This window comes from Nerophis ophidion, linkage group LG04, assembly GCF_033978795.1.
Source record: "Nerophis ophidion isolate RoL-2023_Sa linkage group LG04, RoL_Noph_v1.0, whole genome shotgun sequence".
NCBI classification, from domain to species: Eukaryota; Metazoa; Chordata; class Actinopteri; order Syngnathiformes; family Syngnathidae; genus Nerophis; species Nerophis ophidion.
Genome location: NC_084614.1, coordinates 66,914,607 through 66,986,695, shown reverse-complemented (window position 1 = coordinate 66,986,695; position 72,089 = coordinate 66,914,607). Strand labels below are relative to the sequence as shown.

At 40.8% G+C, this 72,089-nt stretch overlaps 2 protein-coding genes across 3 annotated transcripts; both read right to left on the bottom strand.

The window, feature by feature from the left end:
* Window positions 1–20,376: 20,376 nt before the first annotated feature.
* LOC133551780 (uncharacterized) lies at window positions 20,377–21,995 on the bottom strand. Its single transcript, XM_061898854.1, has 4 exons — window positions 21,865–21,995; window positions 21,696–21,773; window positions 20,808–21,607; window positions 20,377–20,702 (listed from the first exon to the last, which is right to left on the bottom strand). Exons 1-3 carry the CDS (start codon window positions 21,951–21,953, stop codon window positions 20,839–20,841), a joined length of 936 nt encoding a protein of 311 aa, XP_061754838.1. The 5' UTR covers window positions 21,954–21,995; the 3' UTR covers window positions 20,377–20,702; window positions 20,808–20,838.
* A 9,460-nt stretch (window positions 21,996–31,455) lies between these two features.
* LOC133551779 (protein sprouty homolog 3) lies at window positions 31,456–51,917 on the bottom strand. Of its 2 annotated transcripts, XR_009806563.1 has the most exons (3): window positions 51,275–51,917; window positions 36,499–37,702; window positions 31,456–31,624 (listed from the first exon to the last, which is right to left on the bottom strand). XR_009806563.1 is itself a non-coding variant. In XM_061898853.1 (2 exons), exon 2 carries the CDS (start codon window positions 37,630–37,632, stop codon window positions 36,712–36,714), a length of 921 nt encoding a protein of 306 aa, XP_061754837.1. In that variant the 5' UTR covers window positions 37,633–37,702; window positions 51,275–51,917; the 3' UTR covers window positions 31,456–36,711. The 2 variants fall into 2 exon arrangements, 1 of the variants encoding a protein (XP_061754837.1); XM_061898853.1 differs by having other exon boundaries at window positions 31,456–37,702.
* Between the last annotated feature and the right edge of the window lie 20,172 nt (window positions 51,918–72,089).

The following is a 72,089-nucleotide window of genomic DNA, read 5'->3' as shown; positions in this document are numbered from 1 at the left end:
TTATTGTAAGTAGTGTGTATGAAAGAATTTCAATAATGTGTATGAGAGATAAAAAATCAGTAGTGTTTGTGAAAGGTTTTCAGTAGTGTGTATAAATTGATTTTAGTAGTGTGTGCGAGAGAGAAAAAATCATTTGTGTGTATGAGATGATTTCAGTAGTATGAGAGGATTTCAGTAATGTGTATGGGAGAGAAAAAATAAGTAGTGTGTGAAAGGTTTTCAGTAGTGTGTATGAAATGATTTTAATAGTTTATAATAGGATTTTAGTAGTGTGTGTGTGAGAGAAACAAAATTTAGCAGTGTGTGTAAAAGATATTCAGTAGTGTATAAAAAGATTTTGGTAGTGTGTGTGAGGGAAAACAATTTCAGTAGTGTGTATGAGAGAGAAAAAATTCAGCGGTGTGTAAAAAAGGATTTTAGTAGTGTGTGTGAGCATTTCAGTAGTGTATGCAAGAGGTAATTCTGAACAATGTCCCTAATGGGCCCTCATACACCACCATCATTGTTTATTGCATTTATGTTGTTTGTTAGCACATTTTTCAATTTGAATGAACAACTATGCAAAACCACTGTGTATGAAAATTATGTGTCTCTTGCAATAACTAGTGGTTGATAAGTGTAATTACACCCAAAACAATGTTTCCTTGTATTTCAGGGCGGTATAGCTCGGTTGGTAGAGTGGCCGTGCCAGCAACTTGGGGGTCGCAGGTTCGATTCCCACTTCCGCCATCCTAGTCACTGCCGTTGTGTCCCTGGGCAAGACACTTTACCCACCTGCTCCCGGTGCCACCCACACTGGTTTAAATGTAACTTAGATATTGGGTTTCACTATGTAAAGCGCTTTGAGTCACTAGAGAAAAGCGCTATATAAATATAATTCACAATTCACAGATGCTTGGATCCATTTTGTATTTGTGGTGAAAGCGTTATAAAATGTTAGGTTTTCACTATATTGAAAAATATGTGTTACAATGAAGGTCAATAGGCGACCAAAGTGGCCTAGTAACCTACTCAGTGGCCTAGTGGGTAGAGTGTCCGCCCTGAGATCAGTAGGTCGTGAGTTCAAACCCCGGCTGAGTCATACCAAAGACTATAAAAATGGGACCTATTACCTCCCTGCTTGGCACTCAGCATCAAGGGTTGGAATTGGAGGCTAAATCACCATAAATGATTCCCGGGCGCGGCACCGCTGCTGCTCACTGCTCCCCTCACTTCCCAGGGGCTGAACAAGGGGATGGGTCAAATGCAGAGGACAAATTTCACCACACCTAGTGTGTTTGTGACAATCATTGGTACTTTAAATTTAACTTTAACTTGCTGGTTTAATAGAAAATACATACAAACTTTGCAAAATGCACCTAATTGTGACAATCTGTCACATTACATCTTGTTTTCTGCACTTGTTTCCTGGTCAGCGCTCTTATTTTGGTGCAATTTCCCGCATGTCTCCCTGAGTGCTTTACCCCTCACCTGCCACTGATTGGCAACCTGGCCACACCTGGTCGTGGTTGTCAATCAGGCTGCTATTTATGGTTGCCAATTTGTGTATGAAAGGGTCCGAAGATCGTTTTTGTTTCAAATGTCTTGTTTCTTGTAGAATGCTTATGCTTTCGTGCACATCCCTGCTGCACCTCCTCGAATAATTTGTAAGACTGAAGAGACTCTTACCTGCACGTCAACTTCCTTGTCTTGGGGTCACAACAACAGGCAGGCCAGTCTAGCACTTGCACTCTTTTACTACGAAGCCACGCTGTTGTAACACGGCCAGAATGTGGCTTGGCATTGTCTTGCTGAAATAAGCAGGGGCGTCCAAGAAAAAGACGTTGCTTGGATGGCAACATTTGTTGATCCAAACCTGTATGTACCTTTCAGCATTATTGGTGCCTTCACAGATGTGTAAGTTACCCATGCCTTGGGCACTAATACACCCCCATACCATCACAGATGCTGGCTTTTGAACTTTGCACCTATAACATTCCGGATGGTTCTTTTCCTCTTTGGTCCAGAGCAGTGGTCCCCAACCACCAGGCCGCAGAATAATTTTTTATTCATTTTTATTAAAAAAAAAAAAATATATATATATATATATATATATATTTTATATTTATTAAATCAACATAAAAAAACACAATATACACTTACAATTAGTGCACTAACCACAAAAACCTCCCTTTTTCATGACAAAAACCTCCCTTTTTCATGACAAACCTCGGGCCGCGAGACAAATTATTAAGTGTTGACCGGTCCGCGGATACAAAAAGGTTGGAAGCCCCGGTCCAGAGGACACGACGTCTAGAGTTTCCAAAAACAATTTGAATTGTGGTCTCATCAAACCACAGAACATTTTTCCACTTTGCATCAGTCCATCTTAGATAAGCTTGGGCCCAACGAAGCCGGCGGCGTTTCTGGGTGTTGTTGATAAATGGCTTTGGTTTCGCATAGTAGAGTTTTAACTTGCACTTACAGATGTAGCGGTGAACTGTAGTTACTGACAGTGGTTTTCTGAAGTGTTCCTGAGTCCATGTGATGATATCCTTTACACACTGATGTCGGTTTTTGATGCAGTACCACCTGAGGGATCGAAGGTTTTCTGAATTGCTGCTTACATGCAGGAATTTTGTACATATTATCTGAAACTTTTGATGATCTTAGGGACCGTAGATGGGGAAATCTCTAAATTCCTTGCAATAGCTCATTAAGAAACGTTCTTAAATTGTTCAACAATTTGCTCACCCATTTGTTCACAAAGTGGTGACCCTCACACCAATGTTGTTTGTGAACGACTGAGCATTTAATGGAAGCTGCTTTTATACCCAATCATGGCACACACTTGTTCCCAATTAGCCTGTTTACCTGTGGGATGTTCCAAATAAGTGCTTGATTAGCATTCCTCAACTTTCTCGTTCTTTTTTGCCACTTGTGCCAGCCTTTTTGAAACCTGTTGCAGGCATCAAATTCCAAATGAGCTAATAGTTGCGAAAAAAATAACAAAGTTTACCAGTTCGATTGTGAAGTATCTTGTCTTTGCAGTCTATTCAATTGAATATAGGTTGAAAAGGATTCGCAAATCATTGTATTCTGTTTTTATTTACCATTTACACAATATGCCAACTTCACTGGTTTTAGATTTTGTATAAAATACACTGTAACATGTGCATTTTGTAACTGCCGTTTTAGACCCCAAAAGGGACAAGCGGTAGAAAAATGGATGGAATTCAACCATCATTGCAGAAAATATATCAGCAATGTGCAAAACACACTTATTACATAGACATATTGTACCCTTAGTAGCTCACAAAAGGCCATTTGAAAGTCTTTCTGGCTTTCTTTTTCTAAAACATACTGCAAAATAATCAGTGGCAGTACTGATTGTCCGGGTGCTGGATGTGATGCTCCCCAGTGTTACCTGTTCAGTCAGGAAGTTGGACATCCGCTGACAAGCGAAAGCCAGCATTGTGAGTGATGTAGGTTTGCGGTGCAGGGTATCCGGGATGATAGTGTTAAATGCAGAGCTGAAGTCCACGAACAGGATCCTAGCCTAAGGCCTAAGGGGTGTCAAACTTAGTTTAGCTCAGGGGACCCATGAAGGAACATGTATTCCCACGTGGACCGGACTAATAAAATCATGTCATAATAACTTAAGAATGCAACGATGACAACTTCAGATTGTTTTCTTTGTTTTACTTTGGCCTAAAATATACCAAGTACATTCTGAAAATGTACATCGTGCCTCTCCCAAGGACGGAAGAGCAGTGACCAGGATGGCTGAACGGGGTTCGAACTTGGAACTCTTAAGTTGCTTGCATGTCCACTCTCGCAACCGAGCTACACGCATACAGTATGTATGCATGTATGTATGTATGTATGTATGTATGTATGTATGTATGTATGTATGTATGTATGTATGTATGTATGTATGTATGTATGTATGTACAAATATACATATATACCTATGTACATAGTATATACGTATGTACATATGTACATATATACGTATGTACATATATACATACATACAGTATGTATGTATGTATATATGTACATATATACGTACAGTATGTACATATATACACACATACATACATATATACACACATATATGTACATAGTACATACGTATGTACATATGTACATATATACGTATGTACATATATACATACATACAGTATGTATGTATGTATATATGTACATATATACGTATGTACATATATACACACATACATACATATATACACACATATATACACACATATACACATACATATATACATACATATGCACATACTGTATATACATACATACATATATACATACAGATGAAATAGCCTCTGTGTTTTTCCTGACCTAACGTATATTCCGCTCTACCACGGTATTGAGCACTGTATACTGGATAAAACACAGAAACCTTCACTATCTATCTATCTATCTATCTATCTATATATATATATATATATATATATATATATATATATATATATATATATATATATATATATATATATATATATATATATATATATATATATATATATACATATATATATATATATATATGAAAAGTACTGTTTTGTTATGGATCAGGTTCCTTTGAGTCACTCTCTATATAGTGGGGCAAAAAAGTATTTAGTCAGCCACCGATTGTGCAAGTTCTCCCACTTAAAATGATGACAGAGGTCTGAAATTGTTCATCATAGGTACACTTCTTGGGATGCAACTCAGTATTTTTCTTCCTCCAAACACGACGAGTTGAGTTCATACCAAAAAGTTCTATTTTGGTTTCATCTGACCACATGACATTCTTCCAATCCTGTGCTGTATCATCCATGTATGCATTTTGGTATAAACTCAACTTGTCGTGTTTGGAGGAAGAAGAATACTGAGTTGCATCCCAAGAACACCACACCTACTGTGAAGCATGGGGGTGGAAACATCATGCTTTGGGGCTGTTTTTCTGCTAAGGGGACAGGACGATTGATCCGTGTTAAGGAAAGAATGAATGGGGCCATGTATCATGAGAATTTGAGCCAAAACCTCCTTCCATCAGTGAAAGCTTTGAATGGTTGACCAAATACTTATTTTCCACCATAATTTACAAATAAATTCTTTAAAATTCCTACAATGTGAATTCCTGGATTTTTTTTCACATTCTGTCTCTCACAGTTGAAGTGTACCTATGATGAAAATTACAGACCTCTGTCATCATTTTAAGTGGGAGAACTTGCACAATCGGTGGCTGACTAAATACTTTTTTGCCCCACTGTAAATATATGTGTGTGTGTGACTTGGTTGCTTGAGCGGACATGCCAGCAACTTAATGGTTTCAGGTTCAATCCCCATTCAGCCATGAGGTATATATGTATGTATATGCATATAAACATACATACATACATACCGTTTGCTAGCTGTTCCCCTGTTATCATGCTAATGTTGGCATGCCAAACATTTGTTTGCAAGCATTTAAGCTAACTTTGTACTTTTTAGTAAACTCAACACAGACTTTGTTACTTTTCGCCATCTTATAAGTGTGCCAGCTGTTCTGTTGTTAGCATGCTATGTTTGTATACCAACATTTCAGCAAATGTTGTACATTATTCGTATCCTATTTGTGGATTTTCATCCTCTTTGAAGTATTTTTACTCATCTAGCTATACCAACAGTTAGCATTTCAAGATGCATACTAAATTTCAGCACAATTTCTGCTCTTCAACTTTTAAACCGTTTTTAAACAATTTTACCTTCAAACCATTTTTGCAGTCCACTAGCATATTAGTTCAGCATTAGCTCGTCAACATTCAAATGATGACAGCATTAAATCCATTTCTACATTCAAACTATTCTCACATTCAATCCACACTCCATCAGCATTTCAGTTCAGCTTCAATATTGTAGCATTCTCACACAATTTCTACAGAAATTGCTTCGTCTTGAATTATCATTATTTGAAATTATTATTCAAAATCCACAACCAGAGAAGTTGGCTTGTTGTGTAAATCGTGAATAAAAACACAATACAAAGGATGTGCAAATCCTTTTCAACATATATTCAATTGAATAGACTGCAAAGACAAGCTATTTAATGTTGGAAATAAGAAACCATTTTTTTATTTTTGCAAATAATCATTAACTTAAAGGCCTACTGAAATGAGATTGTCTTCTTTAAACGGGGATAGCAGGTCCATTCTATGTGTCATACTTGATCATTTCGCGATATCGCCATATTTTTGCTGAAAGGATTTAGTAGAGAACATCGACGATAAAGTTTGCAACTTTTGGTCGCTAATAAAAAAGCATTGCCTGTACCGGAAATAGCAGACGATGTGCGCGTGACGTCACGGGTTGTGGAGCTCCTCACATCCTCACATTGTTAATAATCACAGCCACCAGCAGCAGGAGCAATTCGGACCGAGAAAGCGACAATTTCCCCATTAATTTGAGCGAGGATGAAAGATTTGTGGAAGAGTAACGTTAGAGTGAAGTACTAAAAAAGAAAAAAAAGAAAAAGTCGACGGCAGTGGGAGCGATTCAGATGTTATTAGACACATTTACTAGGATAATTCTGGAAAATCCCTTATCTGCTTATTGGGTTACTAGTGTTTTGGTGAGATTAAAAAGTCATACCTGAAAGTCGGAGGGGTGTGGTGACCGCCAGTGTCTCTGATGGAAGCCACGGAGGAGCCAAGAAAGTCGCAGCTGCCTCTTTGACAGCTGCAGGAGGACGCGAGCTCCGCTCATGTCTCCGGTAAGAGCCGACTTATTACCACAATTTTCCCACCGAAACCTGCCGGTTGACATGTGGTAGAGAAACATGTTCGCTTGACCGCTATGTTCCATATTAAAGCTTCACAACAAACAAAGAAAAAACGGCTGTGTTTTGGTTGCTAAAGGCAGCTGCAATCCTCCGCTTTCCACCAACAGCATTCTTCTTTATAGTCTCCATTATTAATTGAACAAATTGCAAAAGATTCAGCAACACAGATGTCCAAAACACTGTTTAATGTAATGTGTGTGGAGGACTTTGTCACATGGTGTGGAAGAAACCACCTCCAGCTCAATGTGACGAAGACCAAGGAGCTGGTTGTGGACCTGGGAAGGAGGAGGAGTACTCTGGCGACCCCTGTTTCCATCAGGGGGGTCGATGTGGACATGGTTGAGGATTATAAATACCTCGGAGTACACATGGACAACAAGCTAAATGGGTCAAAACACGCTGAGGCCCTCTACAAAAAGGCACAAAGCCGCCTCTACTTCCTCAGGAGGCTAGGATCCTTCAACGTCTGTACAAAGATGTTGAAGATGTTCTACGAGTCGGTGGTGGCGGGCGCCTTCTTGTACGCCGTGGCTTGCTGGGGCAGCGGCCTGAGAGTGAGGGACGCAAACAGACTGGACAAGTTGGTAGAGAAGGCCAGTAACGTGGTGAGAGTGGAGCTGGACTCTCTGGCGGTGGTGTCAAACAGGAGAAGTCTAGCAAAACTCCTAGCCATTATGGAAAACACCTCCCACCCACTACACTCGGACCTTGCGGAGAGAATGAGCACGTTCAGTGGAAGGCTCAGACTCCCAAAATGTAACACGGAACGACACAGGAGGTCCTTCATACCGACAGCCATCAGACTGTATAATGCATATGTTCCTTGACTCCACTTAAATGTAGAATATATGTAAAATATATTTATATTATTCATATATTATATATATAATATATGTCATATATTATTTTTATTATTATTGTTTATTGTGAGCGAAATGCTGTGCTGAATTTCCCCCAGGTATCAGTAAAGTACTTTCTATTCTATTCTGTTCTATTCTATTCTAATTAGGCGATTAAAGCAGACAACTTTTTGCCGTAAATGGTGCTGGGATAAAATGTCCGCTCCAACCAATAACGTCACAAGCACGCGTCAACATAAGCGTCATCATTCCGCGACGTTTTCAACAGGACACTTCGCGGGAAATTTAAAATTGCAATTTAGTAAACTAAACCGGCCGTATTGGCATGTGTTGCAATGTTAATATTTCATCATTGATGTATAAAATATATTTATATTATTCATATCAGACTGCGTGGTCGGTAGTAGAAAGTTTCAGTAGGCCTTTAATATTTGATGGCAGCAACACATCACAGATGCTGGCTTTTGAACTTTGTGCCAATACCAGTCCGGATGGTTCTTTTCCTCTTTAGTCCTTAGAACACAACGTCAACAGTTTCCAAAAACAATTTGAAATGCGGACTTGTCAGACCACAGAACACTTTTCCACTTTGCATCAATCCGTCTTAGATGAGCTCGGGCCAACTGTGTTTCTGGGTGTTGTTGATAAATGGCTTTCGCTTTGCATAGTTACAGATGTAGCGACCAACTGTAGTTACTGACAGTGGTTTTCTGAAGTGTTCTGGAGCCCGTGTGGTGATATCCTTTACACACTGATGTCGCTTTTTAATGCAATACCGCCTAAGGCAGGGGTAGGGAACCTATGGCTCTTGAGCCAGATCTGGCTCTTTTGATGACTGCATCTGGCTCTCAGATAAATCTTTGCTTACCATGATAAGTAATGAATAATTCCGCTGGTAATCACAGTGTTAAAAATAACGTTCAAAATATAAAACATTCTCATGCATTTTAATCCATCCATCCGTTTTTCTACCGCACCTGTTCAAGAAGTCGCATTAAGGGTAAGAAGTATTTTATTTATTGTTGGTTAGCTTCAGAATAACAATGTCATCAAAAAGAATAAGAGACCTACTGTACTCTAAAAATGTTGGTCATACTTAAAAATCCACGCATTTAGTTGTATTCAATATTAAAAAAATATTATATGGCTCTCACGGAAATACATTTTAAAATATTTGGCTTTCATGGCTCTCTCAGCCAAGAAGGTTCCCAACCCCTGGCCTAAGGGATCTAAGGTCACGGGCATTTGAAGTTGGTTTTCGGCCTTGCAGTGATTTTGTTACGGCTCGGACTCCTGCCAACGCCGCTCATCCGTCTGTGCGCTCCTCGGGACACGCCCATGGCCACGTATATCCAAGGACGCGCTATGCGCGTCTCCGCCCTGCAGCAGCCCACAGGTGCAATCATTTTCCAGCAATCAACATACCTGTCCTTGATGAGCGAGATCGCCTTCTTAAGCCTGGACAACCTGCCATTGCTCGCCGCAGTATAGTCTTCTGTACATGTGTAAGCACCCCTTATTTGGCTTTCATCCCACGTACTCGTTGCCATTTGGGGCTTTTGATACAGTAGCTCACACCGGGCCACTATACTATCATTATTAATATAATAAAGTGAAGCTCCAAAGCTGGACGGATGAAGACGCAGCACTTAACCCCATGACTGAGCATGCAGCACAGTGCCATCAGCAGCACACTGAGCCATTACAGCTCAGGAAATATGCTGAATTATTCAATCACTTCCTTTCTGCATCCTCTACAGGATGCACGCTGAACATCCCTGAGTGTGTGAGTGTGTGTGTGTGTATGTGTGTGTGTGTGTGTGTGTGTGTGTGTGTGTGTGTGCGCGTGTGTGTGCGCGTGTGTGTGCGCGTGTGTGTGTGTGTGTGCATTGATGTACGTGATGGGTCACATTTGTGAAGTAATAAAAACTCCAAGTCTTGACCTACATTTTCTTTATCTAAATAAAAGCTATGGTGTTTAAACATTTTTTTAAAAAAAGGTAGATTTTTATAGGGCGGCAAACCACATTGGGTAAGTGTAGTTGAACGAGACGTTGTCGAAGCCTTCCTATAAGGCAGTAGGACCATGTGATTTCTCGCAGCCAATCAGGGAAGGTAAATGCATAGTGCTAATTGTTTAAAAGTTAATACAAATATTATTTTCCAATAAAGCTGATTTATTTGGGGATGTCAGAGTGTCCGCCCTGAGATCGGTAGGTTGTGAGTTCAAACCCCGGCCATGTCATACCAAAGAGGAATTGGGGGTTAAATCACCTAAAATGATTCCCGGGCGTGGCACAGCTGCTGCCCACTGCTCCCCTCACCTCCCAGGGGGTGATCAAGGGTGATGGGTCAAATGCATAGAATAATTTTGCCACACCAATCATTGGTACTTTAACTTTAACTTAACTTTAACTTCCACAAGTGTATGTACAAAACCCAAAACCAGTGAAGTTGGCACGTTGTGTAAATCGTAAATAAAAACAGAATAGAATGATTTGCAAATCCTTGTCAACTTATATTTAATTGAATAGACTGCAAAGACAAGCTATTTAATGTTGGAACTGAAAAACGTATTTTCTTTTGCAAATATATATTAACTTAGAATTTAATGGCAGCAACACATTGCAAAAAGGTTGGCGCATGGGCATTTTTACCACTGTGTTACATGGCCTTTCCTTTTGAGGAGACCAATTTTTGAAGCTTTTCAGGTGGATTTATTTCCCATTCTTGCTTGTTGTACAGATTAAGTTGTTCAATCGTTTTATTTTAGGCTTCATAATGCACCAGACATTTTCAATGGGGGACAGGTCTGGACTACAGGCAGGCCAGTTTAGTACCCGCACTCTTTTACTATGAAGCCACGCTGTTGTAAAACGTGTCTTGTTATTGTCTTGCTGAAATAAGCAGGGGCGTCCTCGATAAGGTTGCTTGGATGGCAACATATGTTGCTCCAAAACCTGTATGTACCTTTCAGCATTAATGGTGCCTTCACAGATGTGTAAGCTACCCATGCCTTGGGCACTAATACACACCTATACCATCACAAATGCTGGTTTTCGAACTTTACGCCTTTACAGTCCGGATGGTTCTTTTCCTCCTTGTTCCGGAGGACACCACGTCCACAGTTTCCAGAAACAATTTGAAATGTGGACACGTCAGAACACTTTTCCACTTTGCATCAGTCCATCTTAGATGAGCGTGGGTCCAGCGTTTCTGGGTGTTGTTGATAAATGGCTTTCGCTTTGCATAGTAGAGTTTTTAACTTGCACTTACAGATGTAGCGATGAACTGTAGCTACTGACAGTGGTTTTCGGAAGTGTTCCTGAGCAGATGTGGTGATGTCCTTTACACACTGATTTTGTGTTTTGGTGCAGTACTGCCTGTGGGATTGGGGGTCCGTAATCTTTTCGCTTACGTGCAGTGATTTCTCCAGATTCTCTGAACCTTTTGATGATATTACGGCCGACAAATGGTGAAATCCCTAAATTCCTTGCATTAGCGTGTTGAGAAATGTTGTTCTTAAACTGTTGTACAATTTGCTCACGCATTTGTTCACAAAGTGGTGACCCTCTCCCCATCCTTGTTTGTGAATGACTGAGCATTTCAAGGAAGCTGCTTTTATACCCAATCATGGCACCCACCTGTTCCCAATTAAGCCTGTTCACCTGTGAGATGGTCCAAATAAGTGTTTGATGAGCATTCCTGAACTTCCTCAGTCTTTTTTGGCACTTGTGCCAGCTTTTTTTAAACATGTTGCAGGTATTAAATTCCGAATGAGATAGTATTTGCAAAAATAACAAAAGCTTTCCAGTCCGAGCGTTAAGTATCTTGTCTTTGCAGTCTATTCATTTGAATATAGGTTGAAAAGGATTCGCAAATCATTGTATTCTGTTTTTATTTACCATTTACACAACATGCAAACTTCACTGGCTTTGGATTTTGAAGTATTAGTTACCAAATTTGGAGTTTAAATTGCCATGTAAAATTGCTGATAGGGGTGTGAATCTTTAGGCACCTAACGATTTGATCCCAATCCGATTGTTGGGGTGACGATTCGATTCTCTATTCAACACAATTCTTGATTCTAATAGATTCTCACATTTAATTATTTGGTATACTTTTTCAATACACATCACAGGTTAGCATGGAGATGGACAAAAACATATTTCTCAAAATTGATTCCGATTTAAAAAAAAAAATTTTAAATTTAAAGTATGAATTTATAATCGGGGTGAATAAGAATTGCGATTCAGAAGTGAATGTATTTTTGCGCAGCCTTATTGTTAATGCTAATCAGTCGCATGTATCCAATCCAATCCACTTTTTTTATATAGCATTATTAACAAAACTGTTTTCAAAGTGGCGCAAATAAAATAAACAATAAAAAGTCATTAAATTTAAAGCATATACAATAACAAAGGATGAAATAATAAAACCAATCCAAAAAATCCAAAAAAATGTAAATAATAAAACACAAATGTGTATGGCATATTAATTTTACACATCCAAATTAGCATCGCGCTAGCGCATTTTGAAAAGTGAAGCCTTACATTTAATGGATTTCTATTAGGCATGCTTGATTTGTTGGCTTGGAAAATGGTAACATTTCCCGAGAATATACCGGTTGATCTTATGCAAATTGATACTTTGTAGTACTGGCAGAATTCACTTGTTGCCTGTAACAGTATCACATTTGATACCCATCCCTATGCATGAATAATATTTATGGATATGTTTAGATATTTATATTCAATGTAGTTGACATATTTGTAGTGATTACATAAAAAAAAGTTTTTTACTGTTAAAAATTAATGTCAGTAACCATTTTAAGATTTTGAATAAGATGTTGATTTTATATCAAGTATGTTAAATTCATTTAAAATGTTTATTTTAATAACGATTACATTTTAAAAAATTACTAAAATATTTATCAAATTATATATTGAAATACAGGGCTTCACGGTGGCAGAGGGGTTAGTGCGTCTGCCTCACAATACGAAGTTCCTGCAGTCCTGGGTTCAAATCCGGGCTCGGGATCTTTCTGTGTGGAGTCTGCATGTTCTCCCCGTGAACGCGTGGGTTCCCTCCGGGTACTCCGGCTTCCTCCCACTTCCAAAAGACATGCACCTGGGGATAGGTTGATTGGCAACACTAAATTGGCCCTAGTGTGTGAATGTGAGTGTGAATGTTGTCTGTCTATCTGTGTTGGCCCTGCGATGAGGTGGCGACTTGTCCAGTGTGTACCCCGCCTTCCGCCCGATTGTAGCTGAGATAGGCGCCAGCGCCCCCCGCGACCCCGGAAGGGAGAAAGCGGTAGAAAATGGATGGATGGATGGATATTGAAATACATTATTGACATTTTTTTTAAGAATAATGATTAAACTGAAAATAGGAAAATATATATTAAATACAATCAGGATAATACAATACGGATGATACCAACAATTGAAATAACATTGTAAAACATTTAAATTACAAATAAACAGTATATACATATTTTGACATCTTTTTTGTATTTTTATGAGTTAGAGGTCCACTTCCCTGAAATTGTTACAGTTATTCTGTATTCCATGCTCTTTTATTCATTCTAACGAAACTAATGAGCTAACGTGCATGTTTTGTTAATTTAATAATATTAATGGAATATATATATGTGTATATATATATATATATATATATATATATATATATATATATATATATATATATATACATATATATTTATAAAATGTATGTATGTATATGTGTATATATACATTTATGTATATATATATATATATATATATATATATATATATATATATATATGTATATATATTATTTTCATTTTATATTTTAAAAATTGTTTAATTTTTATATAAAATTAATGAAGTCAATAAATGCCATCATCATCAAGTTCAATAAAAAATTACCATACACACGGTTATTATAAACAAAATAAACTTGTGGGATGCAAAATGTTGTTACAATTTATTCTGCTGAATAAAAACATGTAATCAAATAATAAAAAAATTATAAGCACAAGTACATGCTCACTCACTTTTTTATCTTTAATACTTTTTCATGAATGAAAATAAAAAAAACATGAAAAAACTTGTAGTCATTGTTTTATTTCTATATTCTATCTTGTGCAAACAACGTCAAGTCAAAAAGTCTCTTTGAGCTTTCAAAGAGGGTGGGAACATGTTGCAAGCAGATGTGCCTTCTTTTTTCTTTTTTGTATCGGTGTCCTTGAACGCCACAGACGCATGCCTGAGCGCATGCCAAAAATTCCATACGCAAAAAACATCCAGTCGAACTTCGTTAAATATGCGAGGAAAAAATCCTGTAGATGACGAATGTTTGGGAGTTGGGAGGATGCGTTTAAATTCCAGAGGAAGGTTGTTGTTGTCATGTCGGCAGCAGCAGGAAAAGGAAGTGAGTTGAAGGTTTTCGCCTGACCTTTGTGACCCCTGCAGATAACATTCCCATCCTCCCCCACCAGTGCACCCCTCCTCACCGCCTCCTGTGAAAATTGTATGCTTTCTTCTACATGGTTTTTCCTCTATTTGTACGTCTCGATTATCTTTGGAAGCATATTTATTAACGTGGTTGTGGTTTGCATGGCCTCAGGCTTTTACTGTTGCTGTTAATAATCAATTATGAAAATACATTTTTCCAGTAAGGTTTACCAAAGAATAGAGTTTGGTTTTAGTCACGTTTCGTTGTTTAACAATTTGAACTATAACATTTCCATGGAAATTTTAATGGTTCTGCTAAGCAGTTGTTTTTAAAATTAGTTTTTTTTTAAAAAATGCATGCTAACGTTAGCATGATGTTATTAAAATGTTAGCATACTTACATGATATCACCAAGTAAGGAAATCCATAATGTTTAGCTTTCAACATGAATGAACTAAAATGATAGGATACAATTTTATCAGACTAACATTAGCACGCTAAGATAAAAACAGTTGAAGTACCTGCAAAATGGCAACAAGCAATGACATCCGATTTGTAAGCTTAAAGGACAAAATAAATAAAAAATCAGAATGCTAACATGGCATACTTGCAAGATGGCACCGATTATCAAAATCCATGATTTTTAGGTTCCAACATAAACTAAGTAAGCTAATTTGCTAGTATGAAATATTATCATGCTAACATTGACCTGCTTGGATTAAAAACATTTACTATTTTTTCAAGATGGCTCCAATTAATTAAATCTGAAATCTGACTTGTGGGTTTAAAAACAAAAAAAATAGTTATAAAAGCATGTGCACACTAATGTTAGCATAATAACATTGTAATGTTAGCATGCTGACAAAGAAGCAGTTCACATACTTGACATGTCACTAAGTAAGGAAATCCATGACTTTTAGGTTTAAATAAACTAAATTAACAATTTTTGCAGGCTACAATAGCATGCTAACAAAAAAAACAGTTACTGAACTTGCAAGATAGCAACAAGTAATGACATTTGATTTGAAAGCTTAAAGGACACAATTAACAAAAGCGATAGCATAAAACATTAGCATGCTAACAAGGTAAAATTTGGCATACAAAAATGGCACCAATTATCAAAATCCATGATTTTTAGGTTTAAACAAAAAAAACATGTGAGCTAAAATCCTAGCATTATACAGTAGCATGCCAAGATTAGCATGCTTGCATAAAAACAGGTACTGTGTTTGCAAGATGGTGCCAATTAATGAAATCTGACCGTTAGCATGCTGACAAAGAAGCCGTTTGCATACTTGACATGTTGCTAAGTGAGAAAATTCATGATGTTTAGTTTTGAACATATAATTTAACTATAATGGTAGGACACAATTTTAGTAGGCTAATGTTAGTATGCTTACATAAAAACGGTGACTGTACTTGCAAAATGGTAACAAGTAATGAAATCTGATTTGTACGCTTAAAGGACAAAATTAACAAAAGTGATAGCATAAAACATTAGCATGCTAACATGGGAAAAATTTGGCATACTTGTAAAATGGTACCAATCATCAAAATCCATGATTTTTAGGTTTAAACATAAATAACGAGTGAGCTAAAATGCTAGCATTAAATATTAGCATGCTAAGATTAGCATGTTTGCAGAAAAACAGGTACTATGTTTGCAAGATGGTGCCAATTAATTAAATCTGACAGTTAGCATGCTGACAAAGAAGAAATTCGCATACTTGACATGTTGCTATGTGAGGAAATCCACGACGTTTAGGTGTGAACATACAAATTAACTAAAATGGTAGGACACAATTTTAAAGTTAAAGTACCAATGATTGTCACACACATTGGTAGGCTAATGTTAGCATGCTAACATAAAAAAAGTTGCTGTACTTCCAAAATGGCAACAAGTAATGAAATCTGATTTGTATGCTTAAAGGACAACATTAACAAAAGTGATAGCATAAAACTTTAGCATGCTAACATGGTAAAATTTGGCATACTTGTAAAATGGCAGCAATTATCAAAATCCATGACTTTTAGGTTTAAACATAAAAAACGAGTGAGCTAAAATGCTAGCATTAAATATTAGAATGCTAAGATTAGCATGTTTGCAGAAAAACAGGTACTATGTTTGCAAGATGGTGCCAATTAATGAAATCTGACTGTTAGCATGCTGACATAGAAGCAGTTCGCACACTTGGCATGTCGCTAAGTGAGAAAATCCATAACGTTTAGTTTAAACATATAAATTAACTAAAATGGTAGGACACAATTTTAGCAGGATAATGCAAGCATGCTAACATAAAAACAGTTACTGTACTTGGAAAATGGCAACAAGTAATGAAATCTGATTTGTACGCTTAAAGGACAACATTAACAAAAATAATAGCATAAAAGATTAGCATGCTAACTTGGGAACGAACATTTGACATACTTGTAAAATGGCACCACTAAACCAAAATCCATGACTTTTATGTTTAAAAGAGCCATATGTAATAATCTGGCCAGAAATTGTACTGCAATCACGATCAAAATTCTGTAGTTGCCCCTCCCTCTCCCTGACTGAGGTTGCCAGATACGCAGCCAAATCCAGCTCGATTGACTGGGCTACTCCAAGGAACTTCAAACTTCCACTGCCTCTTACTAGGGGTTGAGGTGCTGGAACCGTAATAGCCGAATAGACAGCCGTTTTGTCAATAAAGGCCCTTTAAAGGCCCTCTCCATCCGAGAGGAGGATGTACGCCGGCAGTTCTTGAAGCTGAACACACGGAAGGCCCCCGAGCCGGATGGTGTCTCCCCCCTCCACCCTCAGACACTGCGCAGATAAGCTGGCTCCTGTCTTCACTGACATTTTTAACACCTCTCTGGAGCTATGCCATCCTGATTTAAGACCTCCACCATTGTCCCTGTCCCCAAGAAAGCTCGGATCACAGGACTCAATGACAACAGGCCGGTTGCGCTGATGTCTGTTCTCATGAAGTCCTTTGCGCGCTAGGTCCTGCCCCACCTTAAGGACATCACCGCCCCCCTCCTGGACTCATTGCAGTTCGCCTACAGAGCCAACAGGTCTGTGGAAGATGCAGTGAACCACTTCATCCTGGAGCATCTGGACTCCCCAGGAACCTACGCGAGGATCCTGTTTGTGGACTTCAGCTCTGCCTTCAACACCATCCTCCCTGGACTACTACGAGACAAGCTCTACCAGCTCAGCGTGCCCGAGTCCCTCTGCAGTTGGATCTATGACTTCCTGACAGACCGAAGACAGCACGTGCGGCTGGGGAAGATTGTCTCGGACAGTCGAACCAATAACACTGGTACTCCTCAGGGCTGTGTACTTTCCCCCTGGCTCTTCTCCCTTTATACAAACTGCTGCACCTCCAGTCACCAGTCGGTAAAGCTGCTGAAGTTTGCGGATGACACCACCCTCATCGGGATCATCTCAGATGGCGATGAGTCCGCCTACAGGAGAGAGGTGGACCGGCTGGCGACCTGGTGCAGCCTCAACAACCTGAAGCTGAGCGCCCAGAAAACAGTGGAGATGATCATGGACTTCAGGAAAGTCAGAGCCCCACCATCCCCCCTCACCCTGATTGACTCTCCCACCCCTGTCTCCATTGTGGACTCCTTCCATTTCTTGGGCACCACCATCACCCAAGACCTCAAGTGGGAGCCGACCATCAGCTCCCTCATCAAGAAGGCCCAGGAGAGGATGTACTTCTTGCGGTAGCTGAGGAAACTTAAGGTGCCGACCAAGATCCTGGTGCAGTTTTACTCAGCCATCATCGAGTCCATCCTCACCGCCTCCGTCACCGTGTGGTTTCCCCGCCACCACAGTCCAGGACAAGCATCAACTGCAGCGCATCTTACGTGCTGCTGAGAAGGTGATTGGCTGCAAGCTCCCATCCCTCCAGGACCTGTTCTCCTCCAGGACCAGGAGGCGTGTGGGTCGGATCACAGCTGACTCTTCTCACCCTGGACACAAACTATTCTCCCCTCTCCCCTCAGGCAGGAGACTACGGACCATCCAGACCCACACCTCCCGCCACCTGAACAGTTTTTTCCCCTCGGCCATCAGACACATGAACAAGAACAAAATCTGATAGCTCACTTACAGCTCATCGTATTACCTATTCTGTTTTATATGTCTTCTATGTTGCACAATTGCACCAAGAAAAAATCCTAGTTTGTGAACCCGATTTTCAAACAATGGCAATAAAAACTATTCTGATTCTGAGAAATCTCCAACCAACACATCTTACTTCGAAATTAAGCTATTTTCAAGAAGAAGTACACCATGCATGCGTACATTATCACAACAAATGGCAATCATAGGGTTATTGTCAGAAAACAAAGACTAAAACGAACAACAACCAACTGGTGAAAATAAGTACAGCGTGCTTAGTAGTGTAATGTACGCCCAAAACTAAAGAGGAGACATTTTACCAAGCTATGAGAGGGTGGTGCGTTATGAGAGGGTGGTGCGTAACTGGCAACCTGGAAGTGACACATTCACAGACTTTCTAATTAAAGTAAGGTAAAGTACCAATGATTGTCACACACACAATGGGTGTGGCGAAATTATTCTCTGCATTTGACCCATCACCCTTGTTCACCCCCTGGGAGGTGAAGAGAGCAGTGGGCAGAAGCGGTGGCCACGCCCGGGAAGCATTTTTCTATTTTTCTAAGTTCTGTTTTGGTTTCATCTGACCACATGACATTCTCCCAATCCTCTGCTGTATCATCCATGTATCCATTTTGGTATAAACTCAACTTGTCATGTTTGGAGGAAAAAGAATACTGAGTTGCATCCCAAGAACACCACACCTACTGTGAAGCATGGGGGTCGAAACATCATGCTTTGGGGCTGTTTTTCTGCTAAGGGGACAGGACGATTGATCTGTGTTTGGGAAAGAATGAATGGGGCCATGTATCGTGAGATTTTGAGCAAAAACCTCATTCCGTTAGTGAAAGCTTTGAATGGTTGACCAAATACTTACTTTCCACCATAATTTACAAATAAATTCTTAAAAATTCCTATAATGTGCATTCCAGGATTTTTTTTTCACATTCTGTCTCTCACAGTTGAAGTGTACCTATGATGAAAATTACAGACCTCTATCATCATTTTAAGTGGGAGAACTTGCACAATCGGTGGCTGACTAAATACTTTTTTGCCCCACTGTAAGTGATCCGAGTCAATGATTCGATTCAGTGTTTTCATTGAGTCCACAACTCCAGCAAACTGCCTGATTATTATTGTTTTGGTTATCAATGCTGGCTCACTATTTGGCAAGCAGCGGATCTTATGTATTCACGTACAGTTCAGTCCTAACAAAGCACTTATAAAGAGTTTATAAACCCCTTTGACTAAAATCCTTCGCTTCCTTGGGGAATCATGACTCACTGTCTTAGAGACCCGCTCCCCTGGGACGCCCATGTGGAGCCAACCGGGACCTTTGACCTCTCTTTCATTTAGGCCATTACGTGTTGACAGCAACAGAAAATGCCTGCGTCAGGATCATCTGAGTAAACATTCCGGGATAGTTCCGCGAGTGATTGACAGTTGAATGGATGTTTGACGGACAGCTGGCATTGTGTGGGGATGGGGCGGCGCAGTGAGGGACTCCCAGCATGCACGGGGACATGGCCCGCGTGGATACAACAGGGGTAAGAAACGCACAGGGTGGTGGGAGGAGAACGGGGTGGGGGGTTAGGATCCAGAGGGTGGGCCCCCCACCTATTGACGCCTATTGCTTTGACTGAGGGGTCAAAGGTTATGGTCAGAAGTGGCGTCATTCATCAGGATGTCTCTTGACTTGGACAGCAGGAAGAGTGTTTTCATTCTTAACTGAGCAAACATGACATGATGCACCCAAGCATGATACATAGATGCTGTCATATAGTACTTATTTTTATTATATATTAAAAACAAATATAAAAAACAAATATATATACAGTATATATTAGGGCTGCAAATCTTTTGGTGTCCCACAATTCGATTCAATATCGATTCTTGGTTTCGCGATTCGATAATATATCGATTATTTCGATTCAACGCAATTCTCGATTCAAAAACAATATTTTTCCGATTCAAAACGATTCTGTATTCATTCAATACATAGGATTTCAGCAGGATCTACCCCAGTCTGCTGACATGCTAGCAGAGTAGTAGATTTTTTTTTAAAAAGCTTTTATAATTGTAAAGGACAATGTTTTATCAACTGATTGTTACGTTTATACTGGGGGAAGGAGACGGCACGACATCAGGAGGTCTAGCTCAAAGGTTTTATTTTGGCTTGATGAGTACATGGGGTGTGTATGCAACTATGTGTGTGGATGCAAGGCTATGTGTGGAAGTTACTCAAATATAAGTTACCTGGGGTTGTTGTAAGTGTGTGTTGATTGCAGTAGCAAACAGGTCCAGAAGGGTGAAGCGAGAGAGGTCCAAAATCCTAGCGAGGTCCGTGGGGGCAAGAGAGAGACGTCCAGAGATCCAGGTGCAAGCGCGGGGGGTCGAGGGTCCAGGGAGGCAGTCAGAGTCCTGGGGAAAGAATTTAGCAGGTGAGACGCACCGCTCACTGCAGAGACACGGAGGTACTGTGGGAATAGCAGACAACAAGGACAGATAAGAACTAGGCACGAGGGAGACAAAACGAGCAAGAGAGAGGGACACAGGTGAGGAGCCAGAGCCGTGAAGCTTACTGAATCAAAAGGTTGTTCCGGCATGGAGCAGTCAGTGGCGTGAGTTTTTATGCCGCTGCCTCTCGTCAAGACCAGCTGCGTTGATAGGTGATTGTCGGCAGCTGTGGAGGCGCATGGCTGCAGTCTGCGCGGCACGTGCGGGGGCGTGTCTTGCTGTGCGAACAGCGGGGCCTCTAGGTGCTACTGCTGGGGAGGGAGAAGCAGATGGCGTGTGCATCATAACAGTGCCCCCCCTCTTATGCGAGGCTCCCGACGAGCGCCGGAGAGCTCCAGGGTTGGCTTGATAGAAGTTCTTCAGAAGGGAGGGATCAGCAAGGTAGGAGGCCGGCACCCAGGATCTATCCTCTGGACCATAACCCTCCCAATCTACCAAAAATACCAGACCCCTACCTTGCCGACGGACCCCAAGGATCTCCTTGACGGTCCAAACTGGGTCACCGTTATCCAGAATTCTAGGAGGGGGCGGAATAGGGTCAGGGGAAGAAAGTGGAGAACTACAAACAGGCTTAATTTGGGATACATGGACAACCGGATGTCGCTTCACTGAGGGGGGAAGAGACAGACGAACAGATGCTGGGTTGATGATGGCCTCCACCGTATATGGTCCTACAAACCGCGGTGCAAGTTTACGGGAAGGTACCTGTAGGTGGAGGTCTTTGGCCCGTAACAGGACTTGTTGTCCAGGAGTGTAGGATGGAGCCGGAATGCGCCGCCGGTTGGCACTGCGGCACATTCTTTCGGAGGCCCTCAACAGGGCAGCACGGGCGGTTTTCCAAATCTGACGGCATTTCTTGATGTGCCTACGAGAAGAAGGGAGGGCCACTTCGGCCTCTTGTTGGGGGAATATAGGGGGTTGGTAACCGAGGGAGCACTCGAATGGTGACAAACCTGTGGCCGAGCTCTTCATAGAATTGTAGGCGAACTCGACCCAGGGCAAGAACTTGCTCCAAGAGGCAGGTTGGCGGGCTGTAACACAGCGTAGCATGGTCTCAACACATTGGTTTGTCCTCTCTGCTTGGCCGTTACTCTGTGGGTGGTATCCTGATGTAAGACTGACCGTAGCCCCAATCCCCTTACAAAATGACTGCCACAACCGGGAAGTGAACTGGGGGCCACGGTCAGACACAATGTCCATGGGAATGCCATGCTGCTTAACCACGTGAGTGGTAAGGAGGTCGGCCGTCTCGGAAGAAGAGGGAAGTTTAGGCAGAGGGACAAAATGTGCGGCTTTGGAGAAGCGATCAACGATGGTAAGGATGGTGGTGTTACCTCGGGATGAGGGAAATCCAGTGATGAAATCCAGCGCGATGTGTGACCAGGGACGACCGGGGACAGTTAGGGGGCACAGCAGGCCCGCCGGCGGTCTGTGGGAAGACTTGTTACGAGAACAGGTACTGCATGCTGCGATAAACTCACGTATATCCAAAGCCATCGACGGCCACCAGAACCGCCGTCGAATGAAGGAGAGTGTGCGTTGGAATCCCGGATGGCAGGCGATGATGCTGGAATGCCCCCAGTCCAGAACCTTGGCGCGTAGTTCTCGGGGAACAAAAAGCTTGTTGGGGGGTCCGCCCCTAGGTCCGGGATTGGAGCGCAGGGCACGCTGAACCTGGTTCTCCACTTCCCAGGTGACCATGCCGATAATTCGGGCCGGAGGAATGATGGTTTCTTGAGAGACGGTGCAGGCGGGCTCCTCCGAGAATTTCCGGGACAAGGCATCAGCCTTAGTATTGCGGGAGCCCGGCCTGTACGAGAGGACCTAGTCAAACCGGCAAAAGAATTGGGACCAGCGGGCCTGACGGTCATTCAGCCTTCTAGCTGACCGGACATGCAGGAGGTTGCGGTGATCTGTGAGGACCTGAAATTGGTGTTTGGCCCCTTCAAGCCAGTGTCTCCACTCTGTCAAAGCGCCGTGGACTGCCAGCAACTCCCTGTTACCAGCATCATAGTTACGTTCTGCAGGCGAAAGGCGTCTGGAAAAATAAGCACAGGGATGGATACAGTTATCTAACCTGGAGCGCTGAGACAACACCGCCCCAATCCCTGAATCGGAGGCGTCCACCTCAACAATAAATGGGCAGTCTGGGTCAGGATGAACAAGGATAGGGGCAGAGACAAAACTCCTCTTGAGGCTCCAAAAGGCCCTCCCGGCCTCTGGGGTCCACTGAAAGGGAATGTTGGTAGATGTGAGAGCATGGAGTGGTGCGGCCACCTTACTGAAATCCTTAATGAACCGTCGGTAAAATCCCGCAAATCCCAGGAAGCGCCTTAGCTCCGTCCGAGTAGAAGGCTTGGGCCACTCCACTACTGCTTCCACCTTCTTGGGGTCAGCCTTGATATGACCGCTTTCAATGATAAAGCCCAGAAAGTCAACAGATGTTGCGTGAAACTCACATTTCTCGGCTTTCACGAAGAGGCGGTTTTCCAGGAGTCGCTGAAGAACGACGCGGACGTGTCGGTGATGCTCCTGTAGATCCTTAGAAAAAATTAAAATGTCATCCAAGTAAACAACAACAAACCGATCGATCATGTCTCTTAGAATGTCGTTCACAAGGGCTTGGAAGACAGCAGGTGCGTTTGTGAGCCCGAACGGCATGACTCTGTACTCAAAATGGCCCAGATGAGTATTGAATGCCGTTTTCCACTCATCACCCTCCTTGATGCGCACCAGGTGGTAGGCATTACGTAAATCCAACTTTGTGAAAATGGTGGCAGGGGCGAGGGGCTCAAAGGATGAGCTCAGGAGGGGTAATGGGTATTTGTTCTTAACGGTAATGCAATTGAGTTGTCGGTAGTCAATACAGGGTCTTAAAGAACCGTCCTTCTTGTTAACAAAAAAAAACCCTGCTGCCACCGGTGACTTGGATGGAGTGATGATTCCGGAGGTGAGAGACTCAGAGATGTAGTCACTCATGGCTTGCTTCTCAGGGAGGGACAGATTATACAGACGGCTGGACGGGAGGACCGCGTTGGGGATCAGGTCAATCGCGCAGTCATAGGGTCTGTGGGGTGGAAGAGAAAGAGCTTGTTCCTTGCTGAAGACAGCCGCCAGGTCATGGTACGCCAAAGGAACACGGGATAGATCGGGAGGTGGTGAAGTGGGCTTGAGTCTGCAAGGGGGAGCTACTGCAGACCTGAGGCAGTGCGCGTGGCAGGAAGTGCTCCATGCCAGTATTCTGCCAGATGACCAGGATATATGGGGGTCGTGCTGACAAAGCCAGGAGCGGCCGAGGATAAAGGGGGCTAATGGGGCATCCAGTACCCAGAGGCTGATGGTCTCAGTATGGTTGCCTGAGAGGGTCAATGACAGGGGTATAGTGCGGTGTTTGATGGGACCTAAAGGGTGTCCGTCCAAAGCTTGAGCGGAGAGGAAGGTATCGAGAGGAACCATGGGGATCCCGGTTCTTCGTGCATATTCAAAGTCGATAAAGCTGTCGTCTGCCCCGGAGTCCAAATAGGCCCCAACTGATAATGTCCTCGAGTTCCAGGCCAAGGTCGCAGGAAACAGTATGCCAGGATCCATTCTCTCCCTCTTTAAGGTGGGGACGGCGGTATGGCTCACCAGCATACCTCTTGGTTGGGGAGCCAGGTCCCTCGGTCGCGAAGGACAGTGGCGGATGATGTGGTCCGCAAGGCCGCAGTAGAGGCAGAGACGTTGCCGGAATCTTCTCTCCCGTTCCTCAGTCGACAATCGAGACCTGCCTATCTGCATCGGCTCCGTGATAGTAGCAGGGGACATAGTCGGGGGAAATGTCTGTCCTGCAAGACAACGGTCGGCAGGTCGAGGTAGGGGTGTCAATGTGAAGCTGGAGGGGTTTTGGTCTCTTTCTGCGGCACGTTCCAACAGTCTTTGGTCGAAAAGCAGGGCCAACTCGATGAGCTCCCGGCAGGAGGAAGGTCGGTCCCGCAGCAAGCCGTCCTTTATGGTCTCGCTAAGGCCTCTCCTGTAAGCGCTCTGTAGTGCCTTGTCTCCCCATTCGCTGTCAGCTGCCAGAGTGCGGAACTCTAGAGTGTAAGCGGCTACGGAGCGGGAGCCCTGCCGGATTGTGTGCAGCCTTGTGGCGGCGTCCCCAGCATCGACTGGGTGGTTGAAGACTGCGAGGAACTCAGTACGAAAAGCAACGTAATCGGAGCTCAGTCCCAAAGTCTTATTAATAGCTGCTGTGGCCCACTTCAATGCCGGACCGGAAAGCAGTGAAAACATGAATGCTATCTTAGCACCATCTGTAGCATAACGAGACTGTTGGTGTTGAAATATTAACTCACACTGTACCAGGAAACCTCTGCAAAGTTCAAAGTCCCCCTCGAAAGATTTAGGACTGGCAATCTTGGGTTCCCGAAGTTGAGGCTGACCCCCTAGGGAAGGTGTCGTTGGGGTGCTCGTGTCAGGCGTGGAGAATGTCACCTGGTTTGGACTGAGGGTGTTCACTCTAGCCTGCAGGCGAGAGATGGAGACATTCAGATGGTCCTCCAATTCGGAAAAACGATTCTGGTGTTGCTGGAGTACTGTCGACATGGCAGACATCTCAGGTGTCGAGGGGGCTCGGGACAGAGGGGTGGCTTGAAATATCTGCGTGCCGTCTGGTTCCATCATGGCCGGAACAAACTGTTACGTTTATACTGGGGGAAGGAGACGGCACGACATCAGGAGGTCTAGCTCAAAGGTTTTATTTTGGCTTGATGAGTACATGGGGTGTGTATGCAACTATGTGTGTGGATGCAAGGCTATGTGTGGAAGTTACTCAAATATAAGTTACCTGGGGTTGTTGTAAGTGTGTGTTGATTGCAGTAGCAAACAGGTCCAGAAGGGTGAAGCGAGAGAGGTCCAAAATCCTAGCGAGGTCCGTGGGGGAAAGAGAGAGACGTCCAGAGATCCAGGTGCAAGCGCGGGGGGTCGAGGGTCCAGGGAGGCAGTCAGAGTCCTGGGGAAAGAATTTAGCAGGTGAGACGCACCGCTCACTGCAGAGACACGGAGGTACTGTGGGAATAGCAGACGACAAGGACAGATAAGAACTAGGCACGAGGGAGACAAAACGAGCAAGAGAGAGGGACACAGGTGAGGAGCCAGAGCCGTGAAGCTTACTGAATCAAAAGGTTGTTCCGGCATGGAGCAGTCAGTGGCGTGAGTTTTTATGCCGCTGCCTCTCGTCAAGACCAGCTGCGTTGATAGGTGATTGTCGGCAGCTGTGGAGGCGCATGGCTGCAGTCTGCGCGGCACGTGCGGGGGCGTGTCTTGCTGTGCGAACAGCGGGGCCTCTAGGTGCTACTGCTGGGGAGGGAGAAGCAGATGGCGTGTGCATCATAACACTGATTGCAATAATGTAAATTTGTTTTAACCATTAAACAAACAAAAAATATGACTTATTTTATCTTTGTGAAAATATTGGACACAGTGTGTTGTCAAGCTTATGAGATGCGATGCAAGTGTAAGCCACTGTGACACTATTGTTTTTTTTTGTTTTTTTATAAATGTCTAATGATAATGTAAATGAGGGAATTTTAATCACTGCTATGCTGAAATTATAATTAATATTGATACTGTTGTTGATAATATTCATTTTTGTTTCACTACTTTTGGTTTGTTCTGTGTCGTGTTTGTGTCTCCTCTCAATTGCTCTGTTTATTGCAGTTATGGGTGTTGCTGGGTCAGTTTTGGTTTTGGAATTGGATTGTATTGTTATGGTATTGCTGTGTTGTGGTTTGTTGGATTGATAAAAAAAAAAATATATATATGTATATATATATATATATATATATATATATATATTATTTTTTTAATTGATTTTTAAAAAACTGAGACTCGATTCTGAATCGCACAACGTTTTTCCCAAACCCCTAATATATATATATATATAAATATATACTGTGTATATATATATATATATATGTATGTATATATATATATATATATATATATATATATATATATATATATACACAGTATATATTTATATATATATATATATATATATATATATATATATATATGTTTATATGTGTATATATAAGTATATATTATTTAAATGATAAATGGGTTGTACTTGTATAGCGCTTTTCTACCTTCAAGGTACTCAAAGCGCTTTGACACTACTTCCACATTTACCCATTCACACACACATTCACACACTGATGGAGGGAGCTGCCATGCAAGGCGCCAACAAGCACACATCAGGAGCAAGGGTGAAGTGTCTTGCTCAGGACACAACGGACGTGACGAGGTTGGTTCTAGGTGGGATTTGAACCAGTGACCCTCAGGTTGCGCACGGCCACTCTTCCACTGCGCCACGCCGTCCCATTTATTTATCATTTATATATTATTTATATATATATATGTTTGTATGTGTATATATAAGTATATATTATTTATATGTATATATATATCCATCCATTTTCTACCGCTTATTCCCTTTCGGGGTCGCGGGGGGCGCTGGCGCCTATCTCAGCTACAATCGGGCGGAAGGCAGGGTACACCCTGGACAAGTCGCCACCTCATCGCAGGGCCAACACAGATAGACAGACAACATTCACACTCACATTCACACACTAGGGCCAATTTAGTGTTACCAATCAACCTATCCCCAGGTGCATGTCTTTGGAAGTGGGAGGAAGCCGGAGTACCCGGAGGGAACCCACGCATTCACGGGGAGAACATGCAAACTCCACACAGAAAGATCCCGAGCCTGGATTTGAACCCAGGACTGCAGGAACTTCGTATTGTGAGGCAGACGCACTAACCCCTCTGCCACCGTGAAGCAGAGGGGTTTATATATATATATATATATATATATATATATATAAAAATATATATATATATGATTCCCGGGAACGGTCACCGCTGCTGCCCACTGCTCCCCTCACCTCCCAGAGGGTGAACAAGGGAATGGGTCAAATGCCTAGTGTGCGTGAAAGTCAATGGTATTTTAACTTTTACTTAAGTTAACTTAACTTATCCGTTATACAGTGGTCAATACCAGAGTAGAGTGGAATATACGTTAGGTCAAGGAAAAAAACACATAGGCTATTTCATCCCTACAAGCCTGTTTCGCAGGTTTCCCTGCTCTTCAGGGGATTTTATCAAAATATATCAAATGTATATATAATCCGTAAATATATAACATATACAAATATTTATAAAAATCCCCTGAAAAGCAGGGAACTCTGTGAAATAGCCTGTGTTTTTTTCCTGACTTATATATACATATATATACATATATATATATATATATATATATATATATATATATATATATATATATATATATATATATATATATATATATATATATATATATATATATATATATGTATATATATATATATATATATAGGTAAATAATCATGTATGTAGGTGTGGGAGAAATCACAAGGGGCGGCTTAGCTCGATTGGTAGAGTGGACGTGTCAGCAACTTGAGGGTTGCAGGTTCGATTCCCGCTTGTGCCATCCTGGTCACTGCTGTTGTGTCCTTGGGCAAGACACTTTACCCACCTGCTCCCAGTGCCACCCACACTGGTTTAAATGTAACTTAGATATTGGGTTTCACTATGTAAAGCGCTTTGAGTCACTTGAGAAAAGCGCTATATAAATATAATTCACTTCACTTCACTACTTCATCTCTACAGAACTTTTTCATGAGGGGTTCCCTCAATCGTCAGGAGATTTTTTCCTGACGATTGAGGGAACCCCTCATGAAACAGTTCTGTAGAGATGAAGTAGTCTTGTGATTTTTCCCACACACACACTCATAAATATATATATATATATATATATATATATATGTATATATATATATATATATATATATATATATATATATATATATATATATATATATATATATATATATATGTTAGGACTGTCAATGTTAATGCATGTGAAAAATAAATTGTCCCGTAATTAGAAATAAACATACGTGTTCTGAATTGAGCTGTAAGGGACGCACTTTGTAAGTAAGTGGCCAACAGAGCCAATTATTTTGTTTTCATGTTCCCGGGCTAGGGCGCCCTGTAAGAGGAGAAGGTAAATCGTGGCGTCACACGCCAGTTTTGACTCTGCAGTTTTGCCAACAGACACCGAGCCGGCATCCTGTCAGTGCAGCAATTAATTATAGTATGTGAATAAATGTTAAAATACAAGTGCTCTGCTGTCTATGGTTGCAAAAAGCACAATATTTATGTGAGCGTGTTTTTTTGGTTACTGAGTGAAGTTGGTCCAAAGTGGATCACTCGTGGTCTTTCAGGGAGGATATTACACTCCAGTTTGCGCCCTTCAGTAGGAGAAGAGAGATAAGTGGCTTCAAACTATTAGTGGTGTGTCATTTATTCCCTTTTAATGAGCTGTGAGTGTGTGTTGCTTGTATTTAATGATACATAACACAACATAGCATAAAGACAATCTAATTAAGAGGAGATCTCATTAAAAAATATATAACAATTGAAATGTTGCTAATCATAGTAGTGAAACAAATATGTCACCTCTCTTTTTGTCACAATACTTTGCATAGTGATGAAAGTTGGAGACCTGCTTCATCTCAAAGTTACACACTGAATTTATTCTGTTTTATGTTAAGCAGGACTCACCCCGGTTAAAGAAATATGTTTATTTTTATTAATTTTTAGCAGGAAACATTTCTATTTAAGACAAAAATTCTTACTGTACTTACTCTCACCAAGTTTTGAGCAAATCAATGACTCGCAGTTCAGTAAAACATTTAGAAAATGTTCCTGTTCGACATTCTGACTACAAAATTGAATTTGTATCTAAATATGTGAGTATTTTTTGAAGAATATTTTCTTTATGCATGTAAATAATAACCAGTGATTAATCATGATTAATCACACAATTACAGTGTGATTGATAAGATTTTTTTTTTAATCAATTGACAGCTCTAAAATATATATATTTTGATTAAAAAAAATCTGAGAAAAAAAAACCCATCAACAATTGAAAATTATACAAATAATTAAAGTACTTTTAAATACAAAAAAAATTATAAATTAACATCATTCTTTTATTGTTATGACTTACCGGATGGAGCACTTCACCGAACATTGCTACAATTATTTTATATTCCATCTTCTTTTATTAACTCTTACATTTTAATGTGCATGTTTTTTATTTATTTATATTGATGAATTTCATCAAATGAAATTGGTTAAAAAAAAATAATAGCAAAAGCTCAATTTGAAGGAATTAATAATTTGACATCATTTTTTATTTTATTTTTAATTACTGAAGCACTTTCCTTAAAATGGCTACAATTGTTTTATACTCGATGTTCTTGTATTTAACATTGATGTTTGTTTGTTTTTTTATTATTAATATTTATGGATGTCATGGAATAAAATTAGTCTAACAAAAATTTAAAGATATTGGAAATAATTAAAATAAAATTAGGTTTGTTTTTAATTATTGCAATGTATTTTTAAAGAAATAAAATTAGTCAAAAAATAAAATTAAACAAAGATGCTGAAAAAAATATTACAAATAGCTTATTATTTCTTGTATTTTAATGTGAACATATTTTCTGAAATTAATATGATTATTCAATACAATTAAATTAAATTGGTGAAAAAAATTAATAAAACAAAAATGCTAAAAAAAATTCATCAAAACAAAAGTAGGTTGTTGGTTGTTTTTTTTTTTTGTTGCATTTTGATAATCACTTGTTAATATCCTGACTTTCTTCTGATGATATTCTATATTTTGAAAAATATACAACTTTATTCTGTTCTCACAATATTACATTATGTGTGGAACTTTCCGACTTAATTTTTTTCTTTATATCCTGATTTTTAAGGTTCTTTATTTTTCTTGCTAACTGGTGCTACTCAATAACTGTTGGTCATCCATTAAAAAAAAACACTTGGAAAGCTCCTTTCATTGAATTGAGAGATGAAAGTAGTAATAAAGTTTATGTTGTGTTTTTCTTATTTTCCTGTCTTCTCCTTGTTGCCTTTTGTGTTAGTTTCTCCTCTATCTATTAGTTCCAGCGAGGCACACCTGCGACTAATCGCTACCCGGCACTATATAAGGTCATCACAGTCAGCTGCTCCTTGCTGGTTATTGATACCTGTGCTCTCCATGTGCTCTCCATGTGCTCATGCCTGACTCGCATCCTCAAGCTCGGTATGTGCTCTTTCATTTTATCATCATTCCTTACCTCTGTATTTTTGCTCCCTAGTTCCTCAGTAATTGAGAGAAATTTTTAGTTGGAACCTTTTGCTGACCACCGAGAGTCCTCCTTCTGTTGTGTATCTCCATGGTGTGCACTTCTGCCCCATCGCCTTTAGTTCATCCCTTTTTGTACTTATTAAAGACAATCTATTTTTGTGATTCGACCTTGCCTACCGTCTCTGCATCCTGGGGTCAAGTCCTTGCTCATAACTCAACAGTTTAGGCAACAAATATTAGTTGGATCATTGATAGACAGTGCACATACACACACACACTCATATTTTTTAATCCATTAGCATGGCCCCCAATTACTTATTTATAGCTTCAGTAGAGTAAAGTGTGGGGCTGTTGTCCTTCTAATTGTGCTTTCTTATAGCATTCAAATAAAAAGTGCCATGTTTTATTGACATTACATGGATTTAATGAAGCTAATAACCATTATTATCATGATCACCCATAAAATACACATGGTCTGTTTCTGATAGCTCCTTTTATTGGATCATCTTCAGCCTGGAGGGCGACGGCGGCCACACCAACAGCAAGAAAAACAACAACAATAAAAGAAGAAAAAAAATAATCCAAACCACGCTCTTAATCTCATTATTAATCTCGTCCTCTTCAGCGCCATCTATGGTGATTGACCTGTAAATAAATATCCAAACAAAAAAACACATCAGCAACTAAACAGAAAAGATACTGTGCGTATTGTTCATGTATAATAATATATTCACTTTTAGATAGACTTCTATATAATATTTGTTCCATATACTCTCCTTAAATTTCCTTTACAACATACAAGAGGCGCCATATTTTTATTTTGTTTTGTACTAAAGGCGATGCTTGGTTGCAAAGACACAAGAGGACAAGTTTAGTGGTTATGGCGGTAGCCTGTTAACGTTGTTTTCGTTTTGTTTTTTTGTCACCGGAAGGAAAGAAGTCTCGTACAAATGATGGAATAATTACAGTTAGCCGCAGCCTGAAAAGTTCGCAACTAAAAAAGTATTAAAAACCTCACGCGTCTTTCAGTCAAATGTTCACAAGCATGCTACATTTTCTCTAGCAGCGTGAAAAATTAAAACAAATAAAAAAAAAACGTACCTGAATCCACATAATTTTGGACAAATACTTTGTGTTAATGGAAACCAAAAGAAGAACAAGCGCCAAGATCTTTTTAGGCATGATGGTTAAAAATGGCCGACTTGATGCACCTTTTTGCAATTTATGCATCAGCTGTGAGGGATTTCTGCTGCAATGTTTGCTTAACATGAATTGAAAAAAGATTGGTCACTTCAGGATCATGTGTTCTTATAAAATCTAGTAGGGTTTGCATCACAGTTAGTGAAATTACCGGAAAAACAATTAAACTTACATTGTTTTGTTTTTTTTACAAATAAGTTACGGCTGCGCTGAAAATGATAGTAAAAATGAAGTGAAAATATCACAAGGAAAATCAACACAAGGTAAAAAAAAAATCTTAAATCGACAAGGAGTCAAAATATATTCAAGTTTAAATATTACAAACAATTTTATAAGAAAAAAGTCGTACTATTATGACAATCAACGTACTTGCATTACAACGAGAATAAATTGATGTTTCAAAGAATAGTTTAAACATTTAGGCCTTTATTAATCAAATTACCCAAATAATTACATCTTTTTTACCTCAAACTTTATTTTTATAACGTTACAGTTTTATTCCTGTAACAAAATGATTTAATTCTCGCAAATGTATTTTCATACTAATATAACTTCGAGTAACATTTCGACATTAACCTTGTTGCTGTGTGACTTTTTGAATGTAATATAAACACACTTTACACAATTATTCTTATAACATCACGACTTTTTGGGAATAATCCTACATCTTGATTCACATTTTATTTTTTCATAATATTACAACTTTTTTGTAGGGTCTTTCTTGTCTTGAGAGTACTTTTCTTCTTGTAACAAGTGATATTTTTTTTACACAAATGGTTCTCAAACTTTTTTCTCAAGAAACACTTCGATCTCCAAGTACCACCATAATGACCAACATTAAAATACAGTAGCATAATAGGCCTTAGTATTTATTAAAAAGAAGGCGGCTGTTTTTATTTAACAAATATATTTAATATATTTGGCCTCAGTAACATTACACACAGTTTGAACAGTAACACTGTGTTTGAACTTAAGACGATATAATACTGTACTTTAATACAATTATTAATTGGCTTACTACAGTGTGAGAATCATTGCTTTTTACAATAGTCCTAATATTCTCTCGCATTTTTAATGTTGAATGTGTCACCAAAACAATATTCCCAGACAAACGTAACAAATATTCCTAAATGACCAATGTTTTGTTTTTTTTCATTTTGTCACATCTTGTCGGCCATTTTTGTAGATGATTCAAAGGTGGAGCTTAGCATAAAACGTCTTCGTACTATTTGGACTTAATGCATCACAATGGAATTGCATATATTTTGTTGTTTTACAAACCCAGTTTCCATATGAGTTGGGAAATTGTGTTAGATGTAAATATAAACGGAATACAATGATTTGCAAATCATTTTCAACCCATATTCAGTTGAATATGCTACAAAGACAACATATTTGATGTTCAAACTGATAAAACATTTTTTTTTTTTTTTGCAAATAATAATTAACTCTAGAATTTGATGCCAGCAACACATGACAAAGAAGTTGGGAAAGGTGGCAATAAATACTGATAAAGTTGAGAAATACTCATCAAACACTTATTTGGAACATCCTACAGGTGTGCAGGCTAATTGGGAACAGGTGGGTGCCATGATTTGGTATAAAAGCAGCTTCCATGAAATGCTAAGTTATTCACAAACAAGGATGGGGCGAGGGTGACCACTTTGTAAGCAAATTGTTGAACAGTTTTAGAACAACATTTCTCAACGAGCTATTGCAAGGAATTTAGGGATTTTACCATCTACGGTCCGTAAAATCATCAAAAAGGTTCAGAGAATCTGGAGAAATCACTGCACGTAAGCGATGATATTACAGACCTTTGATCCCTCAGGCGGTACTGCATCAAAAACCGACATCAGTGTGTAAAGGATATCACCACATGGGCTCAGGAACACTTCATAAAACCACTGTCTGTAACGACAGTTGGTTGCTACATCTGTAAAGGCAAGTTAAAACTCTGCTATGCAATGCAAACCCCATGTATCAACAACACCAAGGAACGCCGCTGGATTTCCTGGACCAGAGCTCATCTAAGATGGACTGATGAAAAGTGGAAAAGTGTTCTGTGGTCTGACGAGTCCACATTTCAAATTATATTATGAAACTGTGGACGTGGTGTCCTCCGGAACGAAGAGGAAAATAACCATTCGGATTGTTATAGACGCAAAGTTCAAAAGCCAGCATCTGTGATGGTATGGGGGTGTATTAGTGTCCAAAGCATGGGTAACTTACACATCTGTGAAGGCACCATTTATGCTGAATGGTCCACACAGGTTTTGGAGCAACGTATGTTGTCATCCAAGCAACGTTATCATGGACGCCCCTGATTATATCAGCAAGACAATGCCAGGCCAGGTGTTACAACAGCGTGGTTTCGTAGTAAAAGAGAGCGGGTACTTTCCTGGCCCGCCTGCAGTCTAGACCTGTGTCCCATCGAAAATGTCCGACACATTATGAAACGTAAAATACGACAGCGGAGACCCCGGACTGTTGAACGACCGAAGCTCTTCATAAAACAAGAATGAGAAAGAATTCCACTTTCAAAGCTACAACAATTAGTTTCCTCAGTTCCCAAATGTTTACTCAGTGTTGTTAAAAGATAAAGTGATATAACACAGTGGTGAACATGCCCTTTCCCAACTACTTTGGCACGTGTTGGAGCCATGAAATTCTAAATTAATTATTAATTGCAAAACAAAATAAAGTTTATGAGTTTGAACATCAAATATCTTGTCTTTTGTAGTGCATTCAACTGAATATGGGTTGAAAAGGATTTGCAAATCATTGTATTCCGTTTATATTTACATCTAACACAATTTCACAACTCATATGGAAACGGGGTTTGTACATGGAGGGTGTTGGGTAACACTAAAGAATCAATGGTGGATCCAAAAATGAATGTCAATCAAAGTCGGAGACATTTGGAGCAACATTTAGTCATCCCGCAAACTTGATTTTCCCACTTCTATCGTCAAAACTGCACAGCGGTTGCCGAGTGTATCGCCAGCTGTTCTTCGGACTTTAACGTTGCCTAAAAGTCCCTGCATTGATCACGTGAGGACTGAAATAAGTGCACGTTCTAACACTGTTGTCGTGTAATGAAGCATACTAAAAAATAGTTTTATCGCCGCAGTTAGCTCCTATTTACATACAAAAATATAGCAAAGGAACATTTAACATATCAGTTTCGCCGGGTGTTTTTCATGCATCCGAAAACACACACATTCACTTAAAAACATGCACCCGCACACACACTGTACATGCACTCATCTGATGCCCTCATATCCGGCTAAGAAATCCGAGCCCGGTCCCTTTCTTCAATCATCGCTCCTTCTTCCTCTCTCCGTGCGCCCAAAACACCGCAACTCCTTCCTCCTCCAGCCCGTTCTCGTCTGGCCCATTAAGAGCGATCATGAGGCTAATTGCGGGTTTGATCAACTCTCGATGGACCCGGGAAACGGAGGCTTTTAGCCCTCCTGGCGCAAGAGTCAGGAGGGATGGGCGGCTTATGTGAGCCGGAATAATGCACCTTGGCATGTTTTCGTTTGAAGGCTCTAAATTATTATAGGATAAACCCCATGAATGGATTGAGTAAAGATGTGGGAGTTACGGGGGACTGGGCGGGGGTCTTTTGAGGGCGGTTGGCAAGATTTCCAAGTGGAAACCTGATCAGGCTAGCGCTAAGATGTAGCAGCAAGACTAAAAATAAGACCACAGGAGGTTCCTTCGTCTTTGTGTTGACTAACACACGCACGCACACACACAAACACAAACACACACTCCGTGGATGGACGCGCTCCAATCTGCGGTTGGATAATCCGCCGTTCAGCAGAAAACAGTGCGACGGTACTGCGCAAAGGTCTTGGACCACCACTACCGAAGGAAAAACACAAATTATTTCAATGAAACTTTGCAGAGGGTGTGCTGCATGTGCCAAGGAAGAAAGGTGCAACTTGACGTCCCTACGGCATCCATGGAGTTGTCAACCCCCCGCAGAATCTTAATGGCACACCCATCCGATTGTCATACCCAATGAATCAGGAAGTCCATGATTTCCCTTGGTGCCCTACAACTTCTGCACAGTACCGTCTATCTACCTCTTAGTGCTTTTTCCTTTACAAATGAGCTTATGGCATTGAGATTCATTTGACAGTGTGTGGTCCCTTTTTGGTGTCAGATGTGCTGCGAATGTCCACAGTTTCTTCGCCCGTAACCCTTAGCGGAAAGCTTCTACATCCTCTTAAGTCTGCTGCGATTCAGTCCACCGTCTGTTTATTGTTAGCAAAGGGTCGGTCGCAGGGTTGGTAATAAATACATACATATTAGACATCCGGATTAGGCAGAAGATGGAAGGAGAGTTCAGTCTGCTTCTTCTTCAGGTTGAGCTTGTAGTTTCCAAGGCGAACAGGCACAGTAAAAGCTTTGGTCCCTCTTGAGCTGGAGTCATACAAGATCGGTAAGCACGAGTTAGTTGGCTTCTTTTTTCTACGGGGATTTCATCTGTACGTCCCCGCCGACCCTATCCAAGCCTGTCATAGCGACTTCTCCACAGCCTTGCCGCTGCTGATGGAGGGATGACCCGAGTTGGTATTGGAGACGGCGGAGATTTTGCGGCACACAGTGTTGGTGTTGCTGCACCTGCAGCCGGGCCGTGTCGCCCTGTCATGGGCACATCGGCACAGGGCAAGGCACAGCCTGGCAGGGGGGTAGCAGCAGAGGCAGGGCAGGGCCAGCGCCAGAAGTCCCATGGCGCCCCAGCGGGCGTAGGCATGGGCCGGTGCACAGGAGCAAGGACGGTCGGCGCAATTGTCTTCGTCGTCCTGGGCCGAGCAGTGGTAGAAGAGACCTTTGACGCAGCATAGGCAGGTGCCATACTCCACGGCGCTCTCGGCTGAGCAAAGGCAGCGTTGTCCGCAGGCCCAGCAGGAGGGTAAGCGGCGTGGGGCGCAGCACTCTTTGCACTTGCAACGAGCACACCGCTCGCAGATAAACCGGTGCCTTCCCAGCTCATCCTCTGCCAGGATTTTGCTCAGAGAAGTGTCGGACTTGAGTTCTCTTTTCGGTTGAGAGTGAACCACCGAGGCCAAGCCGGAGTGCGACTGCGTCAACCCCGCCAGCAGCCTCTGGTCTGAGCCGGCGCTGGTCCGAGACATGGAGGAGCTTATAGTACTGGAACGGCTTAAGTGGGACATGTGAGCATGCTGCTGCTGACTTTGGCTGCGGGGCATGACCGAATGGCGGGGCTGCTGAGGATGCTGGGAATATATTCCGTGCGGGTGACGCTCATCGTGGGCGTAGAAAATTCCAGATTGGGAAGCGAGTTCCAGCGCCACTGGCCTATCCACGTAGTCATTGTGGGCCCGGATGGCACGGATTTGATCAAGCGACAGCACCGGGACCTGCTGGGGGTCCAGCCCATCCAGCTCCATCCTAAAGGAATGAGCAGGGTCCATGTCACTGGGCCCCGCTGGGCGGCAGTGAGGCTGCAGGCCAACGCCGATGCTCACGGTACATCAGATGAACCTGCAAAAAACACAAGTACAAAAATTGGTGTTTAGTAATGCTCATTGCTACGTTGCAGTATTCTAAGAGAACTGTTCCATTCCAGTTCCGTAGTTGGTGCTGATTTGCAATGCAAAGTTGGCCTTTGCGTTTCCTGAGTCTGGTGGGTTACTGCCCCCACTTAGTCCTCGTTTGAGTGGACAGCAAAATGTGAAAATCATCATAAAGTATATCTAAAGCAGGGGTGTCAAACTCATTTTAGATGGGGGGCCACATGGAGAAAAATATACTCCCAAGTGGGCCGGACTGGTAAACTCACGGCACGATAACTTAAAAATAAAGACAACTTCAGATTGTTTTATTCGATTAAAAATAAATGCTGTTGTTGATTTTTTTTTTACACATACATATTGCGGTTAATACTATTCTACCATAATTTATTCTTTCTGAATAAATTATGTGAACATTTTCATCAGTCAACTCATTGGTGTTAATTTTCAATCTATCAAGATAAAAAAAATATCAAAATCAAATTACAGGATGTTATTTATGTAGTTTGCTCATTTTCCTTGACTGTTGCACCAACATCATGTGGTTTATTTTATTTTTTCAATATACGTTGAATAATCTACAAAGATACAAATAATTGCTATTGTGACATCTAGTGGACATATTTAGAACAGCTGTTTCTTTCATTCAAAAATTTTGGCACATTTTTATACTTAGCAAACTCATCCCGCGGGCCAGAAAAACCTGTTCACGGGCCTGATGCGACCCACGGGCCGTATGTTTGAAAACCCTGATCTAAAGGGTGAAACCCTGTCAAAATGCTATCATTATCAGCCTACCATAGCTAACAAGGTCCACAGTGCTCCTGGTATTGATTTACTGTGTTTTGGGCCTCATTTGCAAATCAAAGTGCAAACTCTTTTTTGAAGCTAGGTGACTTTTGCCTTGACAGTAAGTGCTTCAGGACTAAGGGTTTCAATGTCTGTGTTTTTCCTGCAACCACAAAAACAACATAAATGTCCTGAAGCCATTCCATGCACCCTACTTAGATACATTAGTCATTTCATGCCATTGACAAAGTGTTGCCGACTGTGACATTGCAAAGCTTTCCTGCTAATTAGACGCTCAGAAGGGAAGTAAAAACAACAAATACAGGAAATGCATGGTCAGGGAAGACCACTGAATTGAATACAAGCTCCAGATGAGTGGATAAGGCTTATAAGAAAAGGCAGAACTCTCGTATTAAAGATATTACGTCCTTGCAGTGTATGTCGAAACCATTCGTATGCACCCAGCAGCAATTATCGGTGCGTATCGTATCATAGCATGAGGCGGCAGATAAGGGGCGCAGGTTTGTGATAGATGCGGAAGCTTTTTCGAATTAGTGCGAGGAAAGAGGAGCGGTCCTCGTAGTTAATTTCATCAGGCAGAATGAGGGCCTACTACACTTCCTGCCTATCAGGAGATCTCCTTCTGCTCCATTGCTATAACCTCATATTTGACAATGACACAAACGCTACAAGTCCTCGCTCAGTGTTAACAATTCATTAAAAAACTGTGATTAAGAAAATAAACCTAGTACTGGTGTAATATTTTTATATTCTCATTGTTTACCATTTAGGACTTTTTCAAACCATGACTTGGGTCGTCTGTTGCAGGGATTTTTAAACTGTGGTACGCTCACCACTCGCGGTTGCAAGCTCCATCTGGTGGTACGCCAGAGACTTAATTCATTATTTAGGTACAGCGTTTTTATCTTCCTATATTCCTATCTTCCGTTCAAACTGTGCGTAATGTTACAGTGGCCAAATATAAAACCTCCGCATTGTTTTTAATGGATACTTAGGCCTACTACGCTGGTGTGTTTTAAGGTTGGTCCTTATGGTGGTACTGGTAGAGCCAAGTGTTTTCTAAGGAGGTACGTTGTGTATAATGTGTAACAATCACTGGTCTAAAGCAACAAGATTTTAGATAAAAAAGTGAACATGCTAAGACGAGTCATACTGTACATAAAGATGTATCAATATTTTATACATCTATCTATCCATTTTCTGCGGGGGCTGCTGGAGCCAATGTCAGCTGCACACGGGCGGAAGGCTTTGTACACCCTGGACAAGTCGCCACCTCATCGCAGGGCCAACACAGATAGACAGACAACATTCACACTCACATTCACACATGCCAATCAACCTATCCCCTGGTGCATGTTTTTGGCGGTGGGAAGAAACCGGAGTACCCGGTGGGAACCTACGCAGTCACGGGGAGAACTGCAAACTTCACACCGAAAGATCCCGAGCCCGGGATTGAACCCATGACTACTCAGAACCTTAGTATTATGAGGCACATGCACTAACCCCTGTCCACCGTGCTGCCCATATAGTATGTGTATGTATTTATATATATATATATATATATATATATATATATATATATATATATATATATATATATATATATATATATATATATATATGCTCCAGCACCGCCCATGACCCCAAAAGGCTATATACTGTATATATGTATATATATATATATACATATATACAACAGAAAAACCTAGTGTCTCAAGGGACCAATCGGAGCTTCTTTGTCAGTCGCCTTATTGTCTTTAATGAGATATTTGCACGAATGGGGGCCGACGGTCAACCTGATTATGTGATATTATGGCACGAGGGGATATTTGGAAGATTGGCCCAGGACGTTGCAAGCACCTTCATTAAATGTATTGTTCTTGATTCTTCCCCTTGCATACTCTTTTGGGCAGATAACTGTGGAGGTCAAAATAAAAACTGGACGCTGTACACGGCTCTTGCTCAATGTGCAAACGCAGAATGGGGCCCACCCGAGATTGTGATAAAATATCTGGAGAAAGGGCACATGTTCATGAGAGCAGATTCAATCCATGGCTCAATCGGCAAGAAAATGAAAGCTCAAGAAATCATCTATACGTTTGATGACTTTGTAGATCTTTGTAAGACGGCATCAAGATAGATTGGTTTTCCTTTGTTTTCCCAAAATCAGCTAGAAGTGAGTTACTAGGTTTTGCCTTCAACGGGAGAGATCATGGCCAAACACTAATTTTCTACCTGTAGGAGGCGCTATTATCAACAAGCATAATCAGAGCAGAATTTTCGCCATGATACACAACAAATAACAAACTCCTAGGTTTTACATTCAGGATCTGCATTCAAAAGATAATGTCTGAGAAACCTGGTGTTTGTTTGCAGATTTGGAGCGCCATGTTGTTTTTGGGAAGTGATGCTCATGCATGTGCCCACTGGGCAGTTAGCAATCCTCTGGCAACAGCAAATGGTGCATGTGTGTGTGTGTGTGTGTGTGTGCGTGTGTGTGTGTGTGTGTGTGTGTGTGTGTGCGTGTGCGTGTGCGTGTGTGTGTGTACGAGGCCCTCCCTTCTCGGATTACTTGACAATAAGCGTTAATGTGTGTAAGGGAGGGATTCGGTGGGCCTGACCCCCAAACTGCACACTGTCGTTCCCATGGATACGTCTCCCATCAGCAGGGACGAGGGTAGGGCAGACGGCTTTATGTGAACTTCCTGTCAGAATTTTACCCGTGAAAATAAACCCCCGACATATAAAAGTGAGTTGCATGTGAGGGGAAGTAAGGAGAAAAAGCTTAACAGAGTGCCAGTGTTGGCAGTGTGGTAACCTGAGGAAGGACCTTTGTGCTGAGGGAGTATCAGTGTGATGGGACGGGTGGGCACACACACACGCCACTTACACAGACTTATTGAGCCTCACTTTTCTACTGAAAGATTGAAGGACTTTTCATTAGGTAGTGCCGCACAAACCCAAAACAAAAAGTATTGTTGTTGTTTTATTTAAAAACATTGTTTTTTAACATTTTGTAAACTCACTGTCGACATCATCTCTATCACTAGCGCCTCCACGCCCCTCTTCACTTCCACCGAGTCTAAACGGTCGATGGGATTTTTAATGGACTTCTCTCGGTGACATCATGCAAGCATCCGAGCTATTTTAAAAGCCACTGCAGTGACCCCCCACAAGTAGGAGTTGCCCTTTCTGTTTGACGCACTTCCTCTCAATTTTTGACCCCCGGCCTTTCCCAGAAGACCTCCAGACATGGGTAAACAGTACTTAAGAAATCCCCCTGAAATTCATTAGGATTTAAATAGAATAGTGGTCACATTTAAGAGGACTCCCATCAATTGAGTTCATTGTGAGGAAACCCGAACCATATTTAACAAGAACGCCGTTATCTTTACAGGTGTCGCTAACGTCAGCCCTCTATTGAATGATCAAAATGTTCACAATGATGATAAATTCATGGAATTTATGTTACATTTGTGCATCAAAATAGCAGTCAGTTAAGCCAGTGGTTCTCAAATGGGAGTACGCGTACCCCTGGTAGTACTTGAAGGTATGCCAAGGGGTACGTGAGATTTTTTACAAATATTTTAAAAATAGCAACATTTCAAAAATCCTTTATAAATATATTTATTGAATAATACTTCAACAAAATCTGAATGTAAGTTCAAAAACTGTGAAAAAAATACAACAATGCAATATTCAGTGTTGACAGCTAGATTATTTGTGGCCATGTTCCAAAGTTTTCTTTTTTTGTTAAAGAATGTTTCTAAAGAAGACACTTTGAGTTGATGATTACTTCTATGTGTAGAAATCTTTATTCATAATTGAATCACTTGTTTATTTTTCAACAAGTTTTCAGTTACTTTTATATCTTTTTTTCCAGAAAGTTCAGGAAAGACCACTACAAATGAGCAATATTTTGCACTGTTATACAATTTAATAAATCAGAAACTGATGACATAAAGAAGCAAAATACAGCACTATCTCTTTTTTTAAACCAAAAATGCTTTGCTCTGATTAGGGGGTACTTGAATTAAAAAAAATGTTCACAGGGGGTACATCACTGAAAAAAGGTTGAGAACCACTGAGTTAAGCGACCAACAAAGATGAATACCTTATCCTTCTGAAACAGTAGGAAGAGGATTCCTATGGCCCCCTTCGTTGTGGTTTACCTGACACATGAAACGAGAGCGGTAGAGTGTTGAATATATTTAAGATATGTTTTGTGGCAAATCCAATTCGACCACAACTTCAGTTTCTGCGTAGAGTGGCGCTTTCCATCATTTTCAGCCGTTTGCATTGCAAAATTATTAAACCCTCACCTTCCTTCTGTTTAGATCCACCAAGGAATGGGGCCATATTCTTCCCTACTTGTCGGCGGTCTTTTTACTGATCGGAATTTTTGCTATCGTACAAAATACATTACAAATTCCGCCCGATTGTAGCTGAGATAGGCGCCAGCGCCCCCCGCGACCCCGAAAGGGAATAAGCGGTAGGAAATGGATGGATTCCTAGAATTTGTGTACAAGCTCTGCATTCGAAAAACAGTCAGTTGAGCAACCACTGAAGACAAATATTTTATCCTTTTGACAGGTGGCGCTAATGTGAGCAGTCTATTGTTTAGTCAGAATTTTTGCAATCACGCGCAATAAACAACAAATTCCTGGAATTTTTTTACAAGTTCTACATTGAAAGAGCATTCAAAGGAGCAAATATCCAAGCCAAATACTTAGTTTTTCCTATGAATGATGTTATATCAGCAGTCTGTTCGCCTATCAACATTTTCGCAATGATTCACAATAAATAAAAACGACTCAAATTTGTGTACAACTTCTGCATCAGAAGAGCAGTCAATTGAGCACTCATTTAAGACAAATACTTTATTATTCCATTATGCTAACAAAATATAAAATGGGGTGGGCTGGCTCACCCCGTAGAGAGGTCACCCAGAAATCAGCCATCCGAGTCGCAGCCGTTGTCTTTCACCCACTTTGCTTCCACTGCCCCCCACACTGGTAGAAATGTAGCTTGCCGCCAAGCATGAATATATGGATTTCCTAATGTTAAGCGCTATATAAACATAATTCATGTCAGCAGAATTTTCGCAACGATACACAATAAATAAGAAATTCCGAAAATGTTTGTTGATCTTCAGCATTAGAAAGGGAGTAGTTTCTTAGCCCTGACAAAGTTTAGTGAAATGTTGTGTAGAAGTTGCCCTCTAGTAAACATTGATTGATTGATTGATTGATTGATAGTGGGTTCTTCAGACCACCACGCACTGCCAGGAATTCAGGGTACAACACTGTTTTATTTTGTTCTCACAAGGTGCAAGACTTTTGTTTCGCTGCAACAAGTCTTTCTGCATCTGCCCAGCAGGACCTCCAACTCTAACTACTCGTCTCATCACGGCTGCTGCTAATAAAGGCGACAGGTGATTAGATAACAAGGCCCACCTGGGCCATCTACGCACGTGTCGCTGTCTTCGAGGCCTGTCCTGGCAACACCCCGTTGCGCGGCAGGCCCGCAGGCCACGCACCCCTCCACACGTTGATACGATAAATAACTTTGACGTAACCAGGGTGGTTACATACCAGTAGACAGGAGTATACACTGTTCAATTGAGTATAGGTCTGTTGAGCTTATTCTATGGGTTCTTTACATTTTTGACCCCGGGGCCCAACTTTTCCACTGTATAGGAGCTCGGTTCCCACTCAATTAGTATTCTTCCGCTTGATTTTAACCGTATATCATAATTATACCCAGCATACTGTTTACAACCTTGTCAAATAATATGAAACCATGTGTTAATCACACATAAATATTATTTATATAACACATGAACCTTAGGCTTTGGTCAGGCAGAAACATAAGTACCAACCAAATATACTGCATAGGGGACTCATAAATAATGGAAAAAAATCAATTAGTATACAATTATGTAGTGCTAAAATGAATGAAGTGAATTAATTGATTAACGTGGACCCCGACTTAAACAAGTTGAAAAACCATTACCATTTAGTGATCAATTTTACCGAATGTGTACAATCTATGCAATCTACTAATAAAAGTTTCAATCAATCAATCAATAATGATATGTTTCTTAACTAAACTGCTGTGAAAATACAGCTTTTACCACTTTAGTCATAGTTTTTGCAGATAGAAACTTCTCTATGACTTTGGCTCCAAATGTCTTCTGTTTATGTGATATTGTCATTACTGCCACAAGTGGTGGAAAAGTGTATTGCAACTGAGTACCGCTGCGGACCATAAGGACCACAGCTCTCGGGAACACTCATGGCACATCATCATTAAGAAACACTGGTTAATTCCAAATATTTATTTAACATTAAAAAATATAAAAGTGCAGACCAATGCCAAACACTTGAGTCCTCCCTGTAGGTTGCATTCATGTCAAACGTCTTTTGCAAAATTTGCACAAAACAGAAGAAATATCAAATTCCTTAATTTTTTGGGATTGGCATTAAAAAAAGGTAATGATTAGTGGAAAGTAGTTATTTGTCATGTTTTTAATCACATGACTCGCTCACAAATTGGTTACACGATGTCCCCACGTGCCACGTGACCGACTGTGTACCACACATGCGGGTATCAGGCACTAAGACCCAGAGGCTTTCCTCTGCCCGGTGTCCTCCGGGGAGCGCAGCAGCAGGATTGGATGACAATAAACTTGATGAGATACCGGATGTGCTGAATCTGACCCTGACGGAAAGACTGAAATAGACACTGCAGACCAGGGATGGTTGGGGGGATGGGTCACAGGAAGGGAAGGGTCAGCAAACGACCGAGGGATCCCAACACTATATGAGGAATTTTTACCAAGCAATCTGCAGCATGGACGCTTGTGGGAACAAGGTCACACCGGAAGTGACAATAGAAGTAAATATGGAGTCCACTTTTTTAGGAAGACTTTTCTGCAGACTGGGGGAGTGTCTGATTGTCTCGTTGTAAAGTGAGAGGTCACTTCCATCATCTGTGCCAAAGGGTCCTTCATCATAAAACCCATCCAAGCATGTCGCTTTCCTTTGCTTTGTGCACTGGGAACAGACGGGTCTTTCCTCAACGGTTGCCACAGAGTTAAAAGTGTGGAATTGTCTAAGTCAGGTGTTTTCAAAGTACATAACCCAGAGAATGATATCACAGTTGGGTCTTCCCTTACTCCCCCCAAAATATTTTTATGGTGGCCCAAGTCCTAGGGCTAAGCAGAAACAAATACTGGTTATTTGTGGAAACGTGCAATAACCGTATTTTCCGGCGTACTTAAAATATTTGTTTCCCCTCAAAACTTGACAGCAAGCCTTATAACCCGCTGCGCATGATGACCGGAATAAATCTGGTTTTGCTTACCGACTTTCAAGTAATTTTATTTGGTACATGATGTAATGATAAGTGTGACCAGTAGATGGCAGTCACACATAAGAAACACATGTAGACTGCAATCCATCCATCCATTTCCTACCGCTGGGGGGTCACTGGAGCCTATCTCAGCTGCATTCGGGCGGAAGGCGGCATACACCCTGGACAATTCGCCCCTCATCGCAGGGCCAAAACAGATAGAGAGACAACATTCACACTCGCAATCCCACACAAGGGCCAATTTAGTATTGCTAATCAACCTATCCCCAGGTGCATGTCTTTGGAGGTGGGAGAAAGCCGGAGTACCCGGAGGGAACCCACGCAGTCACGGGGAGAACATGCAAACTCTACACAGAAAGATCCCGAGCCCGGGATTGAACTCAGGACTACTCAGAACCTTCGCATTGTGAGACAGATGCACTATTCCCTGTTCCACCGTGCTGCCCGTAGACTGCAATATGATGGCAATATGACTCAACACCAACATTACACACGGCGCTCAAAAATCTATCAAAATGTTTTAGTACGACTTTGGTAAGCTATGAAGCCGCACCGCTTGATGGATTGCCGCCGCATTAGACATACGAGTATTAATATGGTGTGTGTATAAGGTAAGACATATTATCTGCTGTTTTGTTTCGTAATATTATGCAAAAGCAACTTTTCTTATCTTGTACCTGCTGATCTGTATTTGGGATCTGCATAAATTCTGAAAAATTGCGTGCGTCCGCCTTTGTGGTACATGTCAACCCAGTAGTCTTTTTTTTCTCTATCATCTTGTTATGGGACATTCATCCTCTGTTGTTGCCATTTCTAATATAAAGTAGTTTAAAGTTCTTACTTATATCTGTCAGGAAACTCGCCATGAAAAGCGCTAAAACAAACCGGTGTAGTGAGTCAATATTATTCACCCAAGGAACTTTAGCTATTAGAGAGTTCCGAACGGATGTTTTTTCACGGGACACATTTCCGGCGTTGTTGTTGTTTCCGGATGAAGAAATGCTGCTCTGTTATTGATTTAAGTAAAGTATGAATGTCATTTAAACAGTTAGCTCCATTTTTTGACACTTCTTTTACTCCTGTCGAAGGTGAGCCACGTAAATATGACCGCCCACAAAACGGCGCATCAGGAAGCGACTGTCAGAAAGCGGTTTGAAGATGATCGGTAAAACCTAATCTAGGCAACATTTTGACCAAAGAACCACCATTACATGTTATGTAGACCACAAGGAAGTGTTTTACTTTTAGAAAAAAAAATATAACAATATGACCCCTTTAATTAGCCCTATAATCCCGTGCGCCTTTTGTATGAAAATTGACCTGACTAGACCCGCTCATCGGCAGTGCGCCTTATAATGCAGTGCGCCCTATGATTCGTAATTTCCAAAAATTCAGTGCCCCTCCCGAAAATGTTCTCATGAATTTCTCCCAATTTCCATCCAGACAATAATATTGAACCACCATTACATGTTATGTAGACCAGTGGTTCTCAAATGGGGGTACGCATACCCCTGGGGGTACTTGAAGGTATGCCAAGGGGTACGTGAGATTTTTTTTTTAATATTCTAAAAAAAAACAACAATTCAAAAATCCTTTATAAATATATTTATTGAATAATACTTCAACGAAGTATGAATGTAAGTTCATAAACTGTGAAAAGAAATGCAACAATGCAATATTCAGTGTTGACAGCTAGATTTTTTGTGGATATGTTCCATAAATATTGTTTGTTTGAAATATTCTTTTTTGTGAAGAAATGTTTAGAATTAAGTTCATGGATCTCTATTACAATCCCCAAAGAGGGCACTGAAGTTGATAATTACTTATGTGTAGAAATCTTTATTTATAATTGAATCACTTGTGTATTTTTCAACAAGTTTTTAGTAATTTTTATATCTTTTTTTCCAAATAGTTCAAGAAAGACCACTACAAATGAGCAATTTTTTTGCACTGTTATACAATTTAATAAATCAGAAACTGATGACATAGTGCTGTATTTTACTTCTTTATCTCTTTTTTTCAACCAAAAATGCCTTGCTCTGATTAGGGGGTACTTGAATTAAAAAAATGTTCGGAGGGGGTACATCACTGAAAAAAGGTTGAGAACCATTGATGTAAACCACAAGGAAGAAAACATTTAGAAAAAAAATAATATTAGGATTCTTTTAATGTGCCCTATAATCCTGTGCGCCTTATATATGAAAACATATCAAAAATAGACCATTCACCGGCAGTGCGCCTTATAATCTGGTGCGCCCTATGGTCCGGAAAATACAGTACATTCCTAACAGTGATGGAATATTTTTTGGTTAAATAAAATTTCATTCGTAGCGCACTATTTACATTCCATATGCGTTCATGCCTTCCATGGAAAGTGGGGTCCTACCCACAGGGTGGGGCGGCCCTGTTTGCACTTTCCCTGCCAGAACTAAAAATCAGTGGGATTTGACATCACTAAAAATAAAGCTCATCAGGTTCGAAAACATCTTGTTTTCTTTTTTTTTTTTGGTTCAAACTGCTCTCCTGAAGTCTTGTGCCTCAAAATGTAAGATTTTGCTCCCTCAGATTAATCCATTCATTGATTTAGAAGGCGTGTCCAAATACTTCTGTGCAACAATCCGACTTACTCAGTTGTTTTCTCGTGCAAATCTTTTATTTCCGCAGCGCTGTGGCCGTACAGTGCATTAGCCGGAGCATTAGTGGCGTGAAAAAACGCTTCCCTCTCCATTCATCCCCTCCCTCCATCATCCATTCATCCGTTTCATCATCCCTCCTCCTCCTCCCCCTCTTCCGCTCCACAGCTACTGTCCTCCCTCCGTCTCTCGGCCCACAGCCGCCCATGGCTGGTTAAACCCTGCCACTCCTCCTCTCCTCTCATGCCCATCACTCCATCCCATTATCATCATCATCATCATGCACTCATCCATCGGCCCACCCTCGCAGTCCCAACCCCAAGCGGAGATGGGTATCGACGTTCTGCATCCGACCTTGAGGACAATCAATCGCAACCCCTGCGTGTCCCCATCACGTTTACGCACACACACACATACACACACACACACACACACACACATGGATACCTCCCTTATAGGGACCCCATGCTGTTAGGGGTCCCCTATGATTGGGGCTGCTCTGGGAGCAGAAACAAAGTAACCAAACTGGGATTTGTTGGACTAAAAAAAAAGATTGGTAAAAAAAAAACTTGTTTTGTGTTCAGTTTTTATTGAATTATAGTGAATTATATTTATATAGCGCTTTTTCTCTAGAGACTCAAAGCGCTTTACCAAATATCTACATTTGTAAGCCACATTTAAGCTAGTGGGTTTCAGTAGGAGCAAGGTGGGTGACGTGGCTTGCCTTAGGAGAATGGTTCTCAAATGGGGGTACGCGTACCCCTGGGGGTACTTGAAGGTATGCCAAGGGGTACGTGAGATTTTGAAAAAATATTCTAAAAAATAGCAGCAATTCAAAATTTCTTTATAGATATATTTTTTGAATAATACTTCAACAAAATATGAATGTAAGTTCATAAACTGTGAAAAAAAAATTCAGTGTTGACGCCTAGATTTTTTTGTGGACATAAACTGACCTACTCAGTGGCCTAGTGGTTAGAGTGTCCGCCCTGAGAGCGGTAGGTCGTGAGTTCAAAACCCGTCCAAGTCAAACCAAAGACTATAAAAAAGGTACCCGTTACCTCCCTGCTTGGCACTCAGCATTAAGGGGTTAGAATTGGGGGTTAAATCACCAAAAAATGATTCCCGGGCGCGGCACCGCTGCTGCCCACTGCTCCCCTCACCTCCCAGGGGGTGATCAAGGGTGATAAGTCAAATGCAGAGAATAATTTCGCCACATCTAGTATGTGTGTGACAATTATTGGTACTTTAACTTTAACTTTAAATATTGATAATACAGTAATTGATTCACTTGTTTATTTTTCAACAAGTTTTTTGTTATTTTTACATGTTTTTTTTTCAAATAGTTCAAGAAAGACCGCTAAAAATGAGCAATATTTTGCACTGTTATACAATTTAATGAATCAGAAACTGATGACATAGTGCTGTATTTCACTTTTTTATCTTTTTTTTTTCAACCAAAAATGCTTTTCTCTGAATAGGGGGTACTTGAATTAAAAAAATGTTCACAGGGGGTACATCACTGAAAAAAGGTTGAGAAACACTGCCCTAGGATACAAAGGCAGTGGAAGCTGGATTCGAGCAGAGATCCCTCTAGCTTCTGTCGGGCTGCTCTACCATTTGAGTCAAGCCGATCAAGCCCAAACGACAGAAAACCACTTTGAGGATTTTTCTGCATCATACTTTAGAGCCCAACCAACGATGGTGCATTGGTCTTCTTGGAATTCCTTCATCTCCTTGCATTATCCCAACAAATATAATGCCTTTTTAATGGCTTTTCAATAAAAAATAAAAAAAAGGTTAAAAAAAATGTGGGTCTTAGAGGTACAAAGTGCGACCACCAAAAAAAAAACGCTCAGTAGCGCCCCCTTAGAAGTTATAAAACATTAACATCCGCCTTCAGTGCATCGTTTTGACAGAAAATCTGTCAAGCGGAGAACCATAAAGAACCGATGCTGCAAAATGCACAGGCAGTCGCCCATTTTGGTTTTCTGGTGTGGATTTAGGTCATTGCCCACCATTGAATGTGAACCGAGGGAAGTTTGCCCAATTGGCACCAAAATCGAACCCTGTAATCTGCAATAAATTGTGAGCAATTAAATATTTCATTCACACTATATTCTGACTAATTTTTTCGGGGTCCCGGGCCACCCAAAATCCCCCCTACCAGAAAGTTTGAAATCATTCGTATCCCATTGCTTCCGGTTGACACAAAATCTGGCATGTGTGTTAATGACACACAGAAATCAATTAAGAACAGCAGCAGCAAAACGCACAGGTGGTCGGCCATTTTGCTTATTGCAGGTGAGCATTTTTTTCAGGCCATTTGCAGACGTCTTACTGGAACAAACTCCAGCGAGAAGATGTGTCGGATCACTACCGAAATTGAATCTGGCTAGACGATGATAAATTATGAAAAGCTTTCATTCATACTTTTTTTTATGATTACAGGGAAGTTGGGGACATTTTTAAATAATTGTTTCTGTTGATTTGTTTTTACAGTAGTATTAGTACCACGTTACAATTCTATAAAGTGTTTGTAAGTAAGAATAAACACTATTTAGTAGTTATATCTTATCACGAGGTGTATAGCAATGGATTGCATCTTTATATACGATGAAGAGCCTGGATAGTTAGTAAATTAACCGAAAATCTAAACAGCAAAAGCCAAATACTCCTTCCAAGGATGCACGTAATTCTTTACAACACTTTTTGAAGCTTACCTCTGATGCGTGGCAGATCCATGTTGCACGGGAGCGTGGAACTGTGCAGACCGTCCGTTTATGCAAATGCCCTCAATTTTTCTAAATCTTCTGCAATGTGCTTTGAAACCGGATGCAATATGTTTAAGAAGTCCTTGTCATAGTTTGTGAGGGCTTATTAGGGTTGATGTGTGCAAAGAAAGAATACATAGATGCTCTCTATCAGCAGGATGTGCCCTCCTCCTTTCCTCCCTCCTCCTCCTCCTCCTCCTCCTCCTCCTCTTCCCGGAGCTCAGATCCCGGTGCGTCCTCCTGAGGTCATCTCCCCCCACCTCCCCCCGACAAATATCAGACAAGTTTTGCGCTCCTCCTTGCGCTCCAAGGATGCTGGAAAGCGGGCTGTCAGCATGACCTCGCTTGCAGAGATGAAAAGAGACGAGCGGTAGGTTGCATTGTGCGTCATCGAAATAAAAAGGGAAACAAGTTGAAAGTGCACGTTGCGTAAGAAGCCCTTTAAAAGTTAGCCGTATGCACAAATAGTTACAAAAACATTTCCTTTCCTGTCCTATTGTAGCTTGCACGTCTCTTCTCCAGAGATGAATGACTCTCAGGGTTGCATGCTCTCTCGCTCTCTTTCTCTCCCTCGCTCTCTTTGTGACACTCCTCCTCCTCTTCCTTGGCCCCTCGCTCTCTACCCCCACCCTCTCCCGTCGCTGAATTCAAGCCGGCTCATGATCGAGACGGAATAGGATCTCGAAGGGTCCTTTTGAAAGGAGCCAACCACACTTTTAAACAACCCCAAGAGCTCCAAAGTTGCTGTAAGTCAGCCACGGCAGCAGAGGGCGCCGATCAAGGAAGTTTTGACGATAGATCGAAACTTTGCAAGTTCTAGCTAAGGTAGAGATAGTTTGGTGCGGATTGGTTCTTTTTAAGCGGACTACTAGGCTGTAGTAAATTAATTAGAAGCATTAGAGTACAGAGCAGGCCTGGGCAATTATTTCGAATCGGGGGGGCCAAATTTAAAGAAAAAAACCTCACAATAATTGTGTTTTTAGGGTTTTCCTGCCTTCTCCTTTTGTCTGCACCTGTGCTTTTAGAGATTCGTCCTCAGCGAGGGGCAGACCTTGGGGCTCACCTGCCCGCAATTAGCACACCGGTATTTAGGCACGTCACTGTCAGCTTGGCCTCGCCAGTTATTGTCTCCTGCACCTTCCACGTGCATGTTCTTGCTTCACTTCGTCATTCCTGGTATGTTGTCTTTCCTTATTCCTACAATCCCTCACCTCTTTGTGTTTGCTTCCAAGTCCCCCTGAGGTAAAGAGGATTTTGTGTTGGACATTTTGCTGTGCTCAGTGCACCCTGGCCTTTTTCCCTGCCGACCAGTGAGGAACCAGTTTTTGTTTGTTTATCAATCACGCCTCTCCAGGTTTCACTTCTGCCCCATCGCCTTTTGCTACACTTTTTGGACGTATTAGATATTCCCCTTTTTGTAATTCAACCTTGCCTCCCGTTCTTCCGGAGGTGGGAATTGAAACGTTCTCTGACAGGAGACTCTGCCAGACGTTCCCAGCAGACCCTCACAATGCGTTTGGGCCTGCCAGGTCTGTCCGGCATCCTCCCCCACCATCGCAGCCAACTCACCTCCAGGTGGTTATCGGTAGAAAGCTCCGCCCCTCTCTTCACCCGAGTGTCCAAAACATGAGACCGCAAATCCGACGACACAACTACAAAGTCAATCATGGAACTGCGGCCTAGGGTGTCCTTATGTTCTTGGAAATGGTGTTTGTTATGGACAATCTGTGACGAGCACAAAAGTCTAATAACAAAACACCACTTGGGTTCACTCGGCCATTCTTCCCAATCACGCCTCTCCAGGTTTCACTGTTGTTGCCAACATGAGCTTTGAAGTCCCCCAGTTGAACGAGGGAATCACCCGGGGGAGCACTCTCGAGTGAATCCAAAAAGGGTGAGTACTCTGAGCTGCTGTTTGGTGCGTAAGCACAAACAACAGTCAGGACCCGTACCACCACCCGAAGGCGGAGGGTTGCTACCCTCTCATCCACCGGGTTGAACTCCAACGTGCAGGCTTTAAGCCGGGGGGGCAACAAGAATCGCCACCCCAGCCCGTCGCCTCTCACTGCAGGCAACGCCAGAGTGGAAGAGAGTCCAGCCCCTCTCAAGAGAACTGGTTCCAGAGCCTTTGCAGTGCGTCGAAGTGAGTCCGACTATAACCGGAACTTCTCCACTTCGCGCACTAGCTAAGGCTCCTTCCCCCCCAGCAAGTGCCCGTCTCTCTTTCTCCCGTCTCTACATCCTGGGGTTCTCTCCTTGATCAGGTCCTAACAAAAATGTCCGATTGAATGCTGAAAACATTACTATAGACCATCCTAAAAAACAGAATGGAATTTAACCATTTTTTTACTGAATGAGACACCCAGAATGTACGTGAAAATAAATAATGTGGGATTTACAATATTAACAAGGAACGATAAAACACTGAATATTGACTACATATGAACGCCACACCGCCTCTCGATCAACATATTTTACAATCAAGCGAAACGCAAAAAGAATGCAACAAACACAGCAAAATATGAACGCGAAGGGTAAAAAAACACCTAAAATCCGATACATCTGATATATCACTAAGTTTTAGAACTTTATTGTAAAAATCTCCTTCCGCATCTGTCCCTGACACCCGGATTTCAAACTCACTCTGGAAACACTCTGTGGAAACACTTCCTACCCACACTGCTTGGTACCTCATAGAGCTGCTGCGAGACCATAGAAACTAATTAGATTACCATAGTAACTAATATGTCATGCATTGGGGAGGCATGGCGTAGTGGGTAGAGCGGCCGTGCCAGAAACCTGAGGGTTGCAGGTTTGCTCCCCGCCTATTGACATCCAAATCGCTGCCGTTGTGTCCTTGGGCAGGACACTTCACCCGCCACACTGGTGAATGAATGATGAATGAATGATAGGTGGTGGTCGGAGGGGCTATAGTTGTGATAACAAAATGTGACTCACTCAATGGACAGTTGTCTGTTCAGCTGGCCGGAGACGTTTTTTTCCTGTTTATTTTGGTAAGCACTCCATGTAGAAATAGCTTGGCTCCAAATCTCACAATTCCAGCTTCGAGTCACGACGACCTCACCCTCTCGGCTTCCGTTTGATCCAACGTTTCCTTCGTGCTGTCTTCTAGAGGCAGCAGTTCATCCTTTATTGTGCTTCAAAAAGAAAAAAGGTTGCAAATCCTAAATTTGTCCAAAAATAGTCGCCTTTGTTGTCTGTTACTAAGTCTGCCATGATTAGAACACATTCGCATTGGTACCCAGATGAAGGAACACACAATTTGTTGCCGAATGTCACACTGGCGTTGCTATGAAAATGGAAATCAGTCGCTGCAATGATTAAAATGACCAAAATACGGTAAATATTGAACATTTTACATATTGTTATGAATGTGTCTGTTACTACATTATTTATAGACTGGATGGAGGGTTTTGAAGTTGTTTTAGAGGGCTTTGAAGGCTACAACGGTGATTCCTATTTGCCACATCTTCAAAGCGCTTTTTTTAATCATCTTTAAAATACTAATAAACAAAACAAAACAAAAAGACTAATGTTCTTGTCTCTCATAATGACTGCGAATGATAAGCGAAATGTCCAAAGAAATTGCAGTTCCCCTTCAAATATACTTGGCCAACAAAGCTGATTCTGACTCAGATTTTCATTCTGAAAGATTATTTCATAGAAATTAAGTATGATATTGTACAAAATGCACACATTCTTATTAGTTGAGTATCAGCGTCATCTCCTGTTGACATTTGTAGACAATTTTTGTCAGAAATATATATATATATATAGATATAAGAAACAAACCACAAACAAAATGTGCAGATAATGCTGAGTCTCGCATTTGACCAATCCCCTTCTTCACCTCTAGGGAGGTGAAGGGAGCAGTGAGCAGCATTGGTGGCCTCACCCTGGAATATTTTTCTGTTGATTTAACCCCCAATTCCAACCCTTGATGCAGACTGCCAAGCAGGGAGGTAATGGGTCCCATCTTTATAATCTTTGGTATGACTCGCCCGTTAATTTACCAACAAAATCACCAAAGTGATTCCGGGGCGCGGCCGCCACTGCCCCTCACTGCTCCCCTCACCTCCCAGGGGTGAACAAGGGGATGGGTCCAATGCAGTGGACACATTTCACCACACCTAGTGTGTGTGACAATCATTGATACTTTAACTTAGCTAAATTTGCTGAATTTCCCCCAGGGATCAATAAAGTACTTTCTATTCTATTCTATTCTATTCTAACTCCATCCATCCATCCATTTCTACCCATAATTCCCTTTGGGGTCGCGGGGGGCTTAAGTTAATTTAAATATATGTAGAATTTTGTGGGAAATTATTGGTAAGCATTTTAGTACATCCAATGTTGCCCGTAAATGTACAACTGCAAATCAAAATTATATGTTTTGTTTTATAAACTAATGTCAACACTTTCTAGTGTCCGCCCAGTAGCTCATTGTCCGGTACACCCCCCGCCCCCCTGCACACACACACACACCCAACCCTCTAATTGCCACTGATATGTGGGCACGCAGATGAGTCGAGACACTGATCCATTAAGTGACCAGGCCCGGCTTGATTGGCTCCGGATGAAGCCCTTGAAATAGCGGGATTGGCTGTCGGCCAAGCGGCCATTTCCTGTGTCTGAGAGGAGCTCCGTGCAGCCGCTGGGGCTCAAATGCATTTCCTGGATTGTGAATAAAAGTTTTATTAATGAGCGGGGAGTGCATCAGCGGGCCGTGCCCACTTTCGCTCATTGCTCAGACCCGCCCTGTTGATGGGGAGGCATGACGGGTGTGAAAATAAACGACAAAGAGAATCAGAATCAGAAATCCTTTATTAATCCCCGGGGGGGATTCACTAGAGAAGATGTGAGGATGTGAGTATTAGCCCAGGGATATTTATTGGGGAACAAAGAATCGTCCAAGCCGTGAGAAAACATCTGGAGTTTGTTTATTTTACATGAACATAACCCTTTCAAACAGCAGCAGAGCATCCCATAAGGCAATGGATCTCAACCTTTTTTTCAGTGATGTACACCCCTGAGAACATTTTTTGAATTCAAGTACCCCCTAATCAGAGCAAAACATTTTTGGTTGAAAAAAAGAGATAAAGATGTAAAATACAGCACTATGTCATCAGTTTCTGATTTATTAAATTGTATAACAGTGCAAAATATTGCTCATTTATAGTGGTCTTTCTTGAAGTATTTGGAAAAAAAGATATAAAAATAACTAAAAACGTGTTGAAAAATAAACAAGTGATTCAATTATAAATAAATATTTATACGCATAGAAGTAATAATCAACTTAAAGTGCCCTTTTTGGTGATTGTAATAAAGATCCATCTGGATTCATGAACCTAATTCTAAACATTTCTTCACAAAAAATAAATCTTTAACATCAATATTTACGGAACATGTCTACAAAAATTCTAGCTGTCAACACTGAATATTGCATTGTTGCATTTCTTTTTACAGTTTATGAACTTACATTCATATTTTGTTGAAGTATTATTCAATAAATATATTTATAAAGGATTTTTGAATTGTTGCTTTTTTAGAATATTTTTTAAAAAAGCTCACGTACCCCTTGGCATACCTTCAAGTACCCCCAGGGGTACGCGTACCCCCATTTGAGAACCACTGCCATAAGGTAATTACATTGTGCCAGTACCAGCATTTTGTGTGTTGTGACACATTAAAAAAATACAATTTACTTTAAAGGGGAACATTATCACAATTTCAAAAGGGTTAAAAACAATAAAAATCAGTTCCCAGTGGCATGTTGTATTTTTTGAAGTTTTTTTCAAAATTTGACCGGTCTCCGAATATCCCTAAAAAAAGCTTTAAAGTGCTTGATTTTCGCTATTTGCGATGCGACTATCCATTTCCCTGTGACGTCATACAGTGATGCCAATGTAAACAAACAATGGCTAATACCACATCAAGATATAGCGACATTAGCTCGGATTTAGACTCGGATTTCAGCGGCTTAAGCGATTCAACAGATTACGCATGTATTGAAACGGATATTTGGAGTATGAAAGTATTGAAGAAGAAACTGAAGCTATTGAGCAAATAGCTATTGACGCTATTCATAGCCATAGCATGGCCGAATAGCTGCGTTAGCATCGCCGGTAAAATGTGCGGACCAAACGATCAGGACTTTCGCATCTCGTGACACTGGAGCAACTTAAATCCGTCAATTGGTAAGTGTTTTTTTCGCATTAAATGTGGGTGGAAGGAAACGTAATATAGTTGCAAATGCATCTGCAGGTTATCCATACATCTCTGTGCCATGTCTGCTTTAGCACCGCCGGTAAATAGCATGTTAGCATCGATTAGCGTAGCATGTTAGCATCGATTAGCTGGCAGTCAACATCAACAAATCTCACCTTTGTGATTTCTGTGACTTTATCGTTACAAATGCATCTGCAGGTTATCCATACATCTCTGTGCCATGTCCGCTTTAGCACCGCCGGTAAATAGCATGTTAGCGTCGATTAGCGTAGCATGTTAGCATCGATTAGCTCGCAGTCACGCCGCGACCAAATATTTCTGATTAGCACATAAGTCAACATCAATAAAACTCACCTTTGTGATTTTGTTGAATTTATCATTGCAAATGCATCTGCAGGTTATCCATACATCTCTGTGCCATGTCTGTCATCGCCGGTAAAATGTGAAGCCACTTTGGTACATTCAATGGGGGTCCGGCGGCAGACACTTTCGGTGCAACATGAATCCCTCCCTGTTAGTGTTGTTACACCCTCCGACAACACACCAACGAGGCATGATGTCTCCAAAGTTCCAAAAAATAGTCGAAAAAACGGAAAATAACAGAGCTGAGACCCAATGTTTACAATGGGTTGAAAATGAAAATGGCGGCTGTATTACCTCGGCGACGTCACATTCTGACGTCATCCCCTCCAGAGCGATAAACAGAAAGGCGTTTAATTCGCCAAAATTCACCCATTTAGAGTTCGGAAATCGGTTAAAAAAATATATGGTCTTTTTTCTGCACGATCAAGGTATATATCTACACTTACATAGGTCTGGTGATAATGTTCCCCTTTAAAAAAAAAAAAGTACAGAAAAAATGATTAGCAGGTGCCGAACTTCACACAAGGAATTCATGCACCCCCTGCATCTGCGCATGTGTAGAAATCCACGGAATGCGGAAATGAACATTGAGGAACTCTTTACCCGTGTGGACAATCGAAATAACACTATTCTATTTTGTCATTCAATGATACAAACCATTAAATAGATGATATATTAGGTTAACGTGTTTTCTGGACAAAAGGGCACATCGGATTATAAAACTCATTACAGGGGTCATATTATGATTTTTTTCTAAATGTAAAACACTTCCTTGTGGTCTACATAACATGTAATGGTGGTTCTTTGGTCAAAATGTTGCATAAATAATGTTTTACAGACCATCTTCAAGCCGCTTTCTGACAGTCGCTTCAGGATGCGCCATTTTGTTAGCGGTGGTCGGCAAGGACTAAGGTGGCGGAAGTGCACAAATTTTCAGGACTTTTGCAGATCTCAAATACACATCAGCAGGTACCAGAAGGTAAGAAAAGTTGGTTTTGCATAATTTTGTGAAACAAAACGCCAGACAATATGTCTGCTAATGGGTGCCATTTTGCGGTCCTTATACACACCCCATAGTAATACCTGTACCGGTATCTCTTACTATGGTAGCCGTAATGAGCCGACAATCCATCAAACGGTGCAAAGACGTACTAGATGGATGGTTGGATGGTTGGATGGATGGATGGATGGATTGATGGATGGATGGATGGATGGATGGATGGATTGTACTTTATTGATTCCTTCAGGAGAGTTCCCTCAGGAAAATTTAAATTCCAGCAGCAATGTACAATATTGAGATCAAATTTAAAAATTAAATAAATATATATACTAATATATTAAAACATTTTGACGGATGTTTGAGTGTCGTGTGTAATTTTTTGTATTTCAATGGAACATTTAAAGTTTTGGTGTTTTTTACTTGCGTCATATTGCAGTCAACACGTATCTCTTATGTGTGACTACCACCTGCTGGTCACATTTATCATCACATCATGTACCAAGTAAATTGCTTCGAGGTCGCTAAACACAACCAGAATTATCCCGTACATTTGGCGCACCGGGCTATAAGGCGCAGTGTTGATTTTTGAGAAAATGAATGGATTTTAAGTGCGCCTTGTAGTCTGAAAAATACAGTGTTTTTTTTTGTGCTCCAAGAATGTCTTGCACTGTTTGATTTTTCGACATGGAATAAGGATCTAATAAATCATTGTTTAATAGTTTGTTTTGTGAAACATTACAGTCAAACCAGTGTTTGCGGCCACCTGTCTATGGCGGTCAATTGTCGATAGCGGCCACAAAAATTTCCCCTGCAGGAAAAAAGTACTGTTATATAGCTAGTATAACCGACGCAACCCACTTTGCACACGTTTCATAAATCAGCTTTGCGTGTGCTATCAAGTTTGCACGTGTTTTAGCACAGGGGTGCATGATTTCCAACAGAGAGCACATCTCTTAAGAACACCAGCATTGCAAATTTTCCCAAGGCACTTGCATGTCACGCATCTAACTTATACTTGCCAACCTTGAGTCCTCAAAATTAGGGAGATTGTATGACACTATGCTGTCATTGCAAAAAGTATTTAATTTAAAAAAGATCAAAAACCTTCTATTCCTATCTTAAAGTGGTGTAGGTGCTCGGCTGTAATGTCTGCGAGAGTACTTCCTGTTGTAATTGTTTTTATGCACAGCAGCACATTATTGTGTAAGTTATATATTTATTCTTAACATATATGCTGTTCTTTTGTTGTATTGAAGTAGTCATTGTGTATATTTGACTTACCTGTTGTTCGCCCTATCATGTTAAACTGTCAGTGACGAGTCTTGTGTGTGGATTCTCAATTCTCAGTAAGTGTGAAGTTAAAGTTATGACAATGGTTTCATTGATTTCAAGAATACAAAACAATCCATCCATCCATCCATTTTCTACTGCTTATTCCCTTTGGGATTGCGGGGGCCGCTGGTGTCTATCTCGAATAGAAAACCATTCAGAATACAATTACTTTATGTATCAAGGATAACAGATCATACATTTTTAGATGGCATATATTTTATACAAATATAAAACAGTGCCTGTGACTTGAAAGGACTCAAAAATATCAAGCCGGTGTCAAGATTTGACTTGACCTGTCTCGTCTTGACTTGGATGTCAAGGTGGATGGATGTCTCTGGTGCGTCTATGATGCGTCGCTGATGCGCCTGGTAGTAAGCTACCTTTGTAGCCACAGCCGCCCTGGGGTAGAAGTGGCTGCCAATTTGCACCTACGGCCTCTTCGACCGCCACCATTCATTCACATTCATACACCAGTGTGAGCCGAACTGGGAGCAAGGTGGGTGAAGTGTCTTGCCCAAGGACACAAAGGCAGTGACTAGGATGGCGGATGCTGTATTACAAACCCTCAAAATTCTAGCACAACTGCTGAAACATCTGAGACTGCGGACGTTTAAAGGTCTAATGAATGGGCAAATACTTGATGAAAACATGGTAACCAATACATTATAGGCTTTTATTTTGAAATCGTATTTCATGTCAATGTCAATTGATGCAGATTAGATGTGCAAACAAGGTAGCTCATAAAGGTTCTGATAGTCAACTCTAATGAATGGATGGATTGATGGGTGTTTTTATTCTGGCAATTATTCTCTGTTTCTTAACCTTGTATCTGTCCTCCTTCCTCAGGCCTGATCAGAGTTGATCATCGGTCGTTGGGATTATTTCCTTCCTCTTGTCGTTCCTCAGGGTCATCCTTTGTTTCTTTTCTGCATGAAGATCTGAACACTGCTTTGCATTCTTGGCGCGCTTGGTCCGAGTGAGGTTGCTCTTACCAGCAACTTGGCAGGGTTGCGAGGAGTCAATCATAGGCTTCACGTACAGATGGTCGGACATGCAACTTTTTGAAGAAAACGAATTTTAAAAGTGACATTCTTCAGAATTTCCATTCTGGTCTAAAGATGCCTACCTGTGCTGAGCTTCAGTCTTTAGCTTTTTGCAAAAACGATTTGGTTGTTTAACTACTTCATCCTTGGTTTTCTTTTTCGATCCCGATTTGGCCCGGTTCTTGGTTCTGCATGGTCCTGTTTTTTTGTTGGTCCTCTCTGAGGCAAGTTTGTGCAGGACGGATGGTGTCGTTTTTGCGGTGTTCTGCTGCAAAGCGCCTGACTTTTTGCTGTTTGGCGTTTTGCTCTCACAGGCCGCCATTATACCGTAACAAAACCTGACGCTAACGACCAAAAACGATAATGATGAACAAGGTGTAGATACAACAAACTAATGACCAGATTTACAGCTTACTGAGGGCTGGCGGCAAAATGAGGCCACAGGTGGCTCATGCTGATGAAGTGATGATCCAGCACCTGAAGAGGCGTCATCCGTTGGGACGCATCAAGTTGGAACATTCCCTTTAGCATGTCCACAAACATCTGCTTATCAGCAGAATACACAACCTGGTCCGAGGGGTGCTTGGTGAAACACCACTGAAACTGCTGGAGCTGAATAGACACATTTTAGAACTTTACGATGGTTTTTGTTGATGTTTTTGAATGAAAACATACTTGAAGAAGGTGGTCAAGAGAGCTTAACTTAAGCTTTCTGACTGTCTTGACCACTATTCCGGTCTCCTGCTGGTACTTTTCTGTCGTCTGAAGAGAGACAACATTGAGGTTAGCCTTAATTTAATAATGGATATTTGACTTTAAAGATTGCCTCAACAATTGTACATGAATGCTAAAAAAAAAATCAATCTGTGCAATAACACTGGTTTTAGCATGTGGCGGCAATCTCTTAACACCAAGCAAATACGCCCCCTAGAGGCTGTGGCAAGCATAGGGATCTCTTATTGAAGTTAAATTCTACCAGCGTGATAAAAGTTTTTATTTCATTGTGTTTAACGATTCTGCAAGAAACTAACAATTTTAGGGATGTGTCAACCTAAATAGTGGTGTTTACCTTAATGCTCCAGAGATTGGTTTCATTTTCCCTGTGGAAAAAGTGTCCAGTTTTTTTGCCAGACGCCAAAAGGCTGTCTGGAAATGGACCTTGAGTCTCTGTGATGAATCGTATCTAAAGATACAAGACAACAACAGTCAAAATGGAAACCTGTGACTTTAAATACAGTGAATTATTCCTTGGTAATGAACTGCTGTATTCCTACGAAGTATATTCAGAGTTTGACATGTGTGTAAATACTTACTGTACAATGAGGTTAGATTTTGCACTGTAGGTCATAATGCTCAATTCCGATCTTGTGCCAATATTGGATACAAACCCCGTTTCCATATGAGTTGGGAAATTGTGTTAGATGTAAATATAAACGGGATACAATGATTTGCAAATCATTTTCAACCCATATTCAGTTGAATATGCTACAAAGACAATATATTTGATGTTCAAACTGATAATTTTATTTTCTTTGCAAATAATCATTAACTTTAGAATTTGATGCCAGCAACACATGCCGAAGAAGTTGGGAAAGGTGGCAATAAATACTGATAAAGTTGAGGAATGCTCATCAAACACTTATATGGAACATCCCACAGGTGTGCAGGCTAATTGGGAACAGGTGGGTGCCATGATTGGGTATAAAAGCAGTTTCCATGAAATGCTAAGAAATTCACAAACAAGGATGGGGTAAGGGTCACCACTTTGTAAGCAAATTGGCGAATAGTTTTAGAACAACATTTCTCAACGAGCTACTGCCAGGAAGTTAGGGATTTTATCATCTACAGTCCGTAAAATCATTAAAAAGTTCAGAGAATCTGGAGAAATCACTGCAAGTAAGCGATGATATTATAGACTTTTGATCCCTCAGGCGGTACTGCATCAAAAACCGACATCAGTGTGTCAAGGATATCACCACATGGGCTCAGGAACACTTCATAAAACGACTGTCAGTAACTACAGTTGGTCGCTATATCGTTAGTGCAAGTTAAAACTCTACTATGCAATGCCAAACCCATTTATCAACAATATCCTGAGACGCCGCCAGCTTGGCTGGGCCCTATATCATCTAAGATGGACTGATGCAAAGTGGAAAGGTGTTCTGTGGTCTGACGAGTCCTCATTTCAAATTATATTTGGAAACAGAAGACGTGGTGTCTTCCAGAACAAAGAGGAAAATAACCATTCGGATTGTTATAGGTGCAAAGTTCAAAAGCCAGCATCTGTGAGGGTATGGGTGTGTATTAGTGCCCAGGGCATGGGTAACTTACACATCTGTGAAGGCACCATTAATGCTGAAAGGTCCATACAGGTTTTGGAACACATATGTTGTCATCCAAGCAACGTTATTAATTCAGCAAGACAAGTGTTACAACACCGTGGCTTCGTAAAAAAAGAGTGCGAGTACTTTCCTGGCCCGCCTGCAGTCCAGACCTGTCTCCCAATGAAAATGTGTGACGCATTATGAAGCGTAAAATACGACAGCCGAGACCCCGAACTGTTGAACGACTGAAGCTCTACATAAAACAAGAATGGGAAAGAATACCACTTTCTAAGCTTCAACCATTAGTTTCCTCAGTTCCCAAACTTTTATTGAGTGTTGTTAAAAGAAAAGGTGATGTAACACAGTGGTGAACATGTCCTTTCCCAATTATTTTGGCACGTGTTGCAGCCATGAAATTCTAAGTTAATTATTTTTTATTTTTTTTAAATAAAGTTTGAGTTTGAACATCAAATATCTTGTTTTTGTAGTGCTTTCAATTGAATATGGGTTGAAAATGATTTGCAAATCATCGTATTCCGTTTGTATTCACATCTAACACAATTTCCTAACTCATATGGAAACGGGGTTTGTACTTTGGCCTTGCGTATGACACCCTGATGCAGTAAATTCAACACTAGGTTAACATAAGCTCCAAACCATAGTTTTGCTCTAAGGCAGTGTTTTATTCTCCTATATATTTCAACACAGTGTTACTGTTGACACTGTGTGTAGTGTTAGTGGCCAAAAACATAAAATGTACTTGTTAAATAAAACATCTGCCTTGTTTAATAAATACTTAGTCGTAATACCCTACCGTGTTTTAATGTTGGTCGTTATGGTGGTACTTGGAGAGACACATTTTTTTAAGGAGGTACCTGATGAAAAAGGTCTGAGAACCACTGCTCTGAGAGTTACTGTTGTCCCTAATTTTTCTGATTTTTATAGTCACTGTGAATCAAATTTGTTCTGTACTTTGTGTGCATACAGTATGTTATTTCTCGGTGCATTATCAATTATCTCTGGCTTGCAAACACGGCGCATAGTCTTTTATTCACAATTGTTGCCCTTGGTTTGTCAGTCAGTCAGTTGGTTATTCAGTCAGGTAGGTAGTAAGGTAGTTAGCAAAATAATTTGAAAAGTTGTGCGCAGATTTTCATAAACCTTTCAGAAAATGTCAGAACAAATTATTCCAATTAGGGCCGATTCTGTGTCATTTCTACTTGGCTTCCTTGCATTTACCGTTCTATGTTAAAGTTAAAGTCCCAATGATTGTCACACATACTAGATGTGGCAAAATTATTGTCTGCATTTGACCCATCACCCTTGATCACCCCCTGGGAGGTGAGGGGAGCAGTGGGCAGCAGCGGTGCCGCGCCCCGGAGTCATTTATGGTGATTTAATCCCCAATTTCAACCCTTAATGCTGAGTGCCGTATGCATGCCAGCGGCTTTGCACAGTCAACAGTGGATGACACAGAAGTTGACTCTGTTTCTTTTATTCTGCAATAGATAGCTCAAAAAGTTTCAGATGTATTTTCATGTAACTTTCATGAACTGTCTAAAATGGGATGAGTTACAAGTCCAAATGGGTTAAGCAAGAAGTAATGAAGGCTGATCCGAATCACTGTCAGGATTCAATACCTTTTTTTTTTTACTATTGGAGGTCCTGGATTCAAGACTTTTTTTTTTACTATTGGAGGTCCTGGATTCAAGACTTATTTTTTACTATTGGAGCTCATGGATTCAAGACTTTTTTTTTTCTATTGGGATGTTGGGCCTGCACTCACCCAGTACTTTTATTAAATTTATTTTGATTCCAGTCTGTTCTGTAAAAAATCCGAATTGAAATACTTGAACCATGTAGTGTAAACCATAACACCACTTAACCACAGTGATCTATCCCAATTTGAATCCAGCTCAAACTGAACCTACCATTTCGTAGTCGTTCTTGCCAGGGAAAATAAGCGTACCAGTGTACAAGAAAGCAGTCACGCATCCGACAGACCACATATCTATGGCCTCGTTGTACGGGGCCCCCACCAAGATCTCTGGAGACCTGAGAAAGTATCGAGAAGTCAAAGCCACAGAAATCACCACGCAGTGCGACTCGACGTAATCACCGATATGGACGACTCTGAATGTAGGAGCCCTGTCTGGCGTCGGAGATTTCATGGGTCAAGCCAAAGTCAATGACTTTAACCCTGTAGGGCTGCTGCTGATGGTTGATAAACATGATGTTCTCCAACTTGAGGTCGGCGTGAATCATACATGCAGCCTTCAAGTGTTCGAGAGCCCTGGCGAGCTTAAAAATAAGTCGGTTAATTGAGCACCTGTTTGTCTAAATCATTTAGTTACTGTTGACTTGAATGGTGAACCCACCTGGTGAACGATGGGTCGAATCTCTTTCACCTGGAGAGGCTTGAAATTCCGCTCCTTCATGAAGTCGAAAAGACTTTTGTCCAGGTATTCAAATTCCAGACAAATATAGCCCATGTCGCTAAACGTACTGTTCCATTGAACCAGGTGAGGTTTGGAATTTTCCAACATTTGAATTTTCTGTAGCGCCTCGATCTGTGGACATTACGGATCTCATTAGTTTGCAAAATAATTTGTGAGCAAATTCGGGCATCGTGTTGTACCTCAAACTTAGCCTGCACTGCGAAGTTGCCCTGATTCCTGATCATTTTCACGGCTACCGTCTTGTTGTTGTCCAGCTTGCGGCATTTGGCCACTTTGCCGAAGGTGCCCTCGCCCAGCACGGAGAGCACCTTGTAACAGCTGGACGGGGACTGAAGCTTGGCTCCTGGATATAGACAGTCGCCAGCCGCACTGGGGGATTCCATCTTAGTTGGTACGACTCTCCGCCTGCACACATTGATCACCTTCTTGTGGAAAACCTTTCAATGAAAAGGTATATAAACAACCTAGAGAGGTGAAGCATCTGGATGATCAAAGTCCAGGTGGACAAAAAAAAAAAAAATGTATTAAAGTGTTGATACCTCTGATGACTATACTTTGCTTTTTGACATCATAGGGCCATGCTTTATATTGTATTCATTGTGTGTTATGTAAATGCACACATATTGCGTAACAGATGTCCGACATCACAGTGGCCTGATCTAAAACTGTTTATGTAAATACATATTTATCTGTAGCTCGAATAAATATTGTATCTAATGGAGTAGTACTATGAGCAATAGGTGTAATAAAAATGTATAGCTAATAAAAATAGGCCTTTATAATAGCTGTAATTATGCATTATGTCTGTTTTTTTATTTTAGTTTGAAGGGCCAATGGTAATCAATGATTTTAATTTGCGACTTCCAGAGGGACAGGCGGTAGCAGATTAAAATAAACCGTGAACTTTCTTGTCTGTCATCGACTCTCTTTGCCTCTGTGGGTGGAGGCAGGAACCCGCTCACAGAAAAGTGGGGCCTCATAATGTAAACGTAAGGTAGGGTACAGAAGTCGGAATTATTTGGATCACCCTCAAAATCTAATTACTTGTTCCTTAACCCGTTTCGGACTGAAAGTTAATTCAGCTAAGAAAAATGGTTTGATATTAATAAGTTATCATTAAATGATAAGAAAACTAAATTTATGGTGTTTAGTCGTGCAAGGACAAATTGTGAAGCAAAATTAAAATTAAATGAAGTGGAAATTGATAGAGTATATGAAACTAAATTCTTGGGAATAATAATTGATCGTAAACTGTGTTGGAAACCGCATATTGAATATATGAAGAGAAAAATATCCAAATCTATTGCTATTCTTTATAAAGTAAGACACATGCTGAATAAGACATGCCTGCATATGTTGTATTATTCTTTTATTTTTCCATATTTAACGTATTGTGTTGAAATTTGGGGAAATGTTTATAAAACAAACATAGACCCAATAATAAAACTTCAAAAAAGGGTGCTTAGAATAATACACAAAGCCTGCTACTATGAACATACCAATCCATTATTTATGAGTTCAAATGTATTAACATTTTTAGACATTGTGTTTTTAAAAACAATGGAAATTATGTTTCGAGTAAATAACAACAGCCTTCTAGCTTGTATTCTCAGGCTATTTCATCTAAGAGGAGAAAACCATAATTTACGGGGATATCGATTTTTGAAATAGGTAAAGCGAGAACAAATATAAAATACAAATGTATTACAGTTTTAGGAGTAAAATGCTGGAACAAGCTCAATGATGGTAAGGTTTAAGAAAACATTGAAAGGTGAAATAATTGAAAATTATAAAATATTGTAACAATTACTTTCATCCCATTGATTTTTTATTTTTTTTAACGTTTATGTTCCAGGCAATCTAATCTTCAGTGAAGTTATAGGATAGGCAAATATAAGCTTTGGCTTCAGCCTATTCCTTTTTTGGTCATGTGCATAATTGTATACATATAACATGTACTGTAAAACTGATCACACAAAATGGTTGATTGATTTGATTGATTATATGACCGAAATAAACTTATTTCATTCAAAAAAAAAAAAAAGTTTCATAAAAATCCGCCCTTTACTGTTTGAGTTATGTTGCTAAATAACTGACTGACGGACAAAAAAGTAATAATGCAAACATATCTTCAACCCTTTTACAAATATTGTACGCAATACGTACAATACGTGTAGTATGTGGGACAATTTTTTGTAACATAAATATCTTGTAAAAATCGTTATAAAGTATGTACATGGGTTTTTTTTTTTAGGCCCTGGTGGTAAGAATAGAATGGAATAAAACATACTTTATTGATCCCTGGGGAAAATTCAGCACCACAGTTCGCTCACAATAGACAATAATAATAATAAATAATATATAACATATATTATATATATAATATATGAATACTATAAATATATTCTACATATATTCTACATTTAAGTGCAGTCAAGGAACATATGCATTATACAGTCTGATGGCTGTCAGTATGACAGCCATCAGACTGTCGTTCCGTGTTGCATTTAGGGAGTCTTAGCCTTCCACTGAACGTGCTCATTCTCTCCGCAAGGTCCGAGTGTAGTGGGTGGGACGTGTTGTCCATAATGGCTAGGAGTTTTGCTAGACTTCTCCTCTCTGACACCACCACCAAAGAGTCCAGCTCCACTCCCACCACGTTACTGGCCTTCTCTACCAACCTTCTCTACCAACTTGTCCGGTCTGTTTGTGTCCCTCACTCTTAGCCCGCTGCCCGAGCAAGCCACGGCGTACAAGAAGGCACCCGCCACCACCGACTCGTAGAACATCTTCAACATCTTTGTACAGACGTTGAAGGATCCTAGCCTTTTGAGGAAGTTGAGGGCCTCAGCATGTTTTGACCCATTCAGCTTGTTGTCCATGTGTACTCCGAGGTATTTATAGATAGAAGATGACATGCTGTTTATGAGCATAAGCTAATGTTTGGGGAAGGGTAAGTAAGCTTACCTTTACAATTAGCCAAATTTTAAACATGTATGTTTTATTAAAAGTTTGAATTGTTAATCCACAGATTTCTAAATTGTTTATTGTGTAACATTTTAAGTCATAGAGTTTTAAATTGTTTATTGTGTAACTTTTTAGGTGCAGGAGTTTTAAATTGTTTATTGTGTAACTTTTTAGGTGCAGGAGTTTAAAAAAATGTTTGTTTAATTTTTTAAGTGCTGGAGTTCAGTTGCCCAGTAGCATCCATCCTGGATGGCTGGTGGAGTTAGCATCCATGCCCAGGAGGAAGCAGTTTTGTTGGGGATCATCCTCCAAGCAGCCTGGGCCGAGCAGCACCAACCTGGGGAAATTACCAAGGCAATAGATGGTAAATAATGTGCAGCCGTAGTATTCATGGATCTAACAAAAGTTTTTGACATAATTAATCATGATATTTTAATAAAAAAATGGAACGATATGGCATCACAGGATTTGTATTGAACTGGGTAAGAAGCAATTTAATCCACAGGAAGCAATACGTGAAGAAAGGTGAAAGAAAATATGTCAACACAGCTTGATATATCTTGTGGTGTACCCCAGGGATCAATACTGGGACCAAAATTTTTTTGTCTTTATATAAACGATATTTGTAAATTTACAAAAGACTTAAAAGTTAGTATTATTTGCAGACGACACAATTGCTTTTTGTTCAGGAGATAACACAGAGAAGCTAATAGAAATAATAATATAAGAAATTAATAAATTAAAAATATGGTTTGACAAAAACAGACTATGCTTGAATCTTGGCAAAACTATAATAATTCTATTTGGTAACAGTAGAAAAGAACGTCTTAAATACAAATAGACGTAGTAGACATTGAAATGGTAAAAGAAACCAGATTTTGGGGGTTAATAATAGATGATAAATGGGTTGTACTTGTATAGCGCTTTTCTACCCCTTTTTAAGGAGCCCAAAGCGCTTTGACAGTATTTCCACATTTACTCATTCACACACACATTCACACACTGACGACGGGAGCTGCCGTGCAAGGCGCTCACCAGGACCCAACAGGAGCAAGGGTGAAGTGTCTTGCCCAAGGACACAACAGACTTGACTAGGAAGGTAGAAGGTGGGGATTGAACCAATAACCCTCAGATTACTGGCACAGCCCCTCTACCAACTTCGCCACGCCGTCCCCCCCAGATGATAAAATTAACTGGAAAATCTCATATAAAAATATATGTACCATAAGCAAGGAATAAATATTTCAATAAGGAACAAAGCAAAATATGTTGGAGACCAAAAATAACTCCATATTCTCTACTGCTCGCCAGTGTTACCATATCTGAATTCATGTGCAGAAATATAGGGAAAAAACTACAAATGTTCACTTAATTCACTAATGGTGTTAAAAAAAAAAGATCATTTAGAATAATACACAATGTTGGATACAGAGAACATACAAACCTTGTTTCCATATGAGTTGGGAAATTGTGTTAGATGTAAATATAAACGGAATACAATGATTTGCAAATCCTTTTCAACCCATATTCAATTGAATGCACTACAAAGACAAGATATTTGATGTTTAAACTCCTAAACTTTTATTTTAATTTTTTTTGCAAATAATAATTAACTTAGAATTTCATGGCGGCAACACGTGCCAAAGTAGTTGGGAAAGGGCATGTTTACCACTGTGTTACATCACCTTCTCTTTTAACAACACTCAATAAACATTTGGGAACTGAGGAAACTAATTGTTGAAGCTATGAAAGTGAAATTCTTCCCCGTTCTTGTTTTATGTAAAGCTTTAGTCGTTCAACAGTCCGGGGTCTCTGCTGTCGTATTTTACGCTTCATAATGCGCCACACATTTTCGATGGGAGACAGGTCTGGACTACAGGCGGGCCAGGAAAGTGCCCGCACTCTTTTACTACGAAACCACGCTGTTGTAACACGTGGCTTGGCATTGTCTTGCTGAAATAAGCAGGGGCATCCATGATAACATTGCTTGGATGACAACATATGTTTCTCCAAAACCTGTATGGACCTTTCAGCATTAATGGTGCCTTCACAGATGTGTAAGTTACCCATGCCCTGGGCTCTAATACACCCCCATACCATCACAGATGCTGGCTTTTGAACTTTGCGCCTACAACAATCCGGATGGTTATTTTCGTCTTTGTTCCGGAGGACACCACGTCCACAGTTTCCAAATATAATTTGAAATGTGGACTCGTCAGACCACAGAACACCTTTCCACTTTGCATCAGTCCATCTTAGATGATCTCGGGCACAGCGAAACCAGCGGCGTTCCTTGGTGTTGTTGATAAATGGGTTTGGCTTTGCATAGTAGAGTTTTAACTTGCACTTACAGATGTAGCGACCAACTGTAGTTACTGACAGTGGTTTTATGAAGTGTTCCTGAGCCCATGTGTTGATATCCTTTACACACTGATGTCGGTTTTTGATGCAGTACCGCCTGGGGATCAACGGTCCATAATATCATCGCTTAGGTGCAGTGATTTCTCCAGATTCTCTGAACCTTTTGATGATTTTACGGACCGTAGATGGTAAAATTCCTAAATTCCTTGCAATAGCTCGTTGAGAAATGTTGTTCTAAAACTGTTCGACAATTTGCTTACAAATTGGTGACCCTCGCCCCATCCTTCGTTGTGAATTACTCAGCATTTCATGGAAGCTGTTTTTATACCCAATCATGGCACCCACCTGTTCCCAATTAGCCTGCACACCTGTGGGATGTTCCAAATCAGTGTTTGATGAGCATTTCTCAACTTTATCAGTATTTATTGCCACCTTTCCCAACTACTTCGTCACATGTTGCTGGCATCATATTCTAAAGTTAATGATTATTTGCAAAAAAAAAAGTTTATCAGTTTGAACATCAAATATCTTGTCTTTGTAGCATATTCAATTGAATATGGGTTGAAAATGATTTGCAAATCATTGTATTCCGTTTGTATTTACATCTGACACAACTTACCAACTCATATGGAAACTGGTTTTGTACAAACCCTTTATTTATTGAAT

Coding starts and splice junctions, on each gene's coding strand:
- LOC133551780 (XM_061898854.1), bottom strand. CDS start 21,953: ATGGCATTCCCATGGACATTGTGTCTGACCGTGGCCCCCAGTTCACTT. Junction 21,774..21,864: donor GTAAGGGGATTGGGGCTACG/GTCAGTCTTACA, acceptor GCTGTGTTACAG/CCCGCCAACCTGCCTCTTGG. Junction 21,608..21,695: donor TATGAAGAGCTCGGCCACAG/GTTTGTCACCAT, acceptor TTCTTCTCGTAG/GCACATCAAGAAATGCCGTC.
- LOC133551779 (XM_061898853.1), bottom strand. CDS start 37,632: ATGGACCCTGCTCATTCCTTTAGGATGGAGCTGGATGGGCTGGACCCC.